Here is a 72089-nt window from a genome sequence, read left to right as displayed (position 1 = left end):
CTACAAACTGTCTAAACAGATCTTAACTAACTGCGACGATTCTTCAATGGCTCACTGTGAGTCCATGGTCCCTAGTATGGGCTGCCTTCAGCTACAAACTGTCTTGTCTAAAATGTTTTAGGTCTTAACTAACTGCGACGATATCTTCAATGGCAAGGAGGAAAATTGCCGATTGAATCTTTAAGATAATTGGTTGAATATTTAAGATAATTGGTTGGTTTTCTTGATCTTTAAATGACTACCTGTTCATCTTCAGATTTCATCACTGACACTTTGAACCATTCAATGCCCCATACTCTTTTAAATAACAGCATTTACATCTGACGACAGGTTTCTGCAGTGTGTCAGTGACAAGTTAGATCGATGTTTTAGACACTTTAATCAAACTAATTTGCCTAACAAATAAGCTCAAGCAAGAATAAACTTGTGCAATTCTCGACTGTGATAGTAAAGGAAAAGGAAACACTGTCAGGCAATATACATGAATCCGTCGAGGGAACACAAACGTTTTTCTTGTTATTGTTGTCCAATAACTACATCTAGAAGCGCCAAGGGAAATCAAAGGTATATTAGATTTCAAATCCCTGTCTTGCTTTGCCAGTGGTACGGGGAGTTGATGTCACTGGAATAGTCTAACGGACTAGGCAAACATACCGATCGAGGTTTCTTCATGCCATTTGTCGGTGCAGCTGTACATATATATAACCTTTGGTAATGAGACTGAATAAAATTATGGAGTCAATTAACAAACAACTCATGACATCCAACACATAAAATTCTATCTCTGTAGCACTGAATACACAAGATTGTGGAAACGGTTTTTCGTGATAAATATTTTTGTCAGACTATCTTTTCCACTGAACACAAAGTATATTAAAGACGATTTTGTTGGATTCAAAGAACAAATATTCGCATAGTATATGCATATGGATCATGAGACAAAGCGTGGCTACTATATATGTTGTTTATTGGTAGGGTACAGTTTAGCCTGCCGTCTAAGACGTTGCAATGGCCGGTGCAGAGTGGCGTTCATGAGGCACAACACAGGCGTTTGATAGTTGGTTTAAATACCCGTTCAATCATGTTTCCAAACACCATATCCATGTTTCGGTAAAACCGTGTAAATGCTTACAATAAATAAACAAATTATATAAAAAGATGTTTCGGTAAAATGATATGGTAAACTGAAATACTGCGTGGCGTAAGAACCAACTCACTCATTCTAGAATTGTGTCAGTTCAAGTCATCCTGTCACATTTGGAAAATGGGTGCATTTTGTTTGATGTGACAGCTCGTCGATTTATAGGTGTTGAACTGACATTTATCTTTATTCAACAGTATTTCTTGCAATGTCATATTGACAAATCCTGAGTATGCCGTGTATTGTGTCGCTTCATATATCTACAAGGAGAACCAAATTTCTTTGGACTAACATTATCTCAATATAATGTTGTGCACTGACTAAATGAGAAGACTTTAAAATAACACACGTGAACCAGTACAGACGCCGAGAATTTTCATTTGCCTCTCTAATGCAAGAAAGAATCCATGACGGTGAGTTCGAATTTTAGATTCTTCTAGATTACCATTCTCAGTTTCTCAGCACCAGACCTGTGTTTTTGATTTTCTCTAAGTCGTAAACCGCAATTAATACCCTAAGTGGTTGAACTCGGTTCTCTCCATCACTACTCCTTGTAATTCGTGAGTCGTAAAACATGATTAAATTATGGTTACAGTAGTGAAGTCCGAGTTGAAGTAGCTTGAACACGGCTGATGCTAAAAATAAAATGTCAGTGACACGTGGTTTGTAGGAACACAACATCTGGCAATATATATTATCAGTTAGTCACGTTTAGGGATGTCTACTCTCGCATACACCTATCCCACATAATGACAGCTTCATTTCGCTAACGGCACTGAGATTAAAACCACAAGATCACACATTACGACACCAACTGAATTTCCAGTAAAGTAATCGATTATGTCCTACTTTGAATTTGCATGACTGTGTTAACAGTTACTTTGGATGACCCAAGTATCTCGTTACAACATTGAGTCAGCCCAGCCAGAAAAGGTGGAGCCGATGTACCCTCAACAGAAGAACATGTGAAAAATACATGTACCTAACATTATTTAATAGCAAATCTAAATTCATAAAAGACTCTCATTCACAACACATGAACAATTATCCTATTCAGACAATGTTATTTATAACTGTGCTATTTCTGCAACCTAAAACAATGGATTGATGTTAACTGTCATCACAGGGCCACAGAAGCCCACTAAACAACCATTACCAATTTGCAAATCTTTATAGAGCAAAACATGAATGATTAAACTGTTCTGACAGTGTTATTTATGATTGTGATATTTCTGCAACCTGAAATATTAGATATATGTCTAACTGTGCTCAGAAGGCCACAGAAACTCTAAATTAAACATAATTTAATGGAGGCCAAGAGCAGAGAACAGAGGTGACGTGAAAAGGGTTTAGACGACTCATGTTATACTCACTTCCTGTGTGTATGCTTAAGTCATACAACTGAGACTCTCTAAAATCACGCTGCTACCTGATAGCCGGCGCCAGTTTTGATGCAACCGAATTTCAACGAATAACATTCTCTATTACTGTCTTATATTCATCTTCAGAATTGTGTTAAATCTCCGCTAACGGGGATGTCTATTTCCTTCAGATACCGCGTTTCCGATGACCATCTCTCCAACAAACAATGTGTGGCAGTCTGTTAAACAAGGTCGTTTTCCTGTATGCTTGGGGGAACCATTGCGTTTGACAAACTAACAAAAACGTATATAGGCCCATGTGCATGAATTTCCTTGCTGTAAAATACCTTTTCAAGACTGTGAAGACGAAAAGAAGACTGAACACGAACAGGTTTGGAATACAAATACCTTAGGCAATTATCTCCTTTGTATCTCCTTTCAGTGCCCGAAACTAACAGACATATACCTTTGAAAAAGGGGGATGGACGGAGTGAAATTATTTGGAAACCAAATTGTATGCCTGCATATCTATTAAAAAGTGATTGCTCCATTCACAACGTGTTCTTATCATCGTCTTTCGTGATGTGCACGTGAACATGTTAGAGATTAAATTTACAGTGCAGACTGAAAGTTGTTCTGATGAAAAGTAAAGTATATCGATTTGTTTACATGAAGCCGGAACGGCTATTTGCATGTTGGCAGTTTGGAACAAGACAGAGTATTCTGGCACGTGCTCTTTACTTAACGTTTCACAGACAGAAATTAGCGTATTACAATTACAATATCAACAACAAGCCGTTGATGAAAGAAGTTGATCTTGTAGACGAAGGGCGACAATTGGAGTTTGATCAGAACAGCTGCGTTACAAAGCCGTGGTCAAAATGCCTCTCAAATTAGAGGGCTACAGAGCTAAATGTGTGAGAGTGAGGTCTTAATCGGCTACACAGATTGAAGCTGCATGCCCGACGTCAAAGTTTTATTCTGCGATTGACCGACAGTCGACAGTTGTTGGTGTCAAGGTGAGGTGAAATTGGGTTTAACGTCGTGCTTGAGAATATTTCGCTCATATGACGACGTGCAGGCGTGTGTATGTGTATGTGTGCTGCTTGTACCTTAAGCTGGTTTTATAGTGCTAGCCCACTGAGATACCATACCGCAGTGAAGCATGAATACCACACTAAGACACATTATACTGACTCCGAGCCGACCAGTCCTTGTTGTACCCATTAATGCTGAGCGCCAGGCAGGAACCAACAAGTACCATATGTTAACGTCTTTTGGTATGACGCGGCCGGGGATCGAACCCGCGACCTTCCGCTCTCCGGGCGGACGCTCTAACCACAACACCACGGAGGCGGTCTGTTTGTGTCAAGAGCGGCAGGGCTGGACGTAATGTTTTCGAATGAATCAAGGTTGACAGGTGCAACAGAGTTTGGTGTAGATGGAATGGGCGTTTTCATGTCGTTAGCGTTATACAGAAAGATCATTTTAGGGAATGTCATGACACTCCACATGTTAATCACGGACGTGTCACTGGGCAGTACTACGGTGACATCATCCTGGAATCACACGAAGTGCCATTAGAGCGTTAACAAGGACATAGTATCATGTTTCAGAAACAAACAAATCCCAAGCAAATCCTTTGAGCATCATTTCTATTTTCGAGTTCTATGACGACATTTATGACCAGTTACATGTCATGCTCAACGGTTACACTTCTTGAGAAGTGGAGCCAAGCATGATATAAATCATTTGTCATCAAAGCAAAGATAAACAATTCTCATGCCAAGTGGACAATATATCTTGAAATCCCTTTTACAATTGAATTGGGGATTGAAGTGACAAAGATGTTGACTGAATTGAATAGGCAAGTTCAAAGGACCGATCACGTATAACTGTTTCCATCTAGGTTAATGTAATGTTACACAATAAGCACAAACATCATCAGGTAGAGTACATGTAATTGTGCCAATTTCAGAAAACAGCATTATGGGTCATGTCTAAATCCGCTGCCCTATCTGGCAATGTTTGCATGTGACATTCTGTCTTACGTTGGGCATGGGTGGCACTGTCGTCTAAGGCGCTGCAATTCGTTCTGAAGAATTATGTTCCTTTGGCACGTCATTAAGCTATGATCTCTCGAAACCCCAATTATGTTTCTAGATCTCTGGCACCAAAAAATCTTGCCACCACTGCAAACTTGTCTCAGTAAGTGATCGTTGGATCAAAAGAGGATTGAATCGCGACAAAATGCTCTTCTCTAACTTTGGCACTAATTTGTGATGTTTAGGCCTTAATAACTATACACAGACGAAAATATGGTTATTAAAAGCACCTAGTGGTGCTATCGTTAATCAGACGGTTCATGAAAGATTGTTTCGAACGAAACCATGGGATCAAGGAGCTAGCATCTGCCTTTGCTCCATGCCTTGTTGGAATTAACGCTTCTTTACGTTTATATGAACAGCAGGCCGTTGCACTGGCCTTTACAAAACTAAAACATTGCCTTTGAACATTGGTCTTCACTGCTGCAGCCCTGTTTTCAACGTGTTAACGACTGATAAAGTATGAACTTAAATACTTGTCAACAAGGAACCCTCAAAATACATTCAGTTTGCTGTTTCTGTTGGAAACGTTTTTGGTCATTACGAAGGTATTTGGTTCCTCCATAGTGTTTTCAATGATTGGCTAACACATGTTTTTAAAAGGTTAAAATCCTCAATAGATGGCATGTTAAGCCTATCAATGATGCAAAATTGCATGGAATTACTTTTATCTCTGATGACCCCAAAACTGCAACAAATTGTATTTGATTATCCCTTGTCAGGATTCCTTAGCAGATCTCGGTTCGATAACCCATTATTGTAAGAATTGACTATTAGACCATGTAATCTTTTTTTATATTATTCCCTGTTGGCGTTAATGCTCAGAGAAAATGTAATGATTTTGTTAAAAAATAACCAATTACATCTACGGAAGAGAACTAATTAAGGCTTGACTGTGTTGTTTTGTGTCATTGGCATTTGGTGCCGGTGCAGTCGAAATTTTACTGGACAGCGGGAAATATATGACATCCACAGTTTGTATGAATCAATCAAAAACAATTGTATAAATCAGAGCAAACAGAAATTGCGAGATTGATGAACATTACAGGTGACGGAATACTAACCGGACGTGTATCAGGTGATTGTTTAATTTATGCCCATAATTTGAGTCGTCCGGCACGGAATATCAACACAATGTTCACATGATCTGTCATTGGCGATAAGAGGCAAGAAGAACTTTTAAAAATACTCAGACTAACGAACCAAACCAAATGTGTCAGAAAAAAGGCGCCTGCGAACAGGTAGACACAGGTGAAAATACGACTTTATAATATCGGTATAACCCTGAAGACACGTGTAGAAACGGATCGGATACCAGTGATGTCTTCAAGCAGGTTATGGAAACTGACAAACAGTCCTCCCCTAAATGTTTCGCAGCTTGTATCTCTAAACTTCCTATAACATTTACAAGTCCTCAGTCATGCCCCTCTCACTTGAATAATGCTTACCCATCGCAGTACTTTATCTTGATATCATGTGGTCAAGTCTGACTCCATCGCCCACGTGCAGAAACGACACCATTTTTACTGCTTGCTAACACTTCAACTTTTACCAACCAATACGACCGTATATTCCTTAGACATTTATCGGTTCCGCGATTATCATTTGTTGTTTTTACTTTTGTGTCACATGACAGTTTATTGCTTTACACAGTTTGGCTATTTCTGAATATGCAGAGTCTTTTTATCTATGAGATGTAATGAAATCCGTGTACCGGCAAGTTCGTTCTCAGCACTTCGTAACTAAGCCTAATATATAATCAGCTGAACTGCATCGCGACAATATCATGTGATATCAAATTTGTCTGTCCTGCTGACAATTTTCTAACATTAAATTAAATGATTACGAAGCTACAAAGCTCAGGTATTGCTTATTCGACATGAGCGTCTAGCAAGTTCATTCAATAAATTCCAAGTGGCGTGATAATTTCCGTGTATATTTTAAACCTTTTAGACGCCCAATGTCCTACCTGCTAACAGATAAGGTTGCCCAGGCATCTGCTGTCTGCTTTGGTTTAAAGTAAAAGTTATTTGAGAGCGCACGCAGAAGGTTAAACTGACCTTCAATATTTAACAGCAGGTTTGGGTTCTGGAATAGTTTGATGGTCACAGATTAACATGAAGAACATCGCTCGAGACGCATTTGTTTCCGTTAAATGTTATCATCGTCTTCCTCTCACACGCAGTTTTTCATTTTCTTGAAGTAAAGATTAAGACATAAACAGTTTGAACAGAACAACAACGTCATTATGTTTTTAGCTTTGAAATGTCACATGCGTAGTGGACTACTTCCTGTTCAGAAACACAGAAAGAACGTACACAAAGAGCTATGTCCCATTATTACCAGTCCTTATCTAAATTAATTTTTGGACATACTGCTATAAAAATGCACATTTGCTGGCTCATTATTACCTCTACTTCATTTTCTTTATTCATTCATTAATGTCCTAATGTCTGCTCCATAGAATTGTGTCAAGATATAACGAACTATATTTGGGAAAGCATTGACATAGGCCATATGGCCTGTTTGCTAATCCTATTTCCATTTTGTTATGTCGTGTATTATGAAAAATGTAAACAGTAATGGAAACAAAAAATCAAATCACATATAACATTTGGAAACATGGGCCGATTTAGTAAGCGCAAAAAGTGTGACTACATTATGACAAGAGACTGTTACATTAAATTCATAAAGTAAAATATAACACGGTCGAATGATTCTTTGTGGGTTTAATTGAGTAAAGTCTTCCTATTTGGTGCCTGCGCACTGACTGTGGGTTTCTGACATAAGCTGTAACCATTGGTGTTAATAAAAACCAATTAATAGATAATCAACGCTCTCCTCTCTCTGAAGCCACTGGTGGTTCATTTAAAAAAAAAATTCAAATGGATTTGTCCTTTGATAAAAACGACTAAGTACTAAAGGACATATTTTCCACAACTAATGGCTGCTATCAGTTAGAAACGATTTTAGGCAAAGAGAGATGGTGTTTTCACCAAATGCTGGGCATTAACTTCTGACTTTAAAACACTGAGGTAAAAACGTAGAAGTAATTACCGACCAAATAGTCGTGCATAACACTCAATAGGAATTAAACGCAGTGTGTATAGATTTCATTGGTACACCATATTTGTACTGTCCATCGCAAAATTGTCACAATTACAAATAATAGGACAGTTATGTTGTTGAACGCCAGACACATAACGTTTAAAAGTAGAGGAATAGAATCAACTTGACAGATTTAAAAAAAGGTGGCAGTCGTGTTTGACACACTTGGAGAGTAAATTAGATATATGTTGACTTACTCCAATTACACACCAGACAGAAATCACATCTAAACATTTTTACAAACGCCAAACTGTTATCTTATTTGCGTTAATCGTGTATAAAGTAGGAAAACGTTGAGTATGATGAGGAAAGGAACAAGTGCGTGAATTGAAATCAATGAATAGGATTACATGGGGGATAATTGCAATAAACGAATTGGCACAAGAACTGCTAAATCTGGCCTTGAGATCGTTAAGTATTGATTGTTTTTCATGAACTGATTGATGGGATTTGCAGGTGGTTAACCATCTGAGTGGTAGTAACGAGGAGCTGTCAGTGGATGATAAGCTTGTAATAAACTGGAAATTGTATACACCAAAAACACCCTCGGTTCAGTTGAGTCAACGTACGATCAGACTGATTAACATACATTGAAACCTCTATTCGAACGTCTTTAAATCCACATATCGTTTGTAACGATGTAACTGAATGGATATCTGGTGACTGTGTCCTCTTACATGCTCTTTCGTCTAAGACACTATAAATCGCCGTGCAGAGTTTTGTTCGCCCCTGGTCAGGCGACCGTGGGAGCGGATTTCATTTCGCACAAATAATCGGTTTAGGTTTGTCAGCGTAATATCCATTCTCGTGGGGTGTCACCAAAGAAACACAAGCCTTATAGTCTGTTTGCGGTGAAAACGTACCGATGGATTTCACTTTAAACAAAAAAGTAAATCAAATAATGTGAAATTAATATTGCGAATCGTCACAATTTTACCTTGCCAATTGAACATTTAAATCTCATAATTTTATTCATCTTAGGATAAAAGTTGTTTAACAAACGATCATACATTGAAATCGTTATTATTGGTTTGTATTACAAAGGGGTATGAGCAGTATTTGGAACAGTGAAACAAATGCACGGTTCGTGATGAACGTTAACTTAGACCAACTCTGCTTGTCCTCTGTGTTTCATTTGATGTGCATACCCCCATGTAATGCAAACCAATAATACCGATTTGAAACTATGATCGTTTGTTAAACAACTTTTATCCTAAGTTGAATACAATTCTTAGATTTTAATGCTCATTTGGCAAGGCAAAATTATGAGGATTTGCTTATTTAAATTGATATTCATCGGTACGTTTTCACTGCAAACAGACTATGTGCCTGCATCACTTCCCGCTGTCCTCCTGCATCAAGCAGATAGGTTGTGAAATACATTTCAAAGCGACATTAAACCAAACCTACTCTCTCTTAACACACTAGCAATGCCAACAGTAAGTACTTGAAGTATTTATCGTTGTTTGACATGGCAGAATACATGCTATTTCACGTCTTGGCTAATGCTTAGTCATATAGAATTTTCATAGAAACAAAGAATTCCATTTACCTGGAAAAGGAGACCCACTGATTGGGGATATTCTGAGCCTAAGGAAATTAGGAATTCATTCAGGGATTTAGCATTGCAAAAAGTGCTGGCTGGAAGGGGAAATAGTGCGGGACTATGATACTATTTGATAGTACTCTGTGCGTAATCGAGTCTGGACAAGACACTGCTCTGAAAATGCCAACTTGAGGATCATTTCTCGCAATCGGGATAAGATAATATGCAATCACAATTACATAGCCTGTCCACCCATTCCATTTAGTCCTACATTCATTCCCGAGAGCCCCACTCACGTCTATATTATTACTCTGAGTTCATGTACATGTCATGAACGATGCCAGTAATTATCTTAGCTCACATACTTTCAGAACGCTAATCTTCTGGCCGTTGATGAAAGGCATACACTGAATACATGTCAGTGAATGTTTTATATAATGATACTTTCCTATCAAGCATTATATATAAATGATACTCTCAGTGCTTTGATTATGACAATAAGCATGCCATGAAATAATACAATTTCATGTGACTGAGCTCAGCGGCTTTGATGTATTTCTGCTCTGGGTTTTATATCGCATCATATCAGCGAGTGTATGTACGGTTTGATATTACGTAAAGTAAAGCTTGATTGTAACGGTATTTTCATACTGTACGTGTACAGCCCTAGGCACAGTATGGTCTGTTGGAACAACATGATATAGCATAATATACTCTCCCAAAAAAGAAACGCATCATGAAAATAGCAATTTCATGTAGCAATGAATTAAACCGTGATTCATTTTACGAAAAGGATTTGCTCTGTTTATGAGTCCTATGGTGTTTATGTTTTGAAACATCACAACAAAACGCACCATCCGTAAAATACCCGTATTTAACAGCACGACTTTCAGCTACGGCGACCAGTACCGCTCGACAAATACCCGGATTGAGGAGGCTTTCTGCACAGACCGTCAGGAACAGATGGAGAGAAGCTGGTTTACGTGACAGAAGACCTTATTTTGGCCCTGTGCTTCGACAACAACATCGTCTACATCGAGTTCAATGGTGCACCAACGTTCAGGCCTGGAACCTACCGAATTGGCGTAGAATCTGGTTCAGTGATGAATCACGATTTCTATTGGAACGATGCGATGGAAGAATGCGGGTGTACAGACGTCGACGTGAACGTTTCGCCGACGCTTGCGTTCCCCAGGTGGACAGATTCGGCCGGGACAGTGTTATGATGTGGGAAGTGATAACCGGCCGTAGGAGAAGTGATTTGGTGATGATCCAGGGCAACCTGACAGCTCAACGGTACTGTGACGAAATCCTACGCCCACACCTCCTTCCAATCATTGATCGCCAGAGGGAGTTGTTTCAACAGGACAATGTCAGGCCCCACACAGCACGTCACACTAGAGACTTCCTCCAGAACCACAACATCAATGTGTTCCCCTGGCCCTCAAGATCACCGGACTTAAACCCGATCGAACATCTGTGGGGTGCCCTGGACAGATGGGTGCGACGCCGTAACCCTCAGCCCCAGACACTTCAGCAACTCGCACAGGCACTACAGGCAGAGTGGGCTCCGAATGGGCAACACGAGATTCTGAGACTTATTCGTTCGATGCCGAGGCGATGCCGTGCAGTTCTGGATGCCCACGGTGGTCACACGAGGTATTGACTTCAGCGCCACCACACGTCTCCATGTGACACTCAAACTGACTTTCCTCGAGTTGGTGCCAAAGACGGATACGTCTGCATTTCCAGTGTGCAATTTCGCTATATTTCATTGACTCATAAAGCCTACAAGATGTTTCAAAATAAACATAAAAATACAGTTGAAATTCCTATATGCGTGTCTTTTTTGGGAGAGTATAGTTAAGCTAAGAGATCTGTTAACGAAGACATGATGTGACTAAACCTGAGAGTTATGGGTAGCTGCATAGGAAATTCATGCATTTCAAACTGTCCTGTTGTATTTTAACGAACGCCATAAATTCAAAAAAACGTGTTTGAACATTTGGTCAAAATAATGCAAGGGAGACCGAATCAGAATTCAAAAGAATGAGGCAAAAACAATTGGAGGTTTATTTCAATCTGTGTATGGAACTGTCTGTGAATATATATTTTATGCATTATATTGTTAGTTGCGCAGATGTATTTTAACGAAGCCCATATATTCATAGCATGTACTATATGTGGTATGTAAAGACACTGGAACATGTGGTCAAATTATTGTAATGAGACTTGGAATAGTCCACACGCTAATTTGTCATGTGATTATCTTGTATGATAATTTTAGTTTGCGTATCTTTGTAAATTGTATTGGAGCGTATTGTATATAGGCTTGTAGCTTGTTTACCAATCCATGCGTTTCACGAATAAATATGTTTAAACCAGTTCTGCGAAGTCTGTGGGGACATGTAACGTAAGATAACTGTAAAAAATGTCACACATGTCCGTTATGGTGTTAGTTGCACATTTTTATATTTATGTACAAACAAACAAGACAACAACAAAGTCCCAAAAACATTTATCCCAATAATAAAACCCATTTATACATATCGTCCTATTTTTGGGACGGGTACTTCTAAAAAGCATTTCTCTCCTATTGTTGAAGATAGAAACTTGCAGTATAGACGTGAATGAAGCTGAGTATATTGTTTAGTGGTTGAACCATGTACATTACTTGTTGATTTTAAGTTCTTTAAGTATGGCCACATCCAGTGGCAAGGCAGGTCGCCTGCAAATTCGGAGAAGTGTGAGGTAGGATGATGTTTTTATTGGTCCCTATTTTAACTATGGAAGTTCATTAGAATGTGTTTAAAACTTTCGTTGTTCAAATAGAAAAATGAAATGAAAATGGTTTGCATTTTTCCATACTCAATTTTCCGCCAAAGTACCGTCCCATAAATGGGACAATATTCAGATAACTGAACTTAAAATAGGCTTAGGTGGAGGAGATCAACCTCTTAAATTGTAAAATTGACTCTTTTCATTAATTTTGAAAACTTTCTTGGAATAAAATCAAACTGGCTTTTATATGAAACTACGTGTATTAACAAATTGAAAACTGAACATTTCATGGGCATTCTTGATCCCATGAAATGTTTACTGATGAACTAAACTTCATAGTTGATGAATGTATCCCTAACGATTCACCGTTCAGGTCCAATTGTCAAATAAATACCTCACAGTAGTGTATCACACAATATAGTGGGAAAGGACGTGACATTTGGACAAAGAGCTACGTCAGCTAAATATGCAATGATCTCATAAAAAAAATATGGTATAAAATAACGTAAAAACACATTGCCAAAAATAACAGACCTAACATTATTTCCCAAATACTTAGTGGAGAACCACATTTTGAAATTAATTTATGAATTTTTAAACTTCACAGAGATGATTATGAAGGAATAACAATCCCACCTGACCACCGTTATCCCTTTAATTCAGCCGTGAAGACAGCTAACGGTCCTTAAGGGACATCATTACCATCATGAGTGTGGGGCATGTTTCATCTGGTAAATTAAACTTGGGCCTGATAGTGATATTTTCTATACGCATGCACCATTTATTATTCTGCAGATTATCAGACCGTGGCGTTTCCTGCCAAAACAAGCTTTTATGGTCAGCCTCGATTTTGCTTAAAAGTTGCGTTTCTTCCGTCGAGTCACGTGTAGATTTAATGGAAACGATATAATTGGCTCGTTCAAGGCGTTCAACCTCTTTATGCAGAGGTGGGTTTCTTCACCTTGCAAACAAAGTGATAGTGGATTCGCATCCAAGTTCGCTCGGATGATGCTCCTACGTTTGTGAGCTGCTGTTGGTTTCACTACCTAAGGCTTGCTGTCGTGGTTGACGCATGTCATCGTACCCCAAATGCGAAGATTTTTCGCACGGAATCGGCGTAATAGGCAACATATGATATATATACAAATAACATGCATTCTTAAGGATGACAAGTATTTTATCAATTTGCACTTATCCATATGCTCTATCGAGAGTGCTGAAATGCTAACAAACAAAAAGGTAGTTGCTAGTGTTGTCTAACACGCCGCTATCTCATGGGGTGGCAGTTGTAGAAATTGATCATTTCCATATTTTCAAGCCAAAAGAAAACTGTTTAAAATGTAGACATTTATCAGATACAAACTAAACTGTAGCAAAACATATTCCTAACGGAATGGGATGGTGTGTCATGCATAACAAAATCTTACAAATGACAATGGACGGCATGAATCCTTCTTGAACCATTATGATCATTTAACCATACCACAGAGCTTTGGGAACTAGTTTACTGTAATCCTTAGATAAGTACTAATACGATTTGCTGGGGAGATGCTGAATAACAGGAAATTATCAAGTGTCAAATTTACTTTACCAGCTTTGGCGAGTGACGATATCGTCACTTAGCAGTGACAAGGGATTGTATTCATTTCATCCACTCATCCAAATGAGTATTGTGACATTTATCCATGACCTGGTAAATTAGAGAATGACTAAGTGAATATTGAGAATAACATGTCCAAATCAATGTGCAATTACATTTTAACACTATTTTACAACCAATATTCTCTGTCACATAACACAGTGCCATAAGTGTTAGTGAGGTGGATTTTACAGCTCAATAAACGAAGTGCAGTCCGATTACATTGAGGGAAATCATGAAGTGTCGTAAGTCTCACTACAGTGAAACACACGAACACGGGTATGGTGCTGACAAGCCAAAACAAATATGATCAAAGCTGGACATGAACCCTTCTGGTGTCCGTTGTTAAGTGGCAGTGATATTCACTGTGCACTGTGCAGTGTGGTAAGTTTAGACTTAGCTATATGTAGACAGAGTTCGGGGCTACACATATACAGTAACTATACTACAACACACTGGGCTGTCCTAAACCAAGGATTTGAAGAATTTTCTGAAGTCTTTTTCTTAGGCATATACGGGGTAGTAACACCTAACAGACCCCTGCTAATTAGTCTTTCGTCGTAATGGCAGCTTATACTAGTAGGGTACCGGAGTTTGGGTACCTTTTCGAGAACACACATCGGGACTATGTAATAATGACTCAATAACACATATTCATGATGTATTCAGAATCATTGGACTCTGCTTCCAGCAGATGTTTCTGCAGATTATGGGAAGGACACAGTGCTGTATATAACAAATATTTACTACATATAACTAGAAATCATACTGAGAAAATGAACAGTAGTTTGTACTTATTCACCGTACAGTTTCCATCCCGACAGAAGATACTTATCTTATTCAAATAAAGCCATTATCTCTAATGCATGGGTGATTTGATTCTCATCCCTTTGATGTTGCAAAGTGTTCATAACATATGTGTTACGCAGTTCCCCTGATGGGAGTAGTGCCACGAAATAACATTTAGATATCAACCAGCATGCCCTAAAATAACTGTACCATGTTTACATCATAATCCCCCTTCTGATGTACAAGAGTAGAGACAAGGACATACGAGCTAAAGGGTCTGAAGCGTGAACGCATTTTGTTCACTATAGAAATATAACCTTTATCTAACGCTTTCAAAATGATTAAAATGATTTCCAACCGAACGGAATTAATCAAAGGAAAACATCTGCCTTATGTGTCAGACATCTTCAAATCTGTAATATTGCTGTGGGGGAATGATGAGATGAGCAATTTGCTTCGCGAGCCTTAAATGCGTCTGTTGTACCTTGGTGATATGCCTGAATTCTTCTTTATCAAAATGCATCAAATGGAGACGCATTTATTTAGATGGGTATTCGAATTCAAAGTAATGAATACTGATGATCAGTACATGATTGACCCTAGTATGGTGATCTATCTTCAGTTGTTGGCGATCAATAGCCTGTTTTTATATTGTATCGTCCTCTATAGTTAAAGTATTTTAGATTTAATTACTAATTTTAAATTCGAATATGTGATAATCTAGTTATTTAACTGTTCTTCGCTGACAGGTTTTTACAGTTTACCATTAATTACTATGTATAAAATTAACTGTTCTCGTCACGATATGGCTGAAATATGGCCGGTGTGACGTTAAATGTTAACTCACTCATTCACTCAGAACATGATTGACTGTGAGACAGTGCACTCTACACTTCCAACACATCCACTGTCACTGAAGAAAATTTGTTCCCAGTAAAATGGTTGGCAAAGCTTCGTGTTTTGGCTGAACGATCATGAGTATTCTCAATAGGATTCCTGCCGTCCATCGTAATTTCAACGCCAATACGCACCTTTGAATTGAGGGCAAACAAACACTGAGACACTTGACTGGGTCTGGATTGACAAAAAACGTTACCATGAAACAATGAAATCTGATCTAAGAGATTTTGTTACAGCACTTTTCTAACAGCGACTGATAAAGTGGGCACTACAATGCATGCTGAAAAAGGATCTTTTAAGAGTTTGGCAGTAGCATTGTAATCTGATTGGTGTTGGATGGATGCTGGAGGGATTTTAACTCATCAGTCAATTTGCTCTGAAAACATTCTTATTGTTTGTCAACATAATACCCTTCAGCAAATATTAACATTTTTTCCACAGAAAACAGTCGGCTCACTGTTTAAATACCATATTCATTTAAAATCATGTTCAGTTGTTACCTTCGTATGTGAGTGAATGACCGACTTTCAAGTATGATTAATCACTTCCTTGTAAGGTCACATATAGGATTAATGTTAAAATTCGCCAACTTGCGAAATTTGATCACGAACTATTTCGATGTGTTTGACTAGCTTTCAATGGATCAGAAGCAGCATATTGAATTAGAGACTAAGCATCTTAAGTTGAATAGGTTAACTCGATTCATGATGTTCTTGTGAGTCTTGCCGTATTTAATTTATAGGACACAGTGTGAGGGTAATAGGGGAGGACATCGCATTACGATTTAGTTTGTTCTTCAAGGCCGCGCACAGCAATATTCCAGTTACATGTATATGATATATACTCAAAACTTGACCAGAAAATCCAGTGATTGACATCATGAGCATCGCCGTAGACCCGGACTCGATTCCCTACAAGGGTACACTGAGCGAGGCCCATTTCTGGTGTCCCCGACATGATATTGCTGGAATATTGCTATAAGTGGCGTAATGATATTTTCACTCACTCCCGCCATTGCTGTACGATGGCATGTGTCAGCCAAGTCAGCGATCTTAGGTGTTGATACCAACAGGTCCTGCTGACAAACCCAATAGTGTGATCAAGGCAAACCAAGATTCGAACCCACTATGATGTTGGTCAGGTTTTCTGTATAGAGAGTTGCAACGCCTTCGATGAGCCACTGTTTGTTTTCAGCAAGTGACATCGTTGAAAGAAACAAGTCTACAGTACGGATATGTATCCGATTGGTATCAGGCACAGTGCTTTCAATATACCAGATGAAACATATCTTACACGCATAGAATGGTGGGGATGATGTCCCTGATGGACGGTTACCTGTCTTAATTGATGTGGGGGAGTCTGATGGAAGTATATATCCATCATCATCTGAATGAAAAAAATGTAGTGGCTCACTGATTATTGTGAAATAATGTGTGTTTTTTTCTGTAATTAGGCAACTCCGATAAAGGAAGGTCTTAGGTCAATACACAGAAAACACAAGTAGTAATTTCATTAGGTTATGTTGTATACGTCGTTTAATATGGAGTATTCTGACATTTAGGTCTGAACAGCTGGCTGAAAATCGATATTTCAAACAATATGCACGCCCCCTTTTGACGCGAGGGTGTTTACACACACGTTTCCTCACAACAGACGATTACGCTTCGACTGAAGAGTGGCGCTACATTTTGCTGAAGAGTAGTGTCGCTTCAACTACTTCAACATACAAATGTATGAGACAACAATTATGTTCCTTGTGGTTCATCTCTTTCCATGTACCTCAGAGGGATCAACGTCATCGACTCTTTGACAAATTGCCACAGTGAAACTTGGGAGCAATTTTGTTAAGGATGGACTGACATAAAAACAGTATGTTTTATTTAGGATGGGGTTTTGTTACTCTTGCATTTGTAGCTTGAAAATGCATTATTTTCCTGAAATTGATGTGGCATCGGTTATCGCTATATCAAACATGTACAGAAATAGAGAAAATGGTAGTTGTTTGAAATTGAACAATTACATTACAAAATATCGTCATCGGGGTGTGTAACGTCATGGGAGAGAGCTAGTAAATAAACGTAAATCAAATCAACGATAGTGATTTCAGCATAAGGTCTATGTTAGTAGACAGATGCGGACTGAGTTGCGTCAATAAAATGTTCAATAAAACAACCTCTCCTCGTGTCCGCTGAAGATATAACCATCCATGAATTTATTGGAACAGTGTCTTTTCAATTTCGAATTATCTTTGTGTTCCTTTGCTGGTTTTAAAAGGTGACTAAATATATTTGGTCGGCAGATTTTCATTACATAGCATCGTATCCCGCTTGCAAGAACTGATGCTCAAGGAGAGGATTGTGTTTCCATTACTTTCATATCTCCGCCAGATTGCTTTAACACTATTATCTTAAACAACAAACAATGATGTGATCAGGAACATCACCTTTTCACAGAAAGCACTCATGCGTACACGTTTTAGGAGTGAGGTTGGTTTATCGTTGCTTTGAAGCGTTTTTCTCTTATATCAATACATGTCTTCTGGGTGCGTCAGGAGAGGTGGAAGTGATGTTGATTTTAGCCGCATATCTCTGTAATGAAACCAACCAGAATATATATTGCATTCTTACTATCTTAAAAACATAAATAAGTGCGAACGGAAATGCGATCATTGGTGCCCAACATGTCACAACGATTTGCAGCCTTTTAGACGAATGTGTAACCATTAGTCGCAGCTGTGGCTATAGAGTGACATCGTAACAAAAGATTTATCGATTTCAATGAAGTTCGAATCAGTGAAATATAAATCTATATTCATCAAACTGTTGTTTTTTTCTTTATATGTTTACTTTTTTGTTGTTATTGATTCAACTGAAACGAGGGCATTGAAGAGAATACATTTTCCAGTTTCTAGTTTGTTACCAGCTTATCATCCACTGACAGTTCATCTTTATTACCACTCAGATGGTTAACCACCTGCAAATCCCATCAACCAGCTCATGAACAACAATCAATGGTTAACGATCTGAAGGCCAGATTTGGCAGTCTCTGTGCCACTTTGTTTATTGCAATGATCTAACATGTTATCCTATTAATTGAATTTTATTCACGCACCTCTTCCTTTCCTCGTTTTCCTACTTTATGCGCGATTAAAGCAAATAAGATAACAGTTTTGTGGTTGTAAAAATGTTTAAATGTGATTTCTGCCTGGTGTGTAATGGGAATGAATCAGCATTTGCCTACTTTACGATCGTAATGTTTCAAACACAAATGGAACCTTTCGAAATCTTTCGAAGTTTGTCTTTAATCCCGTACATTTAAACGCTATGTGTCTGTCTGGTGTGTAATGGGAGGAAATCTACTTACATCTACTTTACTCTCGCATTGTGCCAACTGCAAATGAGACACTTTAAGGGTTCAGATTTTTAAAGCTTTGACTTTTATTCCCGAACATTTCAAAAGGAACGCGTCTAACGTTCCACAACATAATTGTGTTATTACATGAAATGTGATGATTTTGCAAAGGATCCTCTGTGAATACAGAACAGGATAATAACTATATGCTGGGCAATAAAATTCCAGAGCAGTATTGTGTAGACAACTCTTTTATCCGTATTTAATTTTACATTTTTACCTCAGTTGGTTGAAGTCCAACTTCTGGTCAGACGTTAATGTCCAGTATTTGGTGGAAACATGATTTTTTTTGCCATAAGTCGTTTGTGACTGTAAGCAGTCCTTCATTCTGGAAATGCTGCTTTCCCTTGGGCCGTTTTGGCGTGAATCATTACCAGAAAAATGGTTTAGATTTCAGAACAATTAAAGCCCCATTGGCTTCGGGAATGATTTCAAAATGTTTGTTTCCCTTCACTTCTAACATTTCAGTGAATGCCAAAATCACAAAGTCAGCGTTCACTCATCACAGAGTAGAGCTTTTATTCAGGTGATGTAATAAAGAAAGATTTTGACCATGTTATTCTTTAGTCATAATGTAGACACTCGTCTGGCGCGCACTTGCTAAGCAAGAATAAGTCAATTTCAAATGTTTGAACATAAAATCATCTGTGATTTGAGCCAAAAGAGTGAGTGAGTTTAGTTTAACGCCAGCAATGTCACGACGGATGAGCCAAAATAAGAATCTGTGTAGTCATACATGTAGTCCAAACATACATGAGAGCACTGGAAATGACGACATAATTCATTTTGTACGTCCTTTCTGTATCAACTGCACAACGGTGTTTCATCAAGCACATATCAGCTACATTTCTCAAGTTAAAAGTGGCTGTTTTGGCGACACTTGTGTCGTAATCTTCACATCAAGAAACAGTTCCGCAAATCTGGAATATTTGAGTTTTGTAGTGGCGTGATAATTTGCTTTAATGTTAGGAAGTTGTCAGCTGGAAAAGAGAACTTGATATCAAATGATATTGTCATGTCGTTGTCCAAATGAACATAAATCAGGTATATTTTCGAAGTACTTGAGAAAGAACATGCGAATGATCTCACAGGTACATAGTTAAATAGGACCTTCTGTCGTAAAATGCTAACAAAAAATACGGAAAGGGTTCAAAAGAAGTGGTGTGTTGCGGGTTGCTTGAAGGTAACTCTTCCTTCTGCAGATGATATTTATGTTTTAGAGAAAAGGCAATACATCACTGTGAAACATTAAGATCTTCGAGCAAGCTAGAATAAAAAGGTGTATGGCCACGAGTTAGTCTGAGATTCGCTTTAACTTTGTTAAATGTTTGATACCATAAAAAAGAAAATTGCATTTTCCAGTGTGTGGTTCTTTGTTGCTTTCTATACAGGATAGTAATGGCTATGCAAATACATTTATGTTGTACATTGAGTCTTTTGAAATTGTGAAGTAATTTTCACTTGGTGAAAACCACAATAGCTGGATGTCAGAGTTAGTAAGCACAGTTGCATTATGTCAGATATATACAAGACTTAGTGGTTTGTTCCATAATTCAGCGTCCGCCTGGAACATATTATACATGGAATCAATCAACGCACGATAGCACAGGGCAGACATTATATGGACCATTAGTCTCCGTGTTAGAATTGTTCTTCAGCAACCCATGCTTGTCATAATTGGGGACCTACGGGATCAGGTTCGCTGACTTGACTGACTCATGTCATCGTATCCCAATTGCGTTGATCGATGCTCAAGCTGTTGATCACTAGATTGTCTGGTCCAGATTCGATTATTTACAGACCGCCGCCATAAAGCTGGACTATTGCTGAGCGCGCCGTTAAACACCAACCAACCATTCCTACGACAGGCAACTGAGTAACATGGCCCAGATTTGCTCGGAAACCAAACAAGTTCTTTTCAACATCTTAATTTGTTGACGGTATTCTGTGATCAAAGATAAATGATTTCATACCTGTTTTACACATATGGCTTCCATTCACCATTTATTGTCGTCAGGTTATGTTCTGGAGTTTTGAACCTCATAAAATATCTTACTCATTAAGAACACCATGGAAGAACGTGTTCGTAATCATTCTGTCGGGACTGAAAGAAATTTCTTTCTTTGCCGTAAAAATAATACAACAGTTAATGCGGAAGTTTCCATGTATCTAAATCTGCATTGTTTCAGTCGTTATCCCAATTGCAGTATTATGAAGTAAACTCTGATTAAATTTGAGGTTGAGCTTGTTGTGTAAGATCTCATTTATACAGATACAGACAGTAACACGTGGTCAGTAAATCAAATGTCCTCTGTGGGCGTTTCCTTTCAAAACAAGCTTTTCTGGTTAGCGTTTAAGATTTTGCTTGAAAGTTACGTTTCTTAGACGATGTTACATGTGTACATTCAATGGAAACGATGTAACTGGTTCGTTGAAGGCGTTCAAAACCTTTGTGCAGAGTGGCTTTTTTCGGTGTGCAATGATAGTGGATGCGCATCCCGGTTCACTAGGATTATGCTCCTACGTTGTGAGCTGGTGTCGTATATTGTACTGTATATTGTCTTTCGTGATATATTTTTGTGATAGCGTACTAGTTTTAAATTAAGAGTTGTGATATTCTAGTAGTTTTACTGTCCTTTGATGCCAGGTTTTTACGTTATACATTATTGATTTGAAAATTGACATCAACTGTTCTCGGCACGATATGGCTGCAATATTGCCGATGTGTCGTGAAATTTTAACTCACTCACTGTCACAGGAGAACGTTTTCAGAGCAAGTTGGCTAAGAAGTTGAAATCCTTCCAGCATCCACCCAGCACCAATCAGATTAAGATGCTCCTTCCAAACCCTCCAACGCTATTTTCTCAGCACTATAGTCCCCACTTTAGCAGTTGCTATTGATGTAACAAAATAGCATCTTAAATCAGGATTGCTACATTGATTTCATTCTGAAATATTATAGGGGTTTTGTAAATGAAGACCTCGTTTGTCAGTTTTCGTTTGACCTTTTGTTCAGAGGAGTGTTTTGAGGCTGATCATCCTATGTCTTTTGCGCGGATTTGGCGTGATAGGCAACATAAAATATATACACAAATAACCTGCATTCCTGAGTATAACACGTATTTCATCAATGTGCCCTTATCCATATGCGCTAAATATATAAAGGTAGTTGCTAGTGCTGTCTAACACGCTGCTATTTCAAAGGGTGACGATTTAGAAATTGATCATTTCCATCTTTTCAAACCAAAAGAAAACTGTTTAAAATTTAGACATTTATCAGATACAACCAAATGTAATGGGATGGTGCATTATGCATAACAAAATCTTACAAATGACGATGGACGGCGTGAATCCTTGAACGTCATGGGGCGGTGGGGAAGCCTAGTGGTTAAAGCGTTCGCTCGGCACGCCGAAGACCCGGGTTCGATTCCCCACATGGGCACAATGTGTGAAGCCCATTTGTGGTGTCCCCCGCCGTTACATTGCTGGAATATTGCTAAAAACGGCGTAAAAGCATACTCACTCACTCACTGGAACGTCATGATCATTTAACCATAGCACAGAGCTGTGGAACTGGCACCCGTGAAGAGCCACCTCCTCGTGGTGGGTGCTGGGTAACGCTAAACGCTCTTCAACCCCCCGTTGTGGACCCGGGGGTATATTTGGTCCACCAACCCGTTTGCCGTGGGTTGCGCCCCTGTGTCGGTGGAGGAAGGGAGTCTGGTGGTTGAGGGCACTGGTTCCAGGAACAGTGTTCCTTTGCCCAACACCCCTCTTCTCCCCTTACTTCACCTAGACGGGTGGTAGAACTGGCCCGGTTCCATCAATCGGCTGGTCACGCCAAGCCCTGATCATTTTTTGTTGCTCTAAATATTTTGTCAATGGTCTTGGCCAAATAATATTTCACTTGAATTTTGAAATATACTCTTTATATACTGAACCGCAAAAGAAACGCAAGTTGATTTAGAAATGTCAATATTTCTGAATCCATGGAACAAACAATCTTAACACTACGAAAAAACAACAGACAAGTGATTGTTGAAGAAATGAGTCGTTATCTCTGGTGAAAACAACACTCAGGTTTACTGTGAAAGCATATGTTATCACTCCACCCTCACACACCAAAAGATATGCCTGAAATATTGCCGATGTGACTTTAAAGTTTAACTCACTCACTCACACACCAAAAATGTCACGGAACAGTGTGTCAATCAGTAGCGCGTGTGACCACCATTGGCAATGCAGGCAGCACAACGACGTCTCATCGAGTCAACAAGTGTCTGAAAGAAGGCTCGGGGAATTTGATTCCATTCCCTGACGAATCTGGCTTCCAAATCTCTAAGGTTTTGAGGTTGAGCAGCTGTCTGTATCCGTCTACCAATTTCATCCCACACATGTTCGATTGGTGCCATATCCGGGGACAGAGAGGGCCAGGGCAGTACAGCAATGTTGTTCCCTCTGAGGAAGTCCATAGAGACCCGTACAGTGTGAGGACGAGTATTGTCCTGCTGGAACGCCTGTAGCTGAGGTTGGGCCTGGAATACCGGTACAACGTGGTGTTGAAGGCCCTGGTCTCTGTAGACTACAGCAGTCACACGTTGACGAAACACGTGTAAACGTGTTCTGTGGTGGAAGCTGAAGCCACCCCATACCATGAGACTTCCACCTCCCCAGCGGTCAGCTTCCACAACACAACAGTTGGCGTAACGTTCATTACGTCGTCTCCATACATGTAATCGGCCATCGGCGTGGGACAAGTTGAATCTGGACTCATCAGAAAACAACACTTGTTGCCATTGTTGACGTCGCCAACGCTGGTGTTGTCGCGCCCACTGTAAACGATTTTGGGGGTGACGTTGCGTCAGAATTGGTCCGACGTAAGGACGGCGACATCTGATCCCTGCTGCCCTCAGACGACGATGAACAGTGTCTGCAGAGATGTGACGTTGTGGCCCTTGAATGGTTGCAGCTGTCTGTGTTGCTCGTTGCTGTCAGTTACGCAGATGAGCAACCCGGATGTGACGATCTTGCGCTGGCGTTGTTACCCTGGGACGTCCTGCACGTGGTCGGTCTCGAACATTACCGGTTTGACGATACCTTGCGGATAGTCTTGTGATTGTTGTCACGTGACATCTGAAGTGCCTGACCACTGCAGTTGGTGTGGATCCGGTCTTCAACATTCCAACGGCGATTCCTCGTTGCTGTTCAGTTAGACGTGGCATGTTTTCTCCGCGTTGTCACAGTCAATTTTGTGTTCTATGGTGTTTTTTGAATGACCTGCCTTATAAAGCTTCAAACTGGAGTGAAATGCACTCATTTTTGTGTGAAACACAAAAACTTCATGCAAAAAACACGAAAACCATGAAAATGATTGCGTTTGGGCGATATGGTCAAGAATAAGCGGCAACAACGGCAAAACCATCTTCGAATGCTTGGTTCTATAATGGTATACTTTGTTGTCCTAAAAGGAATGCATTTGGAACGTATGTTTTGAAAATAGTAACTTGTGTTTCTTTTGCGGTTCAGTATACTTTGTCATTTGCCTAGAGTCCTATGCCCAGAAGGCGGTGGCTCATGGGCCAACCTGGTAGAATTATTAATTTTAATTTTTTTCTGCTGGAGTATATCATCCGGGTATCCCTGGTGCTGCAAGTCGGAGATCCACTTGCTATTAGGACTGTCTTTATGATTCCTGTGGTGGGTGGGGAGCTCGGATGATGAACCATATAAACAATAACCATGGATAACCAAACCCCTAACAAAAAAACAAAACGTCCACTTGACATTGATCCTGATGAAACTGAACACAGATCCACCAAATCAATTGATTACTGGCCACGCTTTATCGTAATCGAGACTCTGGATAAGACGCCATTGAAATTAAACCCTTTTGCGGTATCTAAGGGAATACAAGGAATTGCGGGTGAAGTTGAAAACATCAAACGCTTGCGTTCTGGTGCACTACTTTTTGAATGTAGTAAAAGACAGCAAGCCACGAACCTGATGGCCACTGAACGTTTGTTAACATTCCTGTGTCGGTCTCAGCACACAGAACCCTTAACACCAGTAAAGGAATAGTGCGAGACCGTGATCACCTGTTTGCTGACATGACAGAATTCGATATTGTGTCAGAGATGAAGGATCAAGGTGCCACTTATGTTAAGTGATTCACAACTCGTAGAAACAATGAAACCCTTCAAACAAACAAGTACCTGTTTTCTTTTTCACGTCCTACTGATCCAATATCAATAAAGGCTGGCTACTGTAACATCAGTGTGGATACTTACATCCCAAATCCTTTAAGATGCTTTAAATGCCAAAGATACGGCCATTGTGTAAATACATGTAAATTATCTGTTACGTGTGCTCACTGTGGTGAGAAAACTCACACGACGGTTGACTGTAACAGCAATTTAAAAAAATGCACCAACTGCCAAGGAAATCACTCCTCTTTCTCAAAAGACTGTCCCAAACAGCAAATGGAAACCAATAAAATAAAATTTACGCAAGACATTAGTTTTGCAGAAGCCACAAAACTAGTCCAAACATCTGAACTAACGGAAATTTAATATGCTTCCGTATCTAGACCTCCTTCTGATACAGCCTTCTGGCACGAAAACAAGCAGAACATTATTTCCGTCGCCACCCTATGGTGCATAATTTAAGTAAATTTAGAATTTTAAATACCTTCTCGAACTCTCATGTCCAAAGTATGTAACATGGTCCAGAAAAATTAAAGGTAAAGGTACTAAATATAGTGTCCATCATCTTAAACATGGAGATCAATTACTTACCAATAAATCAGATATTGCGAATAAACCTGTTGAAACTCTCGCTAAACACTCTTCCTCTTCTAATTATGTGCCTAAATTCCAACAATATCAAAAACAAGAAGAAAAGAAAACTATTAATTTCAATTCAGATAATGGGGAAGATTATTATGAAACATTTTCTATTCATGAACTCCATACTGCTCTTGAGCAAGCTCACGATACTGCTACAGGTGCTGATAACATACATTATCAACTCCTGAAGCACTTACCAGAATCATGTTTAGAGACGCTCTTACACATTTTGGATGATGTTTGGACGTCAGGGCCATTTCCTTCCTCGTGGCGTGACGCTATAGTAGTACCAATACCTAAACCTGGACGTGATCATACGGATCCGTCCAATTATCGGCCGATTTCACTAACTAGCCGTGTTTGCAAAACCATGGAACGCATGATAAATAATCGACTTGATTGGTACTTGGAAACAAATAACCTTGTAACAGATATACAATGTGGTTTCCGTAAAACAGAAGTACTGGCGATCACCTAGTGCGTTTGGAATCATTTGTTAAAAACGCTCTAATTAATAAACAACACGCTGTGTCTATCTTTTTTGATCTAGAAAAAGCATATGACACTACATGGAAATATGGCATTTAAAAAGATTTACATGGCTTCGGATTGCGAGGCCGTTTGCCTCAATTGATAACTAACTTTTTAAATGACAGACTATTTCAAGTCCGCGTGGGTTCTACCCTGTCTGATCATTACAATCAGGATCAGGGTGTCCCACACGGCAGTATTTTTGTCTGTGACTTTATTTAGTATCAAGATTAACAGTTTATCAAAGGTTTTCAATGATTCAATTGATGGATCACTTTTTGTGGATGATTTTAATATTTCGGCATATGCATACTGTTAACGGCAAATGCAGTTGTGTCTAAACAAAATAAATAAATGGTGTTTAGAAAATGGTTTTAAATTTTCTAAGTCCAAAACTAATTGCATACATTTCTGCCGTAAATACAAACCACATAAAGACCCTGAACTATTTCTAAACGGAACACCTATCAAAGTTGTAAAAGAGACCAAGTTTCTGGGTCTATTTTTGACTCCCACTTGACGTTTTTGCCGCATATTAAATCTCTTAAGGCTAAATGCTTGAAAGCACTCGACTTGTTAAAAGTTGTTTCCAATTCAAAATGGGGAGGGGATCAATCTACCCTACTTCACTTATACAGATCACTCATTCGCTCTAAACTTGATTATGGCTCCATTGTATATGGTGGGGCCTGCAAAAACAACCTTAAAATCTTAGATTCTATCCATCACCAAGGTCTCAGACTTTGTCTTGGATCTTTTAGAACTTCTCCTGTTGACAGTCTCTACGTCGAGGCAGATGAACCATCTCTTACACAACGACGTATAAAATTATCTTTACAATATACTACAAAACTATACTCTAACAAATCTAACCCTGCATTTAATTGTGTCTTTGATCCCCTCTATGAGCATTTATACAATAAGAAACCTTCTCTTGTTCCGCCTCTTGGGCTCAGAATTAAACCTTTCATTTCTGCTGCCGCCATTGAGCTTGACAATATATCTTCTTCCCGTTTTCTTTCTTCTTCTCCTTGGCAATTGGTTAGGCCCCAAGTTGACCTAACATTGACCACATTTAAAACATCAGAAACTAATGAATTAGAGTATAAACAAGAATTTAGTCAATAAAGAATTAAATATAATACATATAAATCCTTATTTACAGATGGATCCAAGGATTGTGCTACTGTCATTGGGTCAAGAACAATATCTTCTCGATTGCCTGATGTCAGCTCTATTTTCACAGCGGAAGCTAACGCCATATTAACAGCCTTAAAATATATTTATACACACCCTAAATATAAACAATATATAATCTTTTCTGACGCTCTTTCTTGCCTTCAGGCGATTAAAAATCTTTCTTGCAAACTTCAATTTTAATTGAAATTATTGAATTGTATAATGATCTGGCTACTGGCCAATCCGACATCGTCTTCTGTTGGTTACCCAGTCATGTTGGCATTTCCGGGAACACAATGGCCGATCTTGCTACCAAGGCAGCACTCAACAAATCTGTGACACCACTTCTTATCCCTGACTCGGATTACAAAGCTAGCATTAAAATCTACATCCGTGATCTGATGCAGAAGAAGTGGGACACCCAAGTAGGTATAAATAAATTACATGAAATAAAACCCTATATCGGTTACACTTACTTGGGTTGTCAGTCCAGATTTGAAGAGGTCATCATATGACGATGTCGTATTGGCCACACAAGATATACTCATGCATACCTATTGAAAGGTGAGGATCCTCCGTTTTGTATCCCTTGTGATGGAGAGAACCATGGTCAAGCATCTCCTGCTTGACTGTGTTGAAATCTCCATCATAAGGGATAAATATTTCAAAATCAAAACAGTCAAGGACCTCTTTAATAAATTTAATTATCATTTAATCATTGATTTTTTAAAAGAGATAGATTTGTTAAATGAATTTTGATATATGTTTTGTAAATAGAGTTTTATAATTGGTAGTTCAGATTATGAACTTAGATTGTTTGTGGCTGTATCCTCAAAGGGGGTTGAAGTAGCGTAAAATTATTGTCTTCCTGAGAGGATACGCAAGTCCCAAAACTTTCCAAGTCAATTTCGCTCAACCATATGTTTTAATCGTAGTATTTTTGTTATTTTAAATTTCGGCTAAATCTTCCTACCATCGCCAGAGGCTGAGGGGATGGTGTAAATCCAACTAGGGTCCATGCAGGTAGCAAAAAGTAATGTAAGTCCGGGACTCCCCATGGTTCCTAGTATGGTGATCTACCCTCAGTTGTTGGCGATCTTTAGCCCGTATTTTATATTGTATTGTCTGCTTTCATTAAAAAGTTTTAGTTTTCCATGCTAGTTTTAAATCCATATCTGTGATACTCTAGTTATTTTACAGTCCGTCGATGACTGATTATTTCCCTACTTGTATTTATTGTGTATGCTTCAATGTCACATATCTTCTCGTCACGATATGGCTGAAATATTGCCGATGTGACGTTAAATAATAACTCACTCACTCACTGTGTGAACTAGTTTACTGGAATACTTAGATAAGCACGACTATGATTTGCTGGGGAGACGCTGAATAACAGGAAAGTATTAAGTGTCAAATTTACTTTACCAACTTTAGCGAGTGACGATATCGTCACTTAGCAGTGACAAGGGATTTATTTGAATGATAGATTTGACTGTCTTGCTGCGACTTATATACTAACAATCTGTATTCATTTAACTCAGTTGATCGACTTTATGCAAATCCGTGAGTATAATGACATTTATCCTTGTAGAGAACGGCTAAGTGAATATTGAAAATAACATGTCCATATCAATGTGCAATTACATTTAGCACTATTTTACAAACAATATTCCCATTTTCTGTCACATAGCACAGTGCCTTAAGTGTTAGTGTCTTGGGTTGTACGGCTCAATAAATGAATTGCAGTCCGATCACATTGGCAACTTAACATTGAGGGAAATCATGCAGTGGTGTAAGTCTAAGATGTTTATCACTTTAGTTAAACACCGAACACGGGTATGGTGCTGACAAGCCCTTAATAAATATGATCAAAACTGGGCATGAACTCTTCTGATGCCCGTTTTTACAGTCTGTTTGATTTCATTTGAGACCGATGAATTGCTCTCTAACGCAAAATCTAATAATTGCAACAAAAGCAAAGTTTGCAATGTCACATGAAATCGGCAGACCAACTCTGATGATTTGTCTCATAATTTTGGACACCCGAATAAAAAACCTGTTTGACAAACGAGTGAGTGAGTGAGTTAATATTTAACGTCACATCGGCAATAACTCAGCCATATCGTGACGAAAACAATTTATACAATAAAAAAGAAAACATTTTTGAGAGTGAAACATGTTGACGATGGACAGTAAAACCACTACAGTATCACGTATATGAAGATAAAACTAGCATGTTAAATTAAATGATTGTAATTAAAGACGACAATACAGTATAAAACACGGGCTATGGATCGCCAACAACTGAAGGTAGATCACCATACTAGGAACCATGGGGACTTACATTACTTTTGCTACCTGCATGGACCCAAGCTGGATTTACACCATCCTTTCAGCCTGGCGATGGTAGGAAGATTTAGCCGAAATTAAAATCACAAAAATACTACGATTAAAAAGTATGGTTGAAAGTGTTTGGGACTTATGTACCCTCTCAGGAGGACAATAATTTTACAATACTTTAACCCCTTCGAGGATACAGCCACTAACAATCGCAGTTGCTATTTCATACTACCATGTTTTAAATACCATTTATCTATTTACAAAACATATTATTCAAAATTTATGTAATAATTCTATTTTCTTAAAACATTCAAAATCTTAAATGATAATTAACATTATAAAAAAGATCCTTAATTGTTTTGACATTAAAATATTTATCCCTTGTGATGGAAAAATCAGTGCAGTGTTTGACAAACGATCATTATTTTGTTGTCACTTTTCGATATTGTTTAGGAGGAGGGGGAGGGGGGGGACTACTTGCTGGTAGAACAGCCTGGTAATCAACAAGCGTGCGTAGTGAAATTTCAATTTGAAATTTCATACGTGCAACTCGCACACCTGTCTTTTTCTTAGGGTCATAATCGGATGTAACTCTTGCCTCGCATCTTACATTACGTCTCAAGGTACAAGAAGATAAACGTTGTGTGTGATAATCATTGTACCATGGATACTCTGTCCAGATGCAAGTAGGAATACTGTTACTGAGAGAGGAGTTACCATCTGTGTCTATAGTGCTATTATAACTGCGTCGTATATCATTACCTTTGAATGTGCACTGCCACTCAGGTTTATACTGCCATAGTGATACATTTGTACTGATCTGTATACTTTATGTTAGAACACAGTTGTTAATCACATCCCATTTTTTGTTTGTTTGTTGGTGTCATGCCCAATCCTTTTCCGGACTGATTCTCGGTTAACTCTTTAGTTTCAACTTGGGAATCAACACCTTTCTGCAGATTATTGGAAGGACACTGTGCTGAGAGATCCGACAACTGCTTTCTGTCCGTACGCAGTGCAGTACCTTCCGAATCTTGGTTCAACAGTAGTTTGTACTTATTCACCGTGCCGTTTCCATCCCGGCAGGAGATACATATTCAAATAAAGCCATTACATTTAATGTATGGGTGATTTGATTCTAATCCCTTTGATGTTGCAAAGTGTTCATAACATATATGTCAAGCAGTTCCCATGATGGGAGTAGTGCCACGAAATAACATTTAGATATCAGCCAGGATGCCTTAAAATAACTGTACCATGTTTACATCATAATCCTCCTTCTGATGTACAGGAGAACAGACAAGGAAATATGACCTAAAGGGTCTGAAGCGTGAACGCATTTTGTTCACTATAGAAATATAACCATTATATAACGCTTTCAAAATGATTAAAATGATTTCCAACCGAACGGAATTAATCATAGGAAAACATCTGCCTTATGTGTCAGACATCTTCAAATCTGTAATATTACTGTGGGGGAATAATGAGATGAGCAATTTGCTTCGCGAGCCTTAAATGTGTTTGTCGTACCTTGGTGATATGCCTGAATTCTTCTTTATCAAAATGCATCAAATGGAGACGCATTTATTTAGATGGGTATTCGAATTCAAAGTAATGAATACTGATGATCAGTACATGATTGACCCTAGTATGGTGATCTATCTTCAGTTGTTGGCGATCAATAGCCTGTTTTATAGTGTATCGTCCTCTATAGTTAAAGTATTTTAGATTTAATTACTAGTTTTAAATTCGAATATGTGATAATCTAGTTATTTTACTGTCCCTTCGTTGACAGGTTTTTACAGTTTACCATTAATTACTATGTATAAAATTAACTGTTCTCGTCACGGTATGGCTGAAATATGGCCGATGTGACGTTAAATTTTAACTCACTCACTCACTCAGTACATGATTGACAGTGAGACAGTGCAATCTACAATTCCAACACATTAAAAAATTTGTTCCCAGTAAAATGGTTGGCAAAGCTTCGTGTTTTGGCTGAACGATCATGAGTGTTCTCAATAGGATTCCTGCCGTCCATCGTAATTTCAACGCCAATACGCACCTTTGAATTGAGGGCAAACAAACACTGAGACACTGGACTGGGTCTGGATTGACAAAATGTACCATGAAACAATGAAATCTGACCTAAGAGATTTTGTTACAACACTTTTCTAACAGCGACTGATAAAGTGGGCACTACAATGCATGCTGAAAACGGATCTTTTAAGAGTTTGGCAGTAGCATTGTAATCTGATTGGTGTTGGATGGATGCTGGAGGGATTATCACTCATCAGTCAATTTGATCTGAAAACATTCTCGTTTGTAAGCATAATACCCTTCAGCAGATATTAACATTTCTTCCACAGAAAACAGTCGGCTTACTGTTTAAATACCATATTAGTTTAAAATCATGTTCAGCTGTTACTTTCGTATGTGAGTGAATAACCGACTTTCAAGTATGATTAATCACTTCCTTGTAAGGTCACATATAGGATTAATGTTAAAATTCGCAAACTTGCGAAATTTGATCACGAACTATTTCGATGTGTTTGACTAGCTTTCAATGGATCAGAAGCAGCATATTGAATTAGAGACTAAGCATCTTAAGTTGAATAGGTTAACTCGATTCATGATGTTCTTGTGAGTCTTGCCGTGTTTAATGTATACGACACAGTGTGAGGGTAATAGGGGAGGACATCGCATTACGATTTAGTTTGTTCTTCAAGGCCGCGCACAGCAATATTCCAGTTATATGACATATACTCAACTCTTGACCAGAAAATCCAGTGATTGACATCATGAGCATCGCCGTAGACCCGGACTCGATTTCCTACAAGGGTACACTGAGCGAGGCCCATTTCTGGTGTCCCCGACATGATATTGCTGGAATATTGCTATAAGTGGCGTAATGATATATTCACTCACTCCCGCCATTGCTGTATAATGGCATGTGTCAGGCAAGTCAGCGATCTTAGGTGTTGATACCAACAGGTCCTGCTGACAAACCCAATAGTGTGATCAAGGCAAACCAAGATTCGAACCCACTATGATGTTGGTCAGGTTTTCTGTATAGAGAGTTGCAACGCCTTCGATGAGCCACTGTTTGTTTTCAGCACGTGACATCGTTGAAAGAAACAAGTCTACAGTACAGATATGTATCCGATTGGTATCAGGCACAGTGCTTTCAATATACCAGATGAAACATATCTTACACGCATAGAATGGTGGGGATGATGTCCCTGATGGACGGTTACCTGTCTTAATTGATGTGGGGAGTCTGATGGAAGTATATATCCATCATCATCTGAATGAAAAAAATGTAGTGGCTCAATGATTATTGTGTAATAATGTGTGTTTTTTTCTGTAATTAGGCAACTCCGATAAAGGAAGGTCTTAGGTCAATACACATAAAACACAAGTAGTACTTTCATTAGGTTATGTTGTATACGTCGTTTAATATGGAGTATTCTGACATTTAGGTCTGAACAGCTGGCTGAAAATCGATATTTCAAACAATATGCACGCCCCCCTTTTGACGCGAGGGTGTTTACACACATGTACACGTTTCCTCACAACAGACTGATTACGCTTCGACTGAAGAGTGGGACTACATTTTGCTGAAGAGTAGTGTCGCTTCAACTACTTCAGCATACAAATGTATGAGACAACAATTATGTTCCTTGTGGTTCATCTCTTTCCATGTACCTCAGAGGGATCAACGTCATCGACTCTTTGACAAATTGCCACAGTGAAACTTGGGAGCAATTTTGTTAAGGATGGACTGACATAAAAACAGTATGTTTTATGTAGGATGGGGTTTTGTTACTCTTGCATTTGTAGCTTGAAAATGCATTATTTTCCTGAAATTGATGTGGCATCGGTTATCGCTATATCAAACATGTACAGAAATAGAGAAAATGGTAGTTGTTTGAAATTGAACAATTACATTACAAAATATCGTCATCACGGTGTGTAACGTCATGGGAGAGAGCTAGTAAATAAACGTAAATCAAACAACGATAGTGATATCAGCATAAGGTCTATGTAAGTAGACAGATGCGGACTGAGTTGCGTCAATAAAATGTTCAATAAAACAACCTCTCCTCGTGTCCGCTGAAGATATGACCATCCATGAATTTATTGGAACAGTGTCTTTTCAATTTGGAATTATCTTTGTGTTCCTTTGCTGGTTTTAAAAGGTGACTAAATGTATTTGGTCGGCAGATTTTCATTACATAGCTCCGTATCCCGCTTGCAAGAACTGATGCTCAAGGAGAGGATTGTGTTTCCATTACTTCCATATCTCCGCCAGATTACTTTAACACTATTATCTTAAACAACAAACAATGATGCGATCAGGAACATCAACTTTTCACTGAAAGCACTCATGCGTACACGTTTTAGGAGTGAGGTTGGTTTATCGTTGCTTTGAAGCTTTTTTCTTTTATATCACAACATGTCTTCTGGGTGCGTCAGGAGAGGTGGAAGTGATGTTGATTTTAGCCGCATATCTCTGTAATGAAACCAACCAGAATATATATTGCATTCTTACTATCTTAAAAAGCATAAATAAGTGCGAACGGAAATGCAATCATTGGTGCCCAACATGTCACAACGATTTGCAGCCTTTTAGACGAATGTGTAACCATTAGTCGCAGCTGTGGCTATAGAGTGACATCGTAACAAAAGATTTATCGATTTCAATGAAGTTCGAATCAGTGAAATATAAATCTATATTCATCAAACTGTTGTTTTTTTCTTTATATGTTTACTTTTTGTTGTTGTTATTGATTCAACTGAAACGAGGGCATTGAAGAGAATACATTTTCCAGTTTCTAGTTTGTTACCAGCTTATCATCCACTGACAGTTCATCTTTATTACCACTCAGATGATCTGAAGGCCAGATTTGGCAGTCTCTGTGCCACTTTGTTTATTGCAATGATCTGACATGTTATCCTATTAATTGAATTTTATTCACGGACCTCTTCCTTTCCTCGTTTTCCTACTTTATGCGCGATTAAAGCAAATAAGATAACAGTTTTGTGGTTGTAAAAATGTTTAAATGTGATTTCTGCCTGGTGTGTAATGGGAATGAATCAGCATTTGCCTACTTTACGATCGTAATGTTTCAAACACAAATGGAACCTTTCGAAATCTTTCGAAGTTTGTCTTTAATCCCGTACATTTAAACGCTATGTGTCTGTCTGGTGTGTAATGGGAGGAAATCTACTTACATCTACTTTACTCTCGCATTGTGCCAACTGCAAATGAGACACTTTAAGGGTTCAGATTTTTAAAGCTTTGACTTTTATTCCCGAACGTTTCAAAAGGAACGCGTCTAACGTTCCACAACAAAATTGCTTTATTACATGAAATGTGATGATTTTGCAAAGGATCCTCTGTGAATACAGAACAGGATAATAACTATATGCTGGGCAATAAAATTCCAGAGCAGTATTGTGTAGACAACTCTTTTATCCGTATATAATTTTGCATTTTTACCTCAGTTGGTTGAAGTCCAACTTCTGGTCAGACGTTAATGTCCAGTATTTGGTGGAAACATCATCTTTTTTGCCATAAGTCGTTTGTGACTGTAGGCAGCCCTTCATTATGGAAATGCTGCTTTCCCTTGGGCCGTTTTGGCGTGAATCATTACAAGAAAAATGGTTTGGATTTCAGAACAATTAAAGCCCCAATGGCTTGAGGAATGATTTCAAAATGTTTGTTTCCCTTTACTTCTAACATTTCAGTGAATGCCAAAATCTCAAAGTCAGTGTGGACTCATCACAGAGTAGAGCTTATATTCAGGTGATGTAATAAAGAAAGATTTTGACCATGTTATTCTTTTGTCATAATCTAGACACCCGTCTGGCGCGCACTTGCTAAGCAAGTATAAGTCAGTTACAAATGTATGAACATAAAATCATCTGTGATTTGAGCCAAAAGAGTGAGTGAGTTTAGTTTTACGCCAGCAATGTCACGACGGCTGAGCCAAAATAAGAATCTGTGTAGTCATACATGCAGTCCAAACATACATGAGAGCACTGGAAATGACGACATAATTCACTTTGTACGTCCTTTCTGTATCAACTGCACAACGGTGTTTCATCAAGCACATATCAGCTACACTTCTCAAGTTAAAAGTGGCTGTTTTGGCGACACTTGTGTCGTAATCTTCACATCAAGAAACAGTTCCGCAAATCTGGAATATTTGGGTTTTGTAGTGGCGTGATAATTTGCTTTAGTGTTAGGAAGTTGTTAGCTGGAAAAGAGAACTTGATATCAAATGATATTGGCACGTCGTTGTCCAAATGAACATAAATCAGGTATATTTTCGAAGTACTTGAGAAAGAACATGCCAATGATCTCACAGGTACATAGTTAAATAGGGACTTCTGTCGTAAAATGCTAACAAAAAATACGGAATGGGTTCAAAAGAAGTGTGTTGCGGGTTGCTTGAAGGTAACTCTTCCTTCCGCAGATGTTATTTATGTTTTAGAGAAAAGGCAATATATCACTTTGAAACATTAAGATCTTCGAGCAAGCTAGAATAAAAAGGTGTATGGCCACGTGTTAGTCTGAGATTCGCTTTAACTTTGTTAAATGTCTGATACCATAAATAATAATTGCATTTTCCAGTGTGTGGTTCTTTGTTGCTTTCTATACAGGATAGTAATGGCTATGCAAATACATTTATGTTGTACATTGAGTCTTTTGAAATTGTGAAGTAATTTTCCCTTGGTGAAAACCACACGAGCTTGGTGTCAGTTAGTAAGCACAGTTGCATTATGTCAGATACATACAAGTGGTTTGTTCCATAATTCAGCGTCCGCCTGGAAAATATTATACATGAAATCAATCAACGCACGATAGCACAGGGCAGACATTATATGGACCGTTAGTCTCCGTGAAGAGCCGGGTTAGAATTGTTCTTCAGCAACCCTTGCGTGTCATAAGAGGCGACTTACGGGATCAGGCTCGCTGACTTGATTGACTTATGTCATCGTATCCCAACTGCGTTGATCGATGCTCAAACTGTTGATCACTGGATTGTCTGGTCCAGATTCGATTATATACAGACCGCCGCCATAAAGCTGGACTATTGCTGAGCGCGGCGTTAAACACCAACCAACCATTCCTACGGCAGGCAACCGAGTAACCAGGGCCCTGTTCCTCAAAGCGATCGTAGCGCAAAGTTGATCGTAACTCCCATACTTTAACATAGACTTACGACTGCTGTAGCGCTACGATCGCTTTGAGGAACGGGGCCCAGGCCCAGATTTGCTCAGAATCCAAACAAGTTCTTTTCAACATCTTAATTTGTTGACGGTATTCTGTGATCAAAGATAAGTGACTTCATGCCTGTTTTACACATATTGCTTCCATTCACCATTTATTGGCCTCACAGGTTATGTTCTGGAGTTTTTTAACCTCATAAAATATCTTAATCATTCAGAACACCATGGAAGAACGTGTTCGTAATCATTCCGTCATGACTGAAAGAAATGTCTTTCTTTGCCGAAAAAATAATACAACAGTTAATGCGGAAGTTTCCATGTATCTAAATCTGCATTGTTTCAGTCGTTATTCCAATTGCAGTATTATGAAGTAAACTCTGATTAAATTTTAGGTTGAGCTTGTTGTGTAAGATCTCATTTATACAGATACAGACAGTAAAAGAGCTAGATTTGTTAAATGAATTTTGATATATGTTTTGTAAATAGAGAAAGTGTTATAATTGGTAGTTCAGATTTTGAACTTAGATTGTTTGTGGCTGTATCCTCAAAGGGGGTTGAAGTAGCGTAAAATTATTGTCCTCCTGAGAGGATACGTAAGTCCCAAAACTTTCCAAGTCAATTTCGCTCAACCATATTTTTTATCGTAGTATTTTTGTTATTTTAAATTACGGCTTAATCTTCCTACCATCGCCAGCAGCTGAGGGGATGGTGTAAATCCAACTAGGGTCCATGCAGGTAGCAAAAGTAATGTAAGTCCGGGACTCCCCGTGGTTCCTAGTATGGTGATCTACCCTCAGTTGTTGGCGATCTATAGCCCGCATATTATATTGTATTGTGTGCTTTCATTTAACTGTTTTAGTTTTCCATGCTAGTTTTGAATCCATATCTGTGATACTCTAGTTATTTTACAGCCTGTCGATGACTGATTATTTCCCTACTTGTATTTATTGTGTATGCTTCAATGTCACATATCTTCTCGCCACGATATGGCTGAAATATTGCCGATGTGACGGTAAATAATAACTCACTCACTCACTGTGTGAACTAGTTTACTGGAATACTCAGATAAGCAGGACTATGATTTGCTGGGGAGACGCTGAATAACAGGAATTTATTCAGTGTCAAATTTACTTAACTAACTGTAGGGAGTGACGATATCGTCACTTAGCAGTGACAAGGGATTTATTTAAATGATACATTTGACTGTCTTGCTGCAACTTATATACTAACAATCTGTATTCATTTAACTCAGTTGATCGACTTTATGCAAATCCGTGAGTATAATGACATTTATCCTTGTACTGGTAAAGTAGAGAACGACTAAGTGAATATTGAGAATGCCATGTCCATATCAATGTGCAATTACGTTTTAGCACTATTTTACAACCAATATTCCCATGTTCTGTCACATAGCACAGTACCATAAGTGTTAGTGTCTTGGATTGTACGGCTCAATAAATGAATTGCAGTCCGATCACATTGGCAACTTAACATTGAGGGAAATCATGAAGTGGTGCAAGTCTAAGATGTTTATCACTTTAGTTAAACACCGAAAACGGGTATGGTGCTGACAAGCCCATAATAAATATGATCAAAACTGGGCATGAACTCTTCTGATGCCCGTTTTCACAGTCTGTTTGATTTCATTTGAGACCGATGAATTGCTCACTAACGCAAAATCTAATAATTGCAACAAAAGCAAAGTTTGCAAAGTCACATGAAATCGGCAGACCAACTCTGATGATTTGTCTCATAATTTTGGACACCCGAATAAAAACCTGTTTGACAAACGAGTGAGTGAGTGAGTTAATATTTAACGTCACATCGGCAATATCTCAGCCATATCGTGACGAAAACAATTTATATAATAAAAAAGAAAACATTTTGGAGAGTAAAACCTGTTGACGATGGACAGTAAAACCACCACAGTATCACGTATGTGAAGATAAAACTAGCTTGTCAAACTAAATGATTTTAAGTAAAGACGACAATACAGTTTAAAACACGGGCTATAGATCACCAACAACTGAAAGTAGATCACCATAGTAGGAACCATGGGGACTTACATTACTTTTGCTACCTGCATGGACCCAAGCTGGATTTACACCATCCCTTCAGCCCCTGGCGATGGTAGGAAGATTTAGCCGAAATTAAAATCACAAAAATACTACGATTAAAATGTATGGTTGAGCGAAATTGACTTTGAAAATGTTTGGGACTTATGTACCCTCTCAGGAGGACAATCATTTTACAATACTTTAACCCCCTTCGAGGATACAACCACTAACAATTGCAGTTGCTATTTCATACTACCATTATTAAAATACCATTTATCTATTTACAAAACATATTATTCAAAATTTATGTAATAATTCTATTTTCTTTAAACATTCAATTATTAAATGATAATTAACATTATAAAAAAGATCTTTAATTGTTTTGACATTAAAATATTTATCCCTTGTGATGGAAAAATCAATGCAATGTTTGACAAACGATCATTATTTTGTTGTCAATTTGCGCTATTGTTTACGAGGGGGACTACTTGCTGGTAGAACAGCCGGGTAATCAACAAGCGTGTGTAGTGAAATTTCAATTTCATACATGCAACTCGCACACCTGTCTTTTTCTTAGGGTCATAATCGGAGATAACTCTTGCCTCGCATCTTACATTACGTCTCAAGTTACAAGAAGATAAACGTTGTGTGTGATAATCATTGTACCATGGATACTCTGTCCAGATGCAAGTAGGAATACTGTTACTGAGAGGGGAGTTACCATCTGTGTCTATATTGCTACTATAACTGCCTCGTATAACATTACCTTTGAATTTGCACTGCCACTCAGGTTTATACTGCCATAGTGATACATTTGTACTGATTTGTATAATTTATGTTAGAACACAGTTGTTAATCACATCCCATTTTTGTTTGTTTGTAGGTGTCATGCCCAATCCTTTTCCGGACTGATTCTCGGTTAACTCTTTAGTTTCAACTTGGGAATCAACACCTTTCTGCAGATTATGGAAAGGACACTGTGCTGTTAATTTCCAGCATATAACTTGAAATCACACTGAGAGATCCGACAACTGCTTTCTGTCCGTACGCAGTGCAGTACCCCCGAATCTTGGTTGAACAGTAGTTTGTACTTATTCACCGTGCCGTTTCCATCCCGACAGGAGATACTTATTCAAATAAAGCCATTATCTTTAATGTATGGGTGATTTGATTCTAATCCCTTTGATGTTGCAAAGTGTTTATAACATATGTGTCAAGCAGTTCCCATGATGGGAGTAGTGCCACGAAATAACATTTAGATATCAGCCAGCATGCCCTAAAATAACTGTACCATGTTTACATCATAATCCTCCTTCTGATGTACAAGAGAACAGACAAGGAAATACGAGCTATTGGGTCTGAAGCGTGAACGCATTTTGTTCACTATAGAAATATAACCTTTATCGAACGCTTTCAAAATGATTAAAATGATTTCCAACCGAACGGAATTAATCATAGGAAAACATCTGCCTTATGTGTCAGGAATTTTTAAATCTGTAATATTACTGTGGGGGAATATGAGATGAGCAATTTGCTTCGCGAGTCTTAAATGTGTCTGGCGTACCTTGTCGATATGCCTGAATTCTTCTTTATCAAAATGCATCAAATGGAGACGCATTTATTTAGATGGGTATTCGAATTCAAAGTATTGAATACTGATGATAAGTAAATGATTGACAGCGAGACAGTGAAATCTACATTCAACTGTCAGTGAGGAAGATTTGTTCCCAAGCAATTTATAGTCATACTTATGTTAGGATTCCAATAAAATGATTGGCAAAGATTCGTGTTTTGGTTGAACAATCATGAGTGTTCCCAATAGGATCCCTGCCGTCCATCGTAATTTCAACGTCAATACGCACCTTTGAATAGAGGGCAAACAAACACTGAGACACTGGGTCTGGATTGACAGTAAACGTTACCAATAAAACAATGAAATCTGATCTAAGAGATTTTGTTACAGCACTTTTCTAACAGCGACTGAAAAAGTGAGGACTACATTGCATGTTGATAAAAGATCTTTTAAGAGTTTGGAAGTAACATTGTAATCTGATTGGTGTTGGATGGATGCTGGAGGGATTTTAACTTATCAGTCAATTTGCTCTGAAAACATTCTCGTGTGACAGCATAATACCCTTCAGAGGATATTACCATTTCTTCCACAGAAACCAGTCGGCTTACTGTTTAAATACCATATTCATTTAAAATCATGTTCAGTTGCTACTTTCGCATGTGAGTGAATGTCTTTAACGTATAATTGATCGCTTCCTTGTAAGGTCAGCATATAGGATTAATGTTAAAATTCGTCAACTTCAGAAATGTGATCTCAATTTGGTTCAATGTGTTTGGCTAGCTTTCAATGGATTAGAAGCAGGATAGTAAGTTTGAGACTAAGCATCAAAAGCTGAATAAGTTAATTCGATTCATGGTGACATTGTGAGCCTTGTTGGACGCCACCTCAGAACAGTATTTTATTTATACCATACAGTGTGAGGGTAATGGTGGAGGACATCACATTACGATGTAGTTTGTTTGTTCTTCAACGCCGCGCTCAGTAATATTCCATCTATATGATATATAATCGACTCTTGACCAGACAATCCAGTGATTGAAATCATGACCATCGCTCTGCGCCATTGGTATACGATGGTATGTGTCAAGCAAGTCAGTCTTTAGGTGGTGAAACCAACAAGTCCGGCTGACAAACCCAACAGTGTGACAGTGTCAAATACAACACTCTACATTATTGATGAACTACAGATATATAGCTATCAGGCAAAATGCTTTCAGTATATCAGATGAAACATATCTGACACGCGTTAAATGGTAGAGATGATTTCCCTCGAGGACTGTTAACTGTCTTTAAGCGAAAAGGGCAGCTAGATGGAAATATATTCATCATCACCTGAAATAAAACATGCAGTTTTATTGGGATATCATATTTCATTTATCTTTCTGTTGGCAACGTTGATAAAAGAAGTTATTTACCATACTTTTCATTGTCAATACTCATTAAACAAAAGTAGCATTTTTATTATGTAATGTTGTTTATCATGTTGTGTAATATGAGGTATTCTGACACTTAGGTCTGAACAGTTGGCTGAAAATCGATATTTTGAACTATGTACGCGTCGCCTTATATCGCAAGGGTGTTTACACACGTGCACGTTTGAAATTAGAATCCCTGGTTGATTGATTACGCTTCGACTGACGAATGGCGTTTCATATCGTTGAAGAGTAGTGTCGCTTAAACTACTTCAACTACTTCAACAGAATACAAATATCTGAGACAACAATTATGTCCTTGTGATTCATCGCTTTTTATGTCTTCAGAAGGATCAACGTCATTCACCCTTTGACCAATTGCCGCTGTGAAACTCAATTTCGTTAAGGATGGACTGAGATAAAGACTGTATGTTTTAATTTGGATGGAGTTTTGTTAGAATTGCACTTGTAGCTTGAAAATTCAAAATTTTCCAGAAATTGATGTGCTATTGGTTATCGCTATGTTAAACATGTACATAAATAGAGAAAATGGTAGTTTGTTTGATATTAAACAACTACTTTACACAGTGTCGTCACGGTGTGTATCGTCATGGGAGGGAGCTAGTAAATAAATAAGTAAATCAAACAACGATAATGATATCAGCATACGGTCTATGTAAGTAGACAGATGCGGACTAAGTTACAGAACAATCGTCATGCTTTATGTAAACAAATATGTGCAATAAAGCAACCTCTCGCCGTGTCCGCTGAAGATATAACCATCCGGGAATTAACTGTGACAGTAATTTCGAATTATGTCTGTGTTCATTACTATCGTGACTGAAAATCTCAGAAAACTACGCTGCGAGTGTCATGTAGCAAACATTATTTGTACATTAAAACAATTTTCCCAAAAATGTTTATTTAATTTTTTAACAATGTTTTTTTTAACAGTACTTATTTCAATTCATTCCCTGTTGTACACCTTTACCCTGTCTTTAACTGTTAAGTAATAACAACATTTACATACTGGGTGTTGTATCTCAACAGTAAATGAGCGTATCAATTTGTAAAGATAAAATGACGAAAACGTTATTCAGAATGTTATAGTAACATTGACACATTCAGAAGAAAATATTGCTTTGTTACCTGACGCAAGTGAGGACCAGGCTCGCCTGCATTCCTTTTGTTTTTGTTTGTACAAATCACAAAATTAACAGCCATCAACTTAATATGTAGCAAGTATATACCAAAAATGATGTCCCACAAACAAATGCAGACAAAAGATGAAGTTCATAAATTTTCTCTACAGCTACCTGATCACTCCCTTCAGGATTAAAAGGACAAATAGAAAGAATAAAGTTATTCAGAATGTCATATCTACACATTCAGACATTTAGAAGAAATTACAATACTTGTTCGATTACGATGTCCGTTCACTAGTTCCACTGTTGTGTGTTTTGCTATATATAACTGTGATTGCCTCATATGTGGTGACCTTTCTAAACGAGTTAGAACGTTGGGATTATGCAATATGTGCTCTGTGATAGAAAAGTATCCTATAATGAAACATTCATTAGCGTATAATTACTGTAAATGTCCACATGTTGAGGAATGTTATAGTACATGTAGATGATTCTCATTAACGAGCTACGTATGTGCGTTACGATAATTACTGACATCTTTCATGACCTCAGAGTAATGATCTGTAGAGCAGTGAGGCTGACTGGTTAGAATATATACTTCACATCCAAAGGTTAGACTCACTAGAGTCAATATAGCCACTTACTTCAGGCAACTAAACTAAATTTTGCAAAATATTCCATACTGTTTAAAGGTACTGTTTACACATGAACTGATGTATTTTAAAACAAATTCGTAACGTTGGAAGGTTATTGTCATGAGTTTAATAAATGATAAAAATCACTTAAAATTGGCGAATTTTAACAACACTTTACGCCAATACGCAGATGTTCACATGCGCTATATTTGCACATGTTTTTCAGCAATTTGATACATGATCCTCGTCTTCGAAGTGCACACACACACACACACACACACACACACACTCACACACACGCACGCACGCACACACGCACGCACAACACACACACACACATAACATATAGTCAGTGTTTTAAGTGAGTCTAAACTTCTGATGGGAAGTATAAATCCTTCGCTGGTTTAAAGATGTGACAAAATGGATTTGTTTTGCACATTTGCATTACATATCAGCGTATCCCCCCTTGCAAGAACTGATACTCAAGGTGTCATCGAGAGGATTGTGTTGTCCAGATTCCATTACTTTCGGACCTATGCCAGATTGCTTTAACACTGCTATCTTAAACAACAAACAATGATGTGATCAGGAACATCACCTATTCACTGGAAGCACTGATGCGTACACATTTTAATTGAGGTTGTGTCTATCCTTGCTTTGAAGTGTATTTCAGTTGTATCACAACATGTCTGCTGGATGCGGGAAGAAAGGCAGAAGTGATGTTGACTTTAGACGTGTATCTCTGGAATGGAAGCAACCAGAATATATTTTGCATTCTGGCAATCTTAGAAACATAAATCAGTGCGAACCGGAATTTGATGATAGGTGCCTGACATGCATAATGGACGTAACACTGCACAGCGATTTTGTAGCCTTTTAGACGAATGTGTAACCATTAGATGTCAGCTATAACCATAGAGTGACATCGTCACAAAAGATTTGTCGATTTTAATGAAGTTCCAATCACTGAAATATCAATCTATGGTCATCAAATTGTTTTTTTCTTTATTTTTGTACTTTTTGTCGTTGTTATTGATTCAACCGAAACAAGGACATTAAAGGGAATACATTTTCGTGTTTGTTACCAGCTTATCATCCACTGACAGTTCATCTTTATTACCACTCAGATGGTTAACCACCTGCAAACCCCATCAACCAGCTTATGAACAGTAATCAATAGTTAACGATCTCAAGGCCGGATTTGTCAATCTCTGTGCCACTTCGTTTATTGCAGACGGACAGATATTTTAAAGTCTCACCTCATGTAAAAGTACAGATATATACACACATATACATAAAAGGGTTATGAGAGACTATTACATGGAAGTGACATATATGATAAAAGTAACAATATGAAATTAGCCGTATAAAAGATGTTTTTCTTCTTTGAAGTATATAAAAGCAGGTTTTGACTGTAAAATAAACATGTTCTTTAAATAGTAAAATCATTTTTTCATTATCACATAAATCTAGGAAGTTGGGATAGCTGAAACACATATGGCCATATAAACTTTCACGTAGATCATCGTACAGCGGACATTCCAACAGTACATGACGTTCATCCTCAATCTTATCACTGCATTGAAAACACACCCTTTCCTCTACATTCATATCTGAATATCTGCCTGTTCCAACTTTAGAGGTGCAGTACCGGATCTAAACTTGGAAAGGGCAGATCGATAGGAGCGCGGCATTTGCATACTTACATAGCTTTCGCAACCATACACACTTTTAAACATTCTATACGTCCGCAACTTATTGCTACCCGCTCTGCCTTCTTGTTTATACAATGCTACATACCATTCAGACATATACTTCCCGATACAAGTTATTTGTACCCGTTTACATACATTCTTCATACTCACACCCTCTTCCATATTCAGGCCCGATTCTTTAAGTTTGGCTTTCACACGGTAGTTCCAATTTTTTACACGTCCACCCGCGCACTCATCCGACCATATAAAAACATATTTATTAATCTACATTGCATTTCGTTAAAGCGGCAGTATTGCCTAATAATACATACCCACTGTCTGACAAACGGAGGAATCCAGCCCATGTCTCCATTAACCGCAACGTTTGGAGCGTATTTACCCACCCCTTAAAAAACCCTGAAAGCACGATGGTGGACGGCATTTACACATGAAATATCTCGATGACCCCAAATGGAAGCCCCATAACTCAGAACCGACCATACCATCGTGTTGTACAGTTTTGTATAAGTACTATACCTCCGACTGCCTTATATTTGCAAATAAGAAGTCCTAATGCTCTACTAGCAGACTTAGCCACTGCCTTCGCCATAGCGTAATAATCTAAATGTTCAGTGAGCAATAGGCCCAAATAACAATCCACAACATCTAAAAAGGAACACCCAACATTAAAAACAGCACACGTTCTGTTGACACTTACGTTCCTAAAATATACAAATTTTAGATTTTTCATTATTGATACAAATGCCATTATCTATACACCAGACATTAAAAACCTCTAATGGACTGTTCAGATCATCTGTAGAATCTGCAAGTAAAACTAAATGATCAGCATACGCTAAAGCTGCAATCACTGTGTCCTTGACATGAATACCAATGATCTTCCATGTAATCTTATTCATTGATTTCATTCATGCACTTGTTCCTTCCTCATCAAAGGAAACAACTCTACGTTTTCCTACTTTATGCGCGATTAGGGAAAGTAATATAACAGTTTTAGTAGTGATTTCTGCCTGGTGTGTAATGTGAGTAAGTTAGAATATATTTACTTTACTCTCGTAATGTTTCAAACACGAATGGAACCGTACATTTAAATGTTCTGTTTCCATCTGGAATGTAATGGGAGGAAATAAAACTTACATCTACTTTACTGTTGTATTGTGCCAACTGCGAATGAATCACCTTAAGGGTTAAGCTTTTCAAAAGGAATGCGTCTAACGTTCCACAACATAATTGTGTTGTTACATAAAACTGTGATGATTTTGCAAAGGATCCTCTATGAATGCTGTACAGGATAATAACTATATGCTGGGCAATAAAATTCCAGAGCAGTATTGTATAGACAACTCTTTTATCCGTATTTAATTTTACATTTTTACCTCAGTTAGTTGAAGTCCAACTTCTGGTCAGACGTTAATGTCCAGTATTTGGTGGAAACATCATCTTTTTTGCCATAAGTCGTTGGTAAATGAAGGTAGACTTTCGTCATGGAAATACCGCTTTCCCTTGGGCCGTTTTGGCGTGAATCATTAGAAGAAAAATGCATTTGGATTTTAGAACTGTTTCAATTAAAGATTGGCTTCAGAGAGGGATGGGGTTTTTTAAATGAAGTTTGTTTCCCTTTACTTCTAACGTTTCAGTGAATGCCAGAATCTCAGAGTCAGCGTGCGCCCATCACTGAGCACAGTTTTATTCAGCTGAAGTAAAAAAGAAAGGTTTGGGCCATATTATTCTTTTGTTTTGGGTGTGACAACACGTTATAATGTCATGATGTAGCAATCCACTGGCACTAAGCAAGCATATGTCAGAACGTTAATAAATTTTTGAACATGAAATGTCATCTGTGATTTGAACCAAAAGAAGAATATGTGTAGTCATATTCTTATATGTCCAAACATATATGAGAGCACTGGAAATGACGACATCATTTATTTTGTACGTACTTTCTGTATGAAATGCACAACGTTGTTTCTGAAAAGGAAGTAGTCCATCATGTCCACGTTAGCTACATTTCTCAAGTTAAAAGTGGTTGTTTTGGCGACACCGGTTTCTCAATCTTCGCATCAAGAAACAGGAAATGAAAGTCTTTGTGTGAGAGGAAAACGATTTTATCATTTAACTGGTAACAAATGAGTCTCGAGTAATGAAACCTGCATGTTATGTCATTGATTTTAACGTGTGATCATCAGAATATTCCAGGGCTAAACTTTCCTGTGGAATATTGAAGGTCAGCATAACCTTCTGCAAGAGCTCCCAAATAACACCCCATTCAATATAGTGTCAGCAGGACGAGAATGGGATGTCTAAAGGTTTTAATTAAATACCGGATTTAGCACGCTGTTTGAATAATTTATTGAATGAATGTGGACACAGTCCCGCAAATAAGGACTATTTGGGTTTTATAGTGGCGTGATTATTTGATTGAGTGTTAGAAAGTTGTCAGCAGGAAAAGAAAAGTTGACATCAAATATTATTTTCATGTCCTTGTCCAAATGAACATAAATAAGATTATTTTTGAAGTACTTGAGAAAGAACATGCCATAGATCTCACAGATAAATAGTTAAATAGAGATTTCTGTCGTAAAATGATAACACAAAAACGAGGAAAGTTTACATCATGAAAGTTGCATGTAATGTGAAGGTAAAATAATCCGATTGATAAAAGTGGTTCTGGTCGATGTCTGATGACTATGCACATGGGTTTCTTTTCCTTTTATTATTTACAAGCCAACATGGCGTCGCCTCCGAGTATAGTTGTTATTTGACGCCGCACTTAACAATAATCCGGCTGTATTAGGACCAAACAAGACAGTGATCAACAGCATGAGCATCGATCTACGCAACTAGGATACGATAACATGTGTCAACCAAGTCAGCAAGTCTGACCACTAAATCCTGCTAGTCGCCTTTTACGACAAGCATGGCTTGCTGAAGACCAAATCTAACCTGGACCTTCATGGGTAGCAGCATTTGTAACCTCCAACGACACGTCAGGTATGGCAGTGACGAACGATTAAGAACTGACCGTATCATAGGTGGTAAATAAACTGTTGTGACAGCATCATTTAACTAACTGAGGTCTTTTTAAGAGTGATAAGTTTCAAGATGCAAGTTGCGAAACATTTTGGCAAGGACTGTAGGCTTGTAGGTCTCTGTGTGTCAACCAATATTTACACAAGACTTATTAAGACTTATGAATCTCCCAATTGACAGACACCCAATTGAGAGACACTGAACGAGAAGATTAATTAGGGTAACACCTACGGGTATAATAGAACAGTCCACTGTCTAGTAAGTAGAGCAGGTGAGCCTGAAACAGGTTCGTTAATGAGAAGTTTGATTGTGTGTAAATAGAACTTTGCTGTGATTAAATGATAATGATTTCCCTTCTCAAAATTGATTTTACTATCAATTACTATCGAATATAAAAACAGGTTTGTCATTGAGAGGTTTGATTGTGTTTATTGATAGAAAAGCCCCTCCCAATAATAGCATATGTACAACAGAAGTTAACTGAGAAAACGTTTTGTTGGAGAGATATAGATATGAACATATTTGAAAACATTCTAATTTGCAGTAAATGATACACTTGCATTGCCATGTAAGATACGATTAATACCAATCAGTGTTCTAATTTTAACAATACTTTCTAAAGATTGTAACAGTTTATGTCTTTGAGTAGTATACAATGGACATTCAAGGAAGTAATGAAAAACATTCTCACATCCATGGCCACATTGACATGATGCGTCATATTTTATATATTTATTCTAAATAAATCGTAATTGCACTCGTCATATATCTTAATATTGTGTGCAAAACATATAACTTCTTTATTCCATATGAATAATATTTAGGTTCACATTTGTCTTTATTTGATTTATATGATACAACAGTGTCGCAATTTCTAATATCTAAGCTAATGTTTTCAGTATGATGATGCCGACTCTCGTTAGACTAGAAGGTTAAACCGAAATGTTTATAAAAATAAACTGTTTTTATATTGCAGCAATAAAAATTCAAATTACTGTCTTTTCGTCCATCTTTCAAAATATATCATATAGCTTCAGTTTGTTCAGTTTGGAATATTTGGACTATTCCATTTTAATGTGTAGGTAACATGTAGTAGATAATCTGTTCACTGAACTGTAAATGTTGTTTTAAGGTGTCTGCGATCTGGCTGTCTGCGTAATGGGAGGACACCACAAACTACGTTTGGATTCTTATCATGACAATGTAATGTGACCAGGCCCCGATTTCTCGAAACAAACTTAAGTCTGAGTTTTGACTTAAGTTAGAGTTTTGACTCAAATTTGAGAAAACGCAGGGAACTGCATTTCCCAGAATGAACTGAAATCGATATCAAACTCATACATAGTGGACAATTTGAGTTTTGATAGATGGATTACTTAAGGTGTTTGGGATTTTTTAATTAAAAAATGCAGTTGAGTTAAAAATTCAGCTGTTTCAAATTGTCAACCTCAGTTTGAAATTTGAGTAAAAACTTAAGTTTGTTTCGAGAAATCGGGGCCAGGCAAAGTGTAAAAAATGTGTTACGTCTTACAAACTGGTATTTTATGCAAGTTGTACTGTTGCGGGTTACTTGAAGGTAACACTTCCTCCCGTAGATATTTATGTTTTATAGAAAAGGCATTATATCACACTGAGGCTCCCATAGATACTAGAATGAAAATGGGTGTCAGTCTGGAACTTGCTTTAACTTTGTTAAATGTCTGATACCATAAATAATAATAATTGCATTTCCATGTTTATGATTCGTTGTTGCTTTCTTTACATGATGAAGTAATGGCTATGCCAATACATTTATGTTGTACATTAAATCTTTTGAAACTGTGGATTAAGTTTCCCGCGGTAAAAATCACACGAGCTTGGTATCAGACTTAGTGGTTAGAATTGGTCTTCTGTAACCCATGCTTGTCGTAAGATTCGACTAACGGGATGGGGTGGTCAGGCCCGCTGGCTTAGTTGACACATGTCATCGTATCCCAATTGCGTAGATGAATGCTCATGCTGTTGATCACTAGATTGTCTTGTCCAGACTCGATTATTTACAGACGGCCATATTGGTGAGTGCGGCGGTAAACACCAACCAACCAACCAACCAACCATTCCTACGGCAGGAAACCGAGTAACCAAGCCCAGATTTGCTCAGAATCCTAACAAGTTCTTTTCAAGATTACGATTTGTTGACGGTCTTCTGTGGGATACGATGACATGTGTCAACCAAGTCAGCGAGCCTGACCACCCGATCCCGTTAGTCGCCTCTTACGACAAGCATAGTCGCCTTTTGTGGCAAGCATGGGTTGCTGAAGACCTATTCTACCCCGGATCTTCACGGGTCGTGCATGATAAGATGTCCATATAGTGTATGTGTCAAGTCACCAAGTACATGGTGAGCTTTTTATATCCAGTGTCCGGGGTAGGTGATACATCCCGTAAGGCTGTCCCGCCGATCGATTGGGATCGACCCTGACATGTCACCCGTGAAGTTGGACTCTTAACATCTGAGTGTCTAGGGATAGAGAAATGCCCTTTCTGTAAGCTGTCGAAAATGACCAACAGGGATCACACCACCATGTCCCATACCGTGTAAAGTACACAGGATAAAGTGTTAAAGTGTGGACATATCTACATGCAGGAGAAGGACTTCTAAACTATCACAAAGAGCTGAACTGACTTTAAATTCCACCTGTGGTGATATTAACATCGTCAATGATTGTGTCCAGTAAGCTATTAGTTTGTGCTTTCGTTGCATTTGTTTAAATATTCCATCTTATGTTCATCCTATAATCATATAAACTGTTGTGCGTTCCTTAAAAAGACAATGGTAATGTTGTGATATTATGAGTCTTGATGTGAGTGTATGGGAATGGTGAGGTATGTGTTTCGTGAGTAGGGGAAATAGAGTGAGTGTGTTTGATGATTGTGAGAATGAAGTTGTGAGTAATAGCATATATATTACCCATCAAAAGTTTAGACTCCCCTGAAACACTCACTATATGTTAATATGCATATATATATGGTTACTTCGAAGATGAATTTCTCCACTAACTTGGGGGAACCAACTGCAAACTTTATGCAGATGAATTGTACGAGGATCATGCATCAAATTGCTCGAAAGCATGTGCAAATATCGTTCATGTGAACAGTTGCGTTTTGGTGTAAAGTTTTGTTAAGAATACGCCAATTTTCACTGATTTTCATCATTTACTGAACTCATGACAATAATCTTTTCAACGTTACGAATTTGTTTTACAATACATTAGTTCATGTGTAAACAGTACCTTCAAACTGAATGGAATATTTGCAAAACCAAGTTTGGAACAGGTGACTGAATTAAGTGGCTACATTTACACTTAGTGAGTCTAAACTTTTGACGGGTAGTATATGAAATAGTGCAACCAAGGCAGATTGAGTGAATACCTCATGATATGAACTTTTAATTTGGGGTATGTGTTTACTCTAGTATGTGACAATGGGTTACATTAAAATGTTAATGTGATGTTAATCTTAAATTGGCCAACGATGCAAGTTTTTCAGAATTGTAACGCTCAAACAAACATACTTCCGATTGTGCAGCACTTCAGTGCAGTACTGGTCTGATCAGATTCGTCTCTTTAAATCTGGCCATGCATGTCAGTTAGCGTCAGATGCATGTTGCAAAGGGGATAGTTGCGTGACGTTTTTAAAAATGTACTGTCGCCACACATATTCTTCACGACAATGTGTTGCACAAAATCAAATTTTCACCGTACCCAACGGAATTCATGCGTATGGATTTATTTCAGTTTTCATTAGTTTCTATGCGCAAAGGGTTCACTACCTAGTAGAAAGAAGCGATCTTGCTTGACAGTGTTTGTTACAGCACGGCATGACATTGGCTATAGATGCTGCTTCGGAAAATCTTTCAAATTACACTGTCAAAAATTGTAAGTTAAGCTGTTGTTCAAAACACGCCGTAATTGAAGAAACCGACTTACGCCTTTACACAATCATAAAGTTGAGAATATATTACAGTAGAAACTAATTCGCATCAAATGAGCTCCAGGCTACTGTTTCTGGGAAACAGTGTGAAAGTTTAACCTATGATGCGTGTATGCGGATGAGTCATTGATTGAGTAAGCGAATGATTGGTTTACGTGTTAGTGACCTTTTTAAAGTGTTGCAGTTACATAAGACGTGTTTGTGTTCCTGTGTATGTTCAGAAGTGCCTGCTATAAACTATTACCCCCAGTTACGCGCAAGATGACTTCCTTAAAGCTTGTCGTTGACGAAAATTCTTCATATGCCAAAGAGTCATCGATAAACGACATGTGGTAAAAGGATATATTTAATTTAGGGACTTAATTTAGTTGTCTGTAATCGACATAGCATAACAGTCCCGATATGAATGAATCCCCATACGATGTTTTACCCATCAATATATTTGGTACTATGATTGCTCTTTGCCAAAGATCAGGAAATAATGAGCAAAGAGTTTCTCATAACATATAAGCAATTCATATGAAAGTTGATTAGTGTTTACATTCAGGTGGTTTCAGCTTGTCAGGTTGAAAGGACACTCCATTCGTTTACTTATGAAAAGGTTCCTTCAACCAGTACATAATAATTTAAAGACTTTACACTACCGTGATACTTTTATTGACGATGGTGTGTAAGTTACAGGTGACAATTGGTCCCTAATAGCAATCATTTGTCGTACGAGGCTCCGGTAGTCAAACTCTGGGAAGTTGTACATAATAACACATCACTGATTTTCGTTCGTCAAGATCTATTACGCAGTTGACATATATTGCAGTATATTCGTGTATTCTTCAACAACAACAATAAATATTGACCTGTCATCACCTCCCGCATGGCACAGGTTGAGAGTTGTAATGGTTGAGATCAACAAGATACACATGCAGATCCTTTCCCACAATGCATGAATCATGATTCACTGGATCGGCTTCTTGTAGCATCAAACAGGGCAAATCATGGCTAGCGGTAAGTATCTGTAGCCGACACACGAACTACCAAGAAAGATCATATTAGTTCCAGGTGGCTACGGATTAGTGTAGTTGTAACAATATCCCTTATCTGGTGATTTAACGCTCAGATCGTGGAATCGTAAACTTGAATCATCTTTCAGGATGAGGCTTATCAATCGACTTTTATTGAACATGCATCACGATATCAGGGACTATCGAAAACACAGTGTATGGACGCTCAAAAGGGAATAAAGAGTAACCATAATAAGCCATATATATTCATGCTCACCAATTACATTACATGCACAAGATACATTGGCGTCATGTATTGTGATCTAGGCAGCTTGATAAACATGATCGAGCAGGCAAATATTTGTTTATTATTATGTATCTATACGATATAAGCACTACTGGAGATTTTCCCATGCATTCTGCATGGGTTTCTTATCAGTATCTATTTCGGGGACATTTACAGGAATTAATCACGCTTTTGTGGTGTACGACCATATATCTCAGTTGATGTTCTGAAGTCCGTTAGATTAATTTCTAGGGCCAGTAACAGGCATGTTGAGTTGGTGTAGATGTTGAGGAACATTCGATGACACATCATTGAACCAGATTGTAGCATAGAATAACCAAACAGAAACATTCACTTCTTCGGGAACCAATACTCGGCACGATTCAATAACACATCGAAAACAGAGTCTTGCACAAACTGTCGCTACATCAGTCAACTGTAATAGCGAGCTAGTGCATATGCTTTTATGAAACAAATTGCCTCCTGCATTGGAACACAGCTCTTCACTGCATGACAGACACTGCTTTTGTAATCAGGTTAGCAACACATAACAATGGGGTACAAATCTCCCCAACAATGGAACCTACAAATAAATCGACTTTGTGATGGTTGTTTTTATCTGCAGAGTCTTCGTTTAATCATCCCGCTTTGATTTTTGCAACGTCCACAGAGAGACAACTATCAGTGAGTCTTCTTCAGGTGAGACGAGTTGAAGGTTGCAAAGCTTATATTGTGATGCCGGTGGTTTGACACTACACTTAGTTTGATTAAATATATAGTTTCTTTGTATTTACTTCTTTTGATCTTTTGAAGTTGACATTGATCTGGCTGTGGAAAGAGTTGCGTTTTTGTGCTTGTCTTTGCATGAGTGATCGTTGAACAGTGAGACATATATTATATCTGAATTGGTGTAGTATATGGGTGAAGCCAGCAAAGGCATTGATATAAACTATCGCATAGATAGTACACGCGTAAGAGAGATATTTAGTTTTGAACAGTAACATGTGGATAGTAACTTGAGGTTTGTTCCATACCTTCGTGTGCTTCGTAAACTCTGGTCACATCAAGGTCAGGGTGACATCTCTGACACTGACTATTTTTTAAACAATAAACCATGTCATTTTGTTGCTGTAGAATCATTTGCTGCTGTTACTTAGGGTTGACGTTGAAGAATTTCTAGGGTTTCAGGGTTACAGGATTTCCTCTCCGTAATGACCTTATGCTCGCTTTTTGCTAATGATCTGGAAATAATGAGTAACGAGTTACTCATAACATGTAAGCGATTCATATGAAAGACAACCAGTGTTTGTATTCAGGTGAGTTCAACTAACATGGTTGAAAGGACACTCCATTCGTTTACATATGAAGTTTCTTGCAACCAGTACATAAGACTTAAGATATTACTTTACACTACCGTAATACTAATATTAAGGAGCGTGTGAAAGTTCCAGGTGAAAATTGGTCCCCAGTAACAAACATTTGTCGTAAGAGGCTCGGGTAGTCAGGCTCTGGGCGTGGGAAGTTACACATTAGGATTCTATATGCTTGTGATATATGTATCAGGGTTACAGGATTTTCTCTATGTAGTGACCTAAACCTGGTGCAGTGAGGAGGACTCTAAATGGGTGGTTTCGACCGCTTAAAAGCCTGATTTGCTTTCAGGCTGCTGCAGGTAGCGGCATCAGGCAACAGTCACTTACTTTTTTAAATCTAAATTGCATGAGTGACTGGTGCTATCATTTCTCGCGATAATTGGTTTCATCCTCGTATTCCAGTGATCCATTCACATGGTTTTTTAGTTTTGTTTCACCAACTGCTTGTTCTCTGGCATTTTCATGATATATGATTAGATGAGGGCAATCTTATTTAATCTCAGTGAACAATTCTACATTCTAATAGCCACATCAGCAATCACATCAATACTTCTTGAAGGTATCTTTTATCCAAGTGTGGACCCTTTCATGACCGATTTTCAAGCTTCCTATTATCAAGAACATTATATCAGCGAAATGTTATTACTTTAACAGGATTTAATTAACTATCGTGTAATATATTCTTCCAGCTAAGAAAGCAATTTGAACAGTTTCACGTACTGACGACTTACGATGTAGGATGGCCGTGAAGGTTGGTGTGAAGACACTCGCCGTTCATCATGCCCAGCTGAGGCGGTATTTCAATCTGAAAACTTATTCAGGCAAGTTAAAGACGGGAAATAAGATATACATATGAGAGAGAGAGAGAGAGAGAGAGAGAGAGAGAGAGAGAGAGAGAGAGAGAGAGAGAGAGAGAGAGAGAGAGAGAGAGAGAGAGAGAGAGAGAGAAGAGAGAGAGAGAGAGAGTATAATATTTTTTATTGAACAAAATACATCGTCACACACTGATCCTTTGTCAAAGCTAAACGTGACATTATTCGAAATTGTGTCACGTTTGAAACCATTACCAGCTGGGATCATGATATCATGCTAACGGAAAAGTCCCAAAAGATGTGTCACGTGGCTCCGATATTGCACCAAGAACATTCAGCCTTGCTATTCAGTAGAGTTGAGAATGGTTGGTTGATTGGTCGCACATGTTAAAGCTACATGTATATGGCGGCGGTCTGTTAATAATCGAGTCTGGACCAGAAAATCCAGTGATCAACAGCATGAGGTACGATCGTCGCAATTGGGATGCGTTGCCATGTGTCAACCAAGTCAGCGAGGCTGACCACCGGATCCCGTTAGTCGCTTCTTACGACAAGCATGTGAACATATCTCTATGTGACTAACAAAATGATAATCTTTGGTTCCAATGTCTGCTGATGTTCAGTAAAATGTAAAAATAATCATATCTGACTACAGGGAGAAGAATACTGATGGTAGAAAATGGAAGTAATTTTCCATTTATCATATGGTACACTTTACAATATTTTACATTTTTTAACTTGTTTGGAACATGCTTCTAAGTAGTTTTTTATGTCATCATATTATTTGAAGCTTGGCTCCAAGAACTTATGTCTACTCATTCAACCTGTTCTTGTGGTAAAAAATGACTTAAGTGGATCGCAGTTTCAGGTTCGTCGGCAAGGTTGTTTGTGTGTCATCTCATCGTACTTCAGGCGGTTTTTACATTGCTTGTCGTAAAAACAAACTACTGGGTTGTCTGGTCCTACTTCGTGTATTTAGACGCTGCTATCATTTTGTTGGAACTGGAACTTGTTCGGCGTTGGCAGCAACAATAATATGGTCTGTAGGTCAGATCTTCAATTCTGAAGACCCTAATTATTGTAAATTATCAATCATATTCACTGAATTATCTTTTTTCACAAACCTGCCTGTCAGATTCAGATTTCCCTTTCGACGCACTTAAAGCACACAAAAAACATACAAATCCCATTTCATGTTTGGAGTTAATATGATTAAGTTTGTGTTACTGATGTCATGTTTCTCGACTTCAATTTCTGTTAATGTTTATAGCATATTAGAAATGACTCACATGGCTTTCTAAATCAATAGCTAATGACCACAATAGTTAATGACCACTGCCATGTCACTTAATGTTCCAACTACCTTTTACCTCGGACCTTGCTGTGTCTTATTTCCATATTATGTAAATAGAAGTATTATACGTGGTATATATTATTGAGCTCTACGTGTATGATTTATAGGAAACATTTTGTAGAAATGCTTCAGTTTCATCTCTTTTACGGTAGAGGACAGATACCTGCCCATACAAAGGCGGTGCCTTTCGCCAGGCTGCCTGGAGCTAGGCACACTGCCAATACTTGAAGGTAGTCTGGATTGCAGTTGCAATCCATGCAACCTGTATAACAACGTAGAGATTGGCTTCAGGTGGAAACCTTTCCTGGCAATATCAATACTGAGCAACTGCCCCATTCATATCGATTTCACGAATGTGAAAGACCCAGGGGAACATGCGGTTTCCCAGAATAAACATTAGTTCGTGGATCTAGGCTTCTGATCAAATAGCATGATGGCATCTCGTGAGAAATAGGCAATCATTGAGACTATGTTGCTCTATCTATGTGTCTAAACCAGGCATGAAGATTTATAGTAGGTGCTGATCATAGAGGCTTCCATGTAACACCTTCAAAGCATCTGTTCAGAACAATGCATCCTTGTGGTGTCGAGGGAAATACGCGTGACCACAGAAACTATCAACAGGTCAGGGAACATCAAAAATGGAATTGGCTTTTTGAACTTTGATGAACAGCAGTCGTCATAGAAAAGTATGGACAATAATACGACAACATTGATAGTAAAATCATGTGTTAAAATGTCGATAAGTGGAGATAAATGATACTGACAACCTGCGCCATCAATCATGTTGACGAATATAGTCGTATGCGCACACGGATCTGAGAAAGCTGTATTCTATATTCGTCCTATATGGATGTCAATACCATTTCCTGAAACATTCCCATTAGTACGCGTCTCTGTCTGGTTCATATTGTGTCGACCTCGTGGTTTGATTTCCACAATGATTTGTCCCATTTATAAATGTCATCTTAATGTCAAAGTAGTTGTCAAAGTCACATGCAATTTACTTCCTATTAACATATGATTGATCTATATGTCTAATGGAGCGAAAGGAATAACTTTGTGAAGGAAATTATTCTGTTTTATCACAATATGTCCATTTTCATTTGTTCAGAAGTTGGATTACATCTATTTGAAGTGTAATCATTATCGGCTCATAAAACCTGGTTAATTACTTTTTCGAAGCTGTATTGGATATATCACGATTTATTGCTTGTTAATCAGACTGAATAGGAAGTACAACTTTTTTATCTTGCCTTGTTTCACGTCAATGTGTGCCTTTCTAACCCTTCCACAAGTTCGGAGAAGCTTAATTGTGTCAGTTAACGGAACAACTCTATTGAAAGTAAATATTCAAGCGTAACATGTATAGTACTTACGCACACATTTGAAAGTGATATATCCGGTCTTGAACAATATCAGTAAATTATATTATCGCTAACTGGGTAATAAAGCTCTGCAAACATGTCCGTTTTAATTATACAAATTGAGGAACATACAAAATGGTTATCCATGCCAATGGATTACTTGGTAATAAAGATTAATTTTCAGTAGCTGTGGCCAAGTAATACTTCAGTACATGCATAATCTAATTTAAACATGTGTTCTGATATTTCCCATTATTGCTGCAAGGCTCATACATAACTGTTGGGCTTTGAGTGAGCCAAAACTTCCAAATCGTCCTAAACCACTATACTTGACGAACGATATTTAAGTTTTTCATGTCAACAAAGACACCTATGTTGGGAGCATAGACATTCAAATAGTTTCTGCAAAATAGGGCGGATTGCTAACAATGAAATCCTATTGCACTCAAAATAAATATGATAACATCGACAGAAGAAACATTCATTTCCACAGAGACGTGACCTAATATGAAATTAGGAGCACTGTGGAAACAAGTTACTCATATAAAATATTGTAAATGCTACCATATGATGACAAATGACTTCTTTTTTTTCCACCACCAATATACTTCCAACATTATGGTTATGTTTACATTCACCATAAGCGTATCACCTTTGTTGATCTACCTTCGGTTGTTGGCAATCTATAGCCAGTTTTTATATTGTATTGTCCAAATAGTGCTATTAGTTTTAATTTTCCACACTAGTTTTAGTTGTAATTGTGATATTCTAGTTGTTTTACTGTCCTTCTTCGACAGGTTTTTATAATATACATCTATTCCATTTCAATGTCACATATGTTCTCGTCACGATATGGCTGACATATTGTCGATGTGACGTTAAATGATAACTCACTCACTCACTCACTATCACCTTTGTTTGCCATGTGGAAATACGTTCACATCCATTCTCGACTCTACTGAATATGACTGTTCTTGGTGGCTATCGGAGCAACACGACACATCGTGTGGGACATTTCCTTTAGGAAATGATCCCCACTGGTAATGGTTTGAAAGACGACCGACAGGCAACTCCGGGTTTTTTCAAACCTGTGATTAACAAATACTGATCTTCTATCACTTTGGGTCTGTGATGCTGCACTGGCGTGTCCGATATAATTGTTCACCAATTTTGAGAAAAGGTTTTTGTTTTTAACTTATACACCTATTGACCTGTTACATTATAGCGAAATTTATGATCAGTGCTAGTCTGAACTTCCTTTAATAGGTCTGCCAAATAGAAAATTCAACACAACAAATGCTAAACTATGTGACGAAATATTTCATCTGAGTGACCTCGCTCATCTGCTGTTAGAAACAGGGACAGTTATCATCCTAAACCGGAGATCACCAAATTCAAATATGCCGATCCACTGAACTCACTGGCTTTGACGTTACACGTTAGCGATGGACGGGGAAATACATGAATTAGTTTGAATTGTTACTCACTTTAACGTCTAAATACTGCCACCGGCATACCGACTATAGGTTAGATTGCTGTGAATCTGATATACAGATACTTGCATTGTGCATTCATAACGGCTAAATCAGACTCCCGCTTCATTTCCTGCAATTGTAGCCTCAGAATACGATAGAGTTGATGTGGAAGCCATGTAATTCCTGTTTGACCTTTATCGTGCCTGAATAAGTTTTCAGTTTGTCTGAAGTACCGCGTGAGCTGTGCAAGAAGAAGGATGACTTTCTCCACGCCACCATTTTTGGAAGCCTACATCGTGCGTAAGTCCACGTAACTGTGAGGCTGTAGTCAATACAGATTGCTTCACTGGCTAGAAAAATGGATTAAGTGACAGTTCATTAAAGCTTTTTCATTCTGACTCACACTTGATTTTATTAAAGTAATAACATTAAGGTCAATTACGCTGATATTATTTATTCTTCATAATAGGAAGCTTAAAATCAGTCGGTCAAGAAAAGGTTCTGTTAGATGTTTGAATTGATCCGTGAGACTTTATAACATTGCCCTAATCTGTAAATGTATACTGCAAACGAGAACAGAGAACAAACAGTCACCTGAACAGTTTTCCAAGAATAGATCACTGAATAAAAGGTGATGGAAGCATCATGTATTGACCATTACGAAAACAGACATTCAAACAAGTTTCATAAAAAGTAATTGTTACTGCCTGTAAGTAAACGAAAACAGTCAAGTGATCGATTGGATAGAAACGCCACTGCCATGAGCCCCGATATAAGCTTTCATGTCCACCTTAGTAAAACATAAGTGAGATCAAATTGTATCGCGAACATTTCCCGCTACCCATGTAGCACAAATGAGGGGTATGCGCCACTTTAAGAGTGTTAAAGCAAAACTATCACGGCATACCTTCGCAGTAGTTTCAGGGCATTGTTAACAGCAATAGAGCAATCGTTTCAGCGAAGCAGGGAAAATATACTATTGAAATGTTCTGTTATATTAGAACCTATCAGGAAACCGAATAATTGTGTGACATTCCCCTTCCGCAGTAGATACCCATGTTACAATGATACCCAAACCATAACAATCCGTCAACGATCAGTTCATTGTTTTTGGTTCATAATACATACATCCCGCAATATCTGATGGAAGTTGTCTAAAGTATATGCATTATGCTGGCGCTATTGGTTTACGCTGTTAGAAATATTCCAGCAACATCACATCGATGAAAATCAAAATGGGCTTCACATATTGTACTCATGACTATCTGAAACATGATAAATGGCATGACATACAATTAACATGACAGTTCACAAAGACCACACATTACATATTTCACTGTTCACACTGGCTGACGTTGGTTTTGATTAATTGTGCCTTTCACTGTTGAACTGTCAAGAATAAAATTAGGATAAATGAACAATCGATTTAAAGAAAAAGCAGTAGCCACATGACTGATGTTGTACCAGATAATAATCAATGACTACTTGACAGACAATAAAATAATCACACATATACGCCTACACAATGATTTATAGATTTATACGTCAGATAGACGTTAAAATTCACAATGATACTTTGTACATGCATTAGGTTGATGGACTTTGTTTGAGGGCCTCTTCAATAGAATGACATCTAAACAAGGGAACCTAAAAGGAACTGTTCTCATCAGGTTAACACTTAAGTGACTAGATTCTTGTTCGATGCAATTCCCTTACTGAACATTTGCTCCTATGTTTGTTTAGGTGAACACTTGATTTGCCTTTTCGTGTGTTTGTGACAGGTGCAACGATAATGATGCTACAATCTACTGATTTGAAAATAATGTCATGTCACCATAAGGAGTCACATAAATGTAAATCTTGAGATCCTTCAGCATGGCTGAATCAGAAAAAAATGTGTTGTTTACTATGAGTGAGTGAGTGAGTGGGTGAGCATTTAACGCCGTATCAATATAATGTTAATACCATAAGAAGTCACATAAATATTGAACGTGAGACCCTTCAGTGTGGCAGAATCAGATGTGAGTGAGTGAGTAAACTTTTAACTTAGTGTCGGCATTGTTTCAACCATATACTGACGAGACAAAGTTTACACATGTTCATAAAGAAATCACCAATACAACCTAATATTGAAAAGCAAACTTGTTAATATGCACAATCAACCATGACAGTAGAATTTTCAAGTTGAACTGTTTAAACACTGGCTAAAAGCCACATACAACCACAGAAAGGTCATCATCGCTGGTGATCATTGGGACTTAAGGTAGAACAGCTTCCTGCAAGGCATCCCTGTGAGATACACGTCCTGACTTAATGGTAGTGCTGCGCAATATAACCAGTTCAGACATGAAAACGATACGTATTGCGATACGCTGATCGAAAACCGGTATTTTGACATGCATTCGGAAAACTTCCTAACACTCGGATATCTTCGGATATTTCCGTTTTTTAAGTTGTTTCCTTTCCTTTTTTTATTTGTGCCAAATATTATTTACATTTGTTTTTTGTCATGATTAAAAGTTTTTATCTTAATCAAGCATATAAAATAGTGATTTTGTTGTGTTTTTGCTTTATAAATCAAGTATTAACGCGATAATACGTACTTTTTGTTGAAAAAACCTTCTTGCAATTTATTGCAATACAAATCGCAATATACGCTTTTGCATTGCAATATATCGCAATATGAAAATTCTCTGCAATACCCACCCCTTCTTAATGGTTCTCGAGGTTGTACACAATACTATAAACAATAAGACAATCCTCAGCAATGAGCTCAGGAAACTTACAGAACGAAATATGAACTGTGAGAGAGAAGTTGATAAAGATGTTAGGACGTAACTCATTTCATAATCAGATCATAGTCATAATCAAAACTATACCAATTCAAAAGAATACATGGATGATACTTTTCATCAAATTCACTGTAGTGTTAAGCAGCAATATCATCTCTGTCTGTGGGATGAAAATACTTCCGAATCAACTTCTAACTGTACAATGTAAGCTTTACAACCTTCCGCACGTTTCGTCTGAAGAAAATTCATTGATAGTTATTTCTCCAAGGAACGTGGCTATTATCAAGGCGGGGTGATTAAGCGAAGTCCCTTCGCAGACAAAACAACCACACAAAGTCTATTCATTTGTAGGTTCCCTTATCGAAGAGTATTTTTTATTCCATTGTAATCTGATGGTAACCCGATTACAAAGGTAGTGTCTGTAAGAGCTATGCTCCAGTGTAGGAGGTAATTATTTTCATAAAGGCCTTTGCTCTGGCTTGCTGTTACAGTTTATTGATGTAACGGCTACTTGCGCCAGAACAAGTTTGTAGTGTGTATTTTGTGGTGATGTGAAGACGTTTCTTAAATCGTGCGTGTAATGGCTCCCTTGGGTAGGAAGTGCGTGTTTGTGCTTAGTCTGTGTGTCTTTGATGTTGCAAATGTAGAAATCTGGTTTGATAATGCGCCCTAAAATCGTCCTCAGAATCTGCACTTAACTCCATATAACAGGTTCGGGGTCTAGAAATCAATCTAAGGGGTTTCTAAACATCATATATGTGAACTTTCTGGATGGATGGTCTCTTTGTGTACAGTCCTGAATCAAATATAAAACTTGAATTTGTTTTTAAAAACTTAACAATTCCAGGAACTGTCCTTCAAACAGATACTGACTATATTCCTGTACAGAAAACATAGAAAGCATCAAGTGGTTTTAGTATTCTATTTTATAGATACATATTTACTTGCGCGACTGTATGTATATGTTGCTTCCTAGATCACACTACATCACGATAATATCACTTGTGATGTGATGGGTGCAGATGAATATATGTGGCTTACAAAGGTAATAGTTACTGTTTATCCCATTACTCCGTCCATACACTGTGGTATAGATATTAAATTGATATTTGGTTTGAACATATTTTTATTTCGCAAAACAGAAACCTGAAATGGCGAACAAGCCTTAAGGCTTATGTTAACAGCTCTCCAGTATACACACTTTACATAAGCTGGAGAAATAACATAATTAAGTGAAAAACGCAACAAATAGAAAGTAAAAGAATAATACTAGGGGCATGGACATAATGCCATAACTATGATTATATAAATACTTTAAAGTAAGGAGTTGGTTATGCCTAGTAATGCCTGAAGCTGTAAATCAGACTATAACATATAAACCTTGAAGTGCATTGGGTATGTATGTGCTGTGGTGATATTCACATTAAGCGCTTCCTTTTAATAATATACTGGTGTAATGTGTTTAGGATGTTACTGTTAATTGATTTATTCACGAGTCATTACCGTAAAGTACTGTTTTGATATCGTGTCCTTGAATATATAAAAAACATATTTGTTCTTAGATTTTAATAATTTCAGCATACGAAACATTAATAAACAGCGTCTTCGTGATCGTGACCACATGAACATCTGGATGTTTCCCATATGTGTTGATTATATCTGTCTGCGATAAGATCACTACAGTCGGGTTTGAGGCGACAATGGATGATTTGACAAAATCTAGTTCAAAATTTAAATCAAAGTAATTGTGGGTTTCTGTTGGGTTTAACATTGTTTTAATTGATTCAGGATGTAGCGTTAACAGCTTCATAGGGCAAGGAATTTCACGACATAATCGCGCTCGGTTAAAATGATTGAGAATATCTTTGCGTTCTACAGTTAATTGTTTGAATGGGAAATCTGTTTCTTACATTATAATTACTTTGTTCAAATACTATACCTGGTACAAGATCGGTCAGACAGTCAGTAGCCAAACGATGATACATTTTATAGAATGTAATACGTTTAAAGAGATTTCTTCTATTGTTCAATTCGCTGTAATTGGTTTCCCTGTATATTTTATCGTGACTGGTGCCACGAACCGCACCGCATATAGAAACTGTTCTTAATGCATCTAAATGTACATTTTCAAGTAAAATCACCTGTTCAGGCGTACGGTTGTCCTATATATGACAACAGTGACCAAAGTGGTAAGATAAAGATAAAGAAAGTATTAAACGTTTTTCGAGATAAGCAGTATTTTAAAATCATCAGGCAATTGATCCTTAGACTAATTTTCTTTATCATGTCACTAATATGTACTTTCCACTAACAATCGTTTATGTATCCACCAAAGTTCGACATGGAACGATGGGACATATTTTATGACACAACAGGTACATGAACGGACCAAGACAGTTCAATAGCTATAGGAAATCTCTGTACGTGAGGGGCGGTGAGGTAGTCTAGTGGTTACAGCGTTCGCTCGTCACGTCAAAGACGCGGGTTCGATTCCCGTTCCAAGCCCATTCCTGGTGTCCCCCACCGTGATATTGCTGGAATATTGCTAAAAGCAACGTAAAACGAAACTCACTCTGTACGTGATATTATATGCTTTCGGTTATGGTCGATAGTGACCGCATCTTCATCATCTTCAACTGCTTGTTATGTTTCTGAGTTTGGGTTTCCTCAAAGATTTTGAGGGAGAGGCAAGGCGTAGACATTCCCATGGTACCAATTGTGTTTCTCAGCTTCGTTGTCTGAATCAGCATTTCTGCGCGTAGTGACAAAATCAACAAGCGGGAATTTGGCCAAGACGTTTCAGGCATATCGATATTGGGATATAATGGTCAAATAGCCAGTTCCTTTCCACTGATTTACCCACCTGATGTAGACATAACAGTGACTGTCTCATCTGTTTCCTACTTAGATCAATATATAAGGATTGAAAGTGGAAGCAATCTCTCTTCAAGACTGTCTGGTAGAACCGCTAGCTTTCGCTTCTTTTGAACATTTTTCCAGTAGCACCAGTCTTCGGTGTCTGCCCATCTTCTGGCATACCATTAAGGATTTCGAGGAGTACCATTCGAATCTTGTTCAAAGAAGGACTATTTTAATCAAGAACTTGGTAAGAATTCCAAAACTTTCAAAAGGTCTGGACGACATTGAATACCTTTTCATGGGTTTTGTGATCGCGCATTCAATTGTTCAGGATTCGCTAATCTCTTTGCGAAGAGAGTAATTCGTAAACCCATGCTTATGTTGTGGTCTCATCCTTTTAAATAGGGACTTTCCGTGATTAAGGAACGGTTTGGTCTCTTGTACATTCTTCTGAGACTGGCATTGTCAATTTGTGCTGACTGCAAATGGTGATGAAGTCCCCGACGAAAAATGAACATATCAGTAACAGGAGACAACATGATCTCTGCCGTTTTTCCAGCTCACATAAATACTTGACGTTATGTCAACATCTTATCAATGTGAGCTCACTCAGAGATCGGATAACGATGACGTGATCTCCCTGAACTCAAACAGATCAATCACAGCAGGACATTTAAATGGCAAATGCTGACATGTTATCTGACATTTCCCAACGTGATAACTTTCAACACTAAAATCATACAGATATACGTGGCGACAGTCAACTCACAGGGCGGCAATATCATCTGCATTAATTGCCAGAGTGCGATACATACTGGAATAAAACCAGAACACTATTGTGTTGTTAAGAGTGCCGTAAATGTACATACGGACTAGGGGGGTATTTATACAACTGTAACTAAGAATACAATTAATATAATTGGCTAGGCAGTAAGTTGATAAAGCCAGTGGATTAACAAAGGGGTAGAGTTGCTGACCAGAGATGTACCAATGAATGAATAGTTTAGAGAGGAGGAGATATTTACACAGTTGATTGGGGTTGGTTGAAATGTACATCACAGGCCGATGGGATCAAATATCCTTGATCTCGGTTGATGGTGAGCTTTTGTTCTTTGATGTGAATGGCTTGGGTGACTTTGTGTTTGCAGAAGTCAGTTTGATTGGTCGTAAGAATGATGTTGTCAGTCCAGGTTATTTCATTATTGGGGGTTGCTATCATGGGATCAGAGACGGCTGATTTGCTGTCTGAATTGGTAACGGAGGTGTGATGTTCCTTCACTTGGGTGTTGATGGGTCGGGATGTTTCGCCTCTGTAGCTCGTTCCACAATCACATTCTATTTTTCATTTGCCACATTTCGGGTTGTTGATGATTGCTGATGATTTTCTTCCGTTATCACGGACGAGGTTGATGAGGCTGGAGGATGAGGAAAACAGGAGGGGGACATATTTTTTGTTTCTAACATCACTAGAAAAATAACGGATTTCTTGTAAAATATGTCATTCAATCGAGTCAGACACATGTACACTTACATTACATTTAGTTTTCATCTTAGAATTGGTCAAAACATTATGGTCCTCCTGAGAGGGTACGTAAGTCCAAAAACATTCAAGGTAAATTTATTCTTACCACCTTTTTAGTCGTAGAATATGTGTCATTTTTAATGTTTGGCTAGATTGACTGAATTGCCAACGGCTGAAGGGATGGTGTAAATCCAGCTAAGGTCCATGTAGGAAGTAAATGTACTGTAAATCCCCATGGTCCCTAGTATGGTGATCTGCCTTCAGTTGTTTGCAATACACAGCCTGTTTTTATCTTGTATTGTCATCTATAGTTAAACTGTTTTAGATTTACTTACTAGTTTTAAATTCGAATCTGTGATTATCTAGTTATTTTACTGTCCTTCGTTGACAGGTTTTTACAATTTACCATTAATTACTATGTATAACAATTAATTGTTCTCGACACGATATGGCTGAAATATTGATGTGACGATAATTTTAATTCACTCACTCACTCAAAACATTATGTGCATAAACTACATTGCCATTATGTTTCAAAAGAAACTGTGTCGGGCTCCTTTTACCACGAATAACTCCTAGACATTAAGATTACGTTACGCTATACTCTCACGCACTCCTCCTTTTCATTTGAGGGTGGAAGTTTCTGACACTTTGAGATATTTGGATGCACATCACGTAACATCATTTCGGAGTAGCAACTGCCGTGGATGAACGTTTCCATAAATATCGACACTGCTCCCAATTCCCTGCATGATAACGGTGCGGACTCCATTGTGTGAATGATAACGCGATAAAGCCAGCTTGTCTCGCAATGACATTTCCAAGTCCATACGTAATATCCATGAAATGTATGACGTAATGCCGAAGAGGTCCAGCAACATTCAGTTGACAAGAGGCCCACACTGCAACCTCAACGGATGTTGTTCGGCTGGTCTCCAACTGCATCACCACGATCACCTTCCTTCAGATAGGTTAGTTGTAGTTACGTTGGGACAAATGAGAATCACAATGTTTCCGCAGTTATTTCTGCACCTTGAAAGGAAACATAACAGTCATTTGTAGCAATGGAAGATGAGGCTATCACTTATTACAATCATTTGACGATTTACTATCAAGTTATGCTTCTTCCGACGACGTCATTTGTTTAGATTCCTGTCAAGTGATGTGAACGAAATGGGGCTCGTCGAAAGCGTCGAAACGATGTCACCGCGTAGAGTTGTGACGAGTACCAGAAACTTGACAGTGACTTTGAATACCGGCCTGCTCTGATTATGCTCCAAGGTTCGTCAGCCAGGCTTCCGGGTTTCACTACCAGTGTGATAAGACCTACATCGTTACGGGATGTCCAACAACATCACGCTAACACTTGGTGTTATAAATGGAATACTGTTCTGGGAGGCGCAAAACAAGCTCCCAGTCAGTATGAATTAAGCTTACCTTTTCAACCTCCTACGTACATAGCTGCTACTTGTACTAGTCTTGCTACCTGGTCGCCAACGCATGGTATTATCACAATTTAATAAATGTTCATAAACACATGTACATGACATAATATGAACCAAAGGACTCTGCTTTCTCGATATTTCTCATGATTATGGAAAGAAATCTGTTGTGATTATTTTCATGAATGTAATCAGATACCACATTGAGAGATCTTACAGCTGCTCCCTGTCTATGCAGTGCATTCCCCCCGGAATCATGGTTGAACATTAATCCGTATTCCCCTACTGCACCGCATTCATGCAGACAGAGAAGAAGGAACACCATTAACAGATTACACATGAGTCCGTTGCAGTCATTACATCACATACAGGTACATGAAAAGATCAAATAAGACCAAGATCTAATGTACAAATGAATTCAATTCTCATCCGCTTGATGTTGCAAGGCCTTTGCAAGGTGCTTAGAAATTCCCAAGACGGGCGTGATGGCACAAAATAACATTCAGATATCAGCGAGGATGTAAAAAATACTTGTTTACACCATAATCCTCTTTCTGATGTTAAAGAGAACAAACAAGGAAATATGAGCTATGGTTCTGAAGCGTGAACACATTTTGTTTAATCCTATTCTCAGTTCATCCAACCCGATCACTTTTGTGGTCGAAATTTTGAAATACCAGGACAACAATGTGGCTTACACACAAGACATTTTAAATGGATGAAAAACGAAATAAGCATTTTGCTGCGTGATTCCCATACCAGCCTCTAATCTCTTGATCATGTGCCTAATATTCTTTATCATGATACATCAAACATATCTAATAGAGACATACATTTAGATTACGTTAGAAAACGAATGTACACATACGTGCTCACCCCTTTTGTGAGCACCCTGTGTCATCAATGATTTCTTTTGATTCATTTCCACAATGGTCACCGTTTTTTTTAAAACAGGAACCTGTTTCTGCATTACCATTATTTGACATTATAGTTGATTGATTGGTGGTTGTTTAACGTCGCACTCAGCAATATTCCAGCTATATGGCGGCGATATGTAAATAATCGAGTCTGGACCTATAATGTCAAACCCGTGAAGATCCGCGTTAGTCTCAGTAACCCATGCTTGTCGTAAAAGGCGACTAACGTGATCGGGTGGTCAGGCTCGCTGACTTGGTTGACACATGTCATCGGTTCCCGATTGCGTAGATCGATGTTCATGCTGTTGATCACCGGATTGTCTGGTCCAGACGCGATTATTTACAGACCGACGCCTGGACCACAGTACCGTGATCGATAGCATGAGTATCGATCTCCGCACTTGCATGAGTATTGATCTCCGCACTTGCGATACGGTGACATGCGTCAACCAAGTCGGTGATCCTGACAACCGGATCCCGTCAGTCACCTCTTACGACAATCACGGGTTGCTGAAGATCTTCACAGCTAAGGACGTCAGGGAATAATACTACTACCACTGTCCTCGGGTAGATGTTCTACCCTCTATGTCAATATCTAAAGAGATGGATTTAAAATGTCTTCTAAAAAAATGTTCTCATACGTTATTCCTGAATAGCACCATAACATATACCCCTTATGTCTTTTTTCTATTTGCACAACTAGTTTGACCTATATGGAAACGAATTACATGGGCAGCAAAGTCTGAGATAACCGGGTTCGACGATAGTTGCAACGTTCAGTGAGATAGTTTAACGTAAAGTGGATATTATCCATTAATACAGAAGCTGTTTGAACACTTCAACATAAACACAACCATAACCTGAGGTCAGGATAAAAGTACGAATCTGTAGAGTCAAAGAAACCTGTTTACAGTTACTCTTTTTGATCATTTTAACCCCAGGCATAAAGCAGGATTAAGATATTTTTGTGTGCTAAACGTCTTTGAAGTTTTCAAAAAGCTTTTCAATCCTCTCACATTCTCTGAGAACTGAGAACATGTCTAGATTTTCTATCACGATGATCACTCTCGGACCAATCATACCACAATCCGGAACGGCGAATAAGTTTAACATACAGCTTTGCAGTGTCATTCACGTGTTCGTAGCACTACGGCAGTCGTAAATCTGTTCCCAAGAACATGGGAAAGACAGTCGTTAGTAAATGGTTTTGCTTTATGTTAGGCCCCTCAGTCGTCATAGCCACCAATGGACACAAACACAATATATTAATAAGTTATATAGAAAATTATTATTATTATTATATGATACTTATATAGCGCACATATCCAGGCAACTAGTGCTTGCTCAAGGCGCTGATATTTTTTCCCTCGATCATTGGATGTCAATCTCAATGGCACATCGTATTATCAATCTCAACTCCCTGGGGAGTATACAAAATATATTCTGAGGTAGATAATACTTGCAATTTCGCTCCGTTTATCATGATCGAGGTTGTTCAACACCACACAACAATGTTAATTAATCGAATGGAATAATGTAAGGGAAATTATTCTGAATCTGAAAAAACAACCTCATCTTCAAAGTGCTGGTAATGTGTAAATGGTAACGTTTAATCACGATGCATCAGTCCTCGATTGTCCCAGAGGTCGTATTAGGCTATTTCAAGTAGAATCATTATCGGCTCATAAAACCACTATTTCAACGCTACCTTATATATGTTGAGATCGAGTGGTTGCTCATAAAACTGAGTAGGAACTAAGAATTTTGTTTTGTTTCTCGTTTATGTATACATGTGTAGCGCTTTCATGACTTCCGAAATAATGAGATATCAGAGAAACCAACTTCATGTCAGCCCCTTACATGTATGCTATTTACTAATATTGATTAAAGTGGATATCTTTCGTTTTGAACTATCTCCTCTTAAAAATTCTTCAGATGTTAATTTTAGCAATGAATTAAAATAACGCACATTCTGCCATTAAAATCGTGGTAAGAAAAAATGTATTTTGATTAACGTGGCCTTTCGTACGCTCTTAGGGGACAATAAGTTTATATTACTTCAACCCCTATTTCAGAATCCAGTTGATAAAAGTTACGTTGAAATATTTATCCAATGTGATGGAAACGTCAAAATCGTCACAGCACATGTTTGACTGTGATTGTTTCATGACAAGGGATCCTCACATTTTATACTACTCACACTTTGCTAAGGATCACAAAATAGCATAACTTTACTTAAAAGTAGATATATAATTTGAAATTGTATCCATTTAAAACTGGATATATAATAATATGGTAACCCCCCTTTAGGCAAACAGCCACTTTAATCTAACCTTAAGCATTTGATACATGAGTAACCATACAAATGGTTTTCATGGCACCAATCAACCATTTTGCAAATCATGGAACGAGTCACTGACAAATAAATAAAACAT

At 38.1% G+C, this 72089-nt stretch overlaps 1 long non-coding RNA gene across 1 annotated transcript; it reads right to left on the bottom strand.

The window, feature by feature from the left end:
* Positions 1-30225: 30225 nt before the first annotated feature.
* LOC124261944 lies at positions 30226-49981 on the bottom strand. Its single transcript, XR_006894474.1, has 3 exons — positions 49760-49981; positions 32150-32152; positions 30226-30238 (listed from the first exon to the last, which is right to left on the bottom strand). It is a non-coding gene; the product is annotated as an uncharacterized LOC124261944 (long non-coding RNA).
* Between the last annotated feature and the right edge of the window lie 22108 nt (positions 49982-72089).

The sequence above is a fragment of the Haliotis rubra genome, unplaced genomic scaffold (assembly GCF_003918875.1).
Source record: "Haliotis rubra isolate DU_JTF1 unplaced genomic scaffold, ASM391887v1 Scf818, whole genome shotgun sequence".
Taxonomy (NCBI): Eukaryota; Metazoa; Mollusca; class Gastropoda; order Lepetellida; family Haliotidae; genus Haliotis; species Haliotis rubra.
The sequence above is the reverse complement of the archived record's forward strand: the minus strand, read 5'-3'. Positions and strand labels throughout refer to the sequence as shown.